This window comes from Balaenoptera borealis (genome assembly GCF_965194805.1).
Source record: "Balaenoptera borealis genome assembly, chromosome: 14".
Lineage (NCBI taxonomy): Eukaryota > Metazoa > Chordata > Mammalia > Artiodactyla > Balaenopteridae > Balaenoptera > Balaenoptera borealis.
In genome coordinates, this window is record NC_138875.1 from 18,480,661 (window position 1) to 18,552,749 (window position 72,089).

At 39.1% G+C, this 72,089-nt stretch overlaps 1 long non-coding RNA gene across 1 annotated transcript; it reads right to left on the reverse strand.

The window, feature by feature from the left end:
* Positions 1-6,108: 6,108 nt before the first annotated feature.
* LOC309610647 lies at positions 6,109-42,012 on the reverse strand. The gene is made up of 3 exons (XR_014234099.1): positions 34,814-42,012; positions 19,025-19,183; positions 6,109-16,384 (listed from the first exon to the last, which is right to left on the reverse strand). It is a non-coding gene; the product is annotated as an uncharacterized lncRNA (long non-coding RNA).
* Between the last annotated feature and the right edge of the window lie 30,077 nt (positions 42,013-72,089).

Sequence of the window (72,089 nt, forward strand, 5' to 3'; positions counted from 1 at the left end):
ATGGGGGAGGATAAAGCAAGTACGGTATCTTATCAGGGGAGAGAATCCTATGTGTCTGGAATACAGGATGAACAAAAAAAAAAAAGATGTAGAATGAGTTCCCAAATAAAAGACAGAGAGAGAGAAGAACCAGTGGGTACCATCTGAATTCAGCCCTCCAACTCTTCTTTTTCATTGTCTTTCTCAAAGGAGGTAGTAGGTGGTACCTCTGAAGGCCTTCGAGACTATGTAGAGAAGAAGGCACAAGATTCTCTCTGATCTATCACATGTATTTCCCTCAGTTGATCTGAATTCACTTTCCAATTGACCCCAGAGTTGAGCTGGAAACCATAAGGAACTGCTACCTGAAGGAGAGAACAAAGTTACACACACACACACAAAAAAAGTACTAGATCCACAGACCTCATAGGCCAGAGGAATATGGAGTCAAATTACACCCCATGAGTTATTTACAGTATTCCTCTTTGCTAAATCTAAGCAAACATTCCACTTGCATCAAATCTACTCCAGGAGTTTTAACTGTTTATTGTAAAATCAAGTGCACAATAGATCTTTCATGAAACATTTAGCTATATCTTTAGCACTAACAAATATCACACATATATTATGAATGCTTCCTTATTATAAAGCTAAACATTCAGTGCATGAAACCTTAAGCTCTGTATTCCAAATCATTATGAACAAGATGTTTCCTCTCAGGCAATTTATTCTGGTGATGTGGAATCTTTGAGTAAATAGTGACGCTAGTATTTTTAATAGCTGTTTCCCACCATATATTGCAAAGGAAACATTAACAAGGGCTGAATTCATAACTCAGCATTGTACACGTCCCAGATTTCACAACATTTATGGTGAACTATGAATTGTTTTACATGCCAAAGTTCTGCCACTTGGCTAACTTCACTTGGCTACATGTTCTCCACCTTATCATTCTGAACTGAAATGATATCCTGTCTATGAAACGTCCTTGAGAACGACAGGATATTCTAATAGAACCACTTCAGAAGATGGGATGGCACACGTCTGTAATCATTTTACCAAGTTTTTTTTTTTTTCTTTGATAAAATGGGTTTCTGAGAGAACAGTGACAAGGAGGCTCTAGTAAATACTCATTTTACCCCTTCTTCCCTTTGTAGTCCCTTTGGTCTGCTTGGCTTCCAATCTAGCAATAACCCATTCCTGTTTCATGCTTTTCTCCAAATATTTATTAATATTCTGAAGGAGTATTTGTTCTTCTGGTTAAAAGAGTGACTATCTTTTTCTGAATGTCTGATCTCAACAGAGTCCTCCAACAAAGGAGATCATTCAATTTTAACATTTTTCTTTCAATGGTGGAAATAAATTGTACTTTATAGATCTCTATACGTTATGAAGTCTTGAACTGGAAACATAAAATATTTTTTAATTAATGCCTGTAGCGAATTTTTGCCCTCACAAAATGTCTGTTACTTTCCTCTTTGTGGAGTGTCACTTACAGTCATAGCATGTCATATTTGGAAGGCACAGTAGAGACTACCAGGGTCCAATGAGTCTTAGCCAGGGAAAGCTTTTTAAAACACATGTGCTAAGTCTCTTGCCCATGGACTCAGCTTAGCAGTGCGTATGTACATGGGAGGGGGCAGGAGGAGGGTGGAAATCAGGAATCTATCTTTTCAGCTCCAGAAAATATTTTTAAAAATCTAGTCCTGAGGAATGCCTTTCTCAGCAAGTCACAAAACTCAGAAATATAAGAGAAACATATCATTTGGCTCCATAAAAATTAACAATTAATACAAAAACATCATAATCACAGCCAAAAGACAAAAATGATAAACTGGGGAAAAGGCTTGCAAAAGTCATTTCACATAATAGATAAAGAGCTCTTATGAATCAATAAGAAAGTGAATTTCCACCCGAACTTACTCATAAGAGATGTTGATTGAAACAATAAAATAACATTGTTACATATCTAATTAGCAAAGACTGAGAAGTTTGGTAGTTCTTGCTTACACAGTCTCTTTCAGTGGGATATATGTTGGTGCTACCACTTTGGAGGGTAATTCCAACATTTACAATGGAGAGTATTTTTTATGTAAAAGGCACTACCAGACTAAAGCCTCCCTACTCATATCTAACAAAATGAGCAATAAGAACTCTCAAAACAAAGTTTTTAAAAAAAGTATCAGCAGCTAACAGCCAAGGAAAAGAAGTGACAACTTCATACCATATCTTCAAAATGTTGTGGCCCATGAAGTAAACAAAAGATGTTGACACTGCCCTTCATCACTCATCACCATTCTTTTAAGGCCCAGAAATCAAACTGGGGAAAAATGTCAGAAGAGGAAATGTTTAAAAATCTCGTGAATATTCCCTAGTTTGGAGAGAAGCATAATGAGGGCGTGGGTAAGCAGGCTGGGGAAATGGTGGGAACAAAAATCCATGATAACAGAGGCTCTTCCATCCCCCCTGCGGAATTCCAGTAATGGAAAGACGGGCACCATCTCTCGTAAGCAGAGTGAACTGGGGGGTTTGAATTTAAAAAAAGACTTTTAAAACTCCATGTGGAAAAAAAAATACAATGAAAGGAAGAAGAAAACCTAATAACAACATGAATTCATTTCAATAAGGGGGGGGAAAGATAATAAAAACATACAAAAGGAAAAGTAAAGGGAGTGTACAGAGTTGGAGGAATAAATTGAGAACCAAAAAGTAGCATTACAGATTTAATAGAAACGTTAGAAACAGCAAGAGAAAAATCTACATGTCTGAAAATCAAATTGTTGGCAGGAAAAACTGCAGACAAACTTCACAAAAAACAGAGATTAGAGAGAAGACAGTAGATATGAAGGACCAAAAAAATGAGACAACATAAAATAATTATGTCAAATTAGAAAATTTTTACAAATGAAAGAGAAAACTACTGTAAAATACAACATAAGAAAAATTTCCCTGGAATGAAGGAAGAAGTAAATGTGCAGATCCTAAATGTATATCATATTCCAAGAAAATTTGACAGAAGAAAAATCACATCAAGACATATTCAGATTAAAGTTTTAAGGTTTAGTGTGAAAGAAAAAATCTTCAGGCATCCACATAGCAAAAGCAAGTCATTTTCAGGGTGAAAAGTAAAGGGGAAATCAGACAATTTCCACTGCAACTCTCTATTCTGTAAGACAGTAATGTCTAGAAGATTCTGAGGGAAAATGGGACCTAAGAATAGTATACTTGGCCAATTTGTCCTGTGTCTATAAAAACAACTGTCATGTTCTCAAGCATTCAGACACCTAGAAAAAATAGTAATTTGACTCTTTCTTGAAAAAATAATAATGTCAATTAAATCCAGGTAATCAAGAAATAAATCAAAATAGAAAACTCAAAAATAGAAAAGCCATGGTTTTTTAAAAATATGAGTCCTGAACCCATGAAATATAAAAATATGACAAAAACTGAGGTAATGATTATTATAGACTAGACTGTAAAGTTTATAGACCTTAACAATTTTTTTTAATTAACAAATTCTGGTGGTGGGTGCCTCTAAGGAGGCAAAGTGGAATACTGTGTTAAGAGTAGATTCCATCCGCAATATTTTTAGAATCTTCCTTTTTAATTTTAGGGAGAACTTTTAGACACTAATATCTTGTGGTAATGAAACATTTACCTAATATTTAGAGATTCCTTCAGTTTTACCTCAGTTTATTTTTATTCTGTTAGACCCAAATAAAAATTAAATGTAATATACTTTTTAAATTATCATATACATCACGGTCCCTTTTAATGAAATATTATCTATCTAGCTTTCTACATAAACACTAACAAATGTCTGTTAATTCATCTAATGTAAAAAACAATAATTTCTAAATGGTTGTGAATTAGAATAACTTCTTTCTTTTTTTATTCTTGTTTATTGCTTGAATTTTTATAAATTTGTATAATTCTTTTTCAAAAGAGGTTATTATGTTTTAAAAAATCAGTTGTGCATTATCCTAAAATTATTTTTTAAAATAATTTGGACTGATCATTTTATTTCTAGGAGTCCATTCTACATATCTTTTTGCCTTTATATACTGGCAATATCATATATACAAGTATGGTCATTGTGACAAACTTAAATGTCCATCATTAGAAAACTGATTAAATAAATTATAGCATACCCATACAAAGACATAGTATGCAACCACTAAAAGTAATGGGATAGATCTAAATACGGTGATATGGAAAAATCTCCAAGATGTATGTATGCCATTTTATAAAATTCAACTGAACAGTGAGTACAGTACATTCCCATTTGAGTTAAAAAGAAAAAACTGTTGCATATCACACACATATGCCTACACACCTGGTTGTATAGGCATCGAATATATGTGTCAACACGCTCACCATCTGTTAATAGCAGTTGCATCAAAGACGGGATAGGAAACCGGAATGGAAGAATTATTTTTTTATTGTGTTTCCTTTTGTATTTTTCTTTTCATTATGTTCATTTATTACTTTTTCCTTTGGGGAAAAACATAGTTTAAAAAAGAAAACTTCTTTTGGTGATTTTATTGTTCAATTCCTTTATTTTATGGAGGAGAAGGCCAAGATTAGAAACCAACGGTTAAGTGACTTGACTTAGTTCACGTAACTAATTTGAAATTATAATTTATATTTTCTGGAGCTGATTCCAGTGCTTCCTATATAGTGCCTCACTTTTGTGATTGTCACTAAGACAACAGCAACCCTAAGTATCATCATAATACACAATTGACAGTCTCTCATTTGGATGCTTAGAGTTTTAATAATTCCAAAAGGGGTAACTTACAACCCAATTAAGCAAAACTCCTGGGGAAACCTGTGGCTTGTTAGATGAAACTAAACTGCTGGGAGTGGAAATGAACATGATCATGGTCTCCACTACTGTCACCCAGAAGCTAACATGCTCGTGGGTGATGGTAAATGCACAGATGGTTTCTACCTAGTTTAATCTCAGTAGGCTTTTAAGATCAATTTATCACTGTCTTTAAAAAAAAAAAATTGAGAGCCCACATAGAGAGAAATGTTTTCACAATGTGGTTTCAGAATGCTTCCCTTTGAAGTCTACCTTTACATGTCAGCAAATCTGGAGACATCACAAAATTCTAGCACAGAGCATGTTCAAGTGTCATGTTCTGAGAAGCATTTTAACACATGAACTCCACACACACTATAGATAAACCAATTTTTTTAAGTTATTAACTTCCTAGATTCTTGTGAGTTTCTTGCAGAATCTTTGCTTGAAAATAAACAATGCAGTATCATTTAAAAAAAAATAAAAAGAGAATGGTTTCATTTGAATTCTGGCTCTGCCATTTCTTAATTAAACAATCTTGGGCATGTTGGTTTCCAGCCATCAGTTTTTCATCTTTAGAATGAGAATAATAATTCCAGCTTCCCAGGATTGTGGAGAGAATCAAATGACATAATACGTGTCAAGTGCCAAAAACAGGCTGTGTCAAAAGGAGATACAAAATGAATGTTAATTTCCTTCCTCCTTCCCTAGATAAAAACAAGTTTAAAGGAATGTAGACATGTATGCTTAAAGAAAAATTATGTATATTGAATCAAATTGGAAAGAAATCATCCTGAAATGGAAATGAACTCAAATTATTAATGTGGTCATTCAGCGAATTGAAATTAAATACACTTCATCGCAATGAAGTCAGCGCTATCAACAGAAAGAAGGGGAAAACGCATGACTGCGTTGCTCATGTATTTCTTGTTCTTATATTTGCTTCTTTGCTTGTAATTATCAAATACTAATGAGGAAAAGTGATTTGGAGTTGTATAATTAAAATGAAGAAAAGGTAATTTTAGGCAAAGTATGCAGAAAGTGTTCTGATAATGAGGTTGAGAGAAACAAGCATTTTCTAGAGAAAATTGGATCCTCATAATTTGAGACAAGAAAATTAAAGTATCTCTATCAGATGTAGTCTACACATATTAGAACTAATATTCTGCTATTATTTTCTAACATGAAACAGGTAATAGTCAATAAGATATCAGCATTTTTACATCAATTTTTGTATAGAATGCACACATATTGAGCACTAGCTAAAATCATATATAGATATATAGATATATATCACTTTGTTAATATGGGATGGCCCATGCTTACTCAGTAAACCAAAGTGTGAAAGTGTGTATGTCTCAGGAAACAGAGCTCTTATAATTATATTATATTACCTCTAATTGTATATACAAAGCACTGTACTAACGGGCTGATAAAAGCCTTATTTGTGTAGAGCTGACAATCCAGCGAGAAACACACATATCTCAAAATATAAACATGGACATAAATAAAAGTAGGGAGAAGAGAGGCACTAACTAGGAGTTGAAAATAGAATTATTTGTATTTAATATATCAAATCAGTGATATGATACACATATGTGATAGCAAATGGTAATAGTGAGATGATACAGACTAAGATACAGAAGGTTTGTTTTAAATCTTATCCCAGTTGATGGTCAACATTAAACTCCTATTCTGGAGTCGAGGCAGCCGATCTGAAGGAAAGAGTTCTTTTAAATGTCAAGATGTTAACCTAGGCAATAATTTCTTCAGCAATACTTTATTAGGCACCAGGTCAAGGAAGTTCACTTTCATCATTTGCTATAGGAGATAAAATAGGGGGAAAAAAATAACAGTACACAATACTTGATGTCCATAACACTTGCTCATAAAGAACTATGATAAAGGTGGACAAAGTCAAAAGTGCCATGAGAAGTATGAACAAATTACTCACAGAATTCAGAGAAGGACGGGGTATGCTTTATAAAATGAGATCCAGCAGGGCATCACAAAAGGCATTCAATTTTGTCTTAATCACAAAAATAGGAAGAGTGTTACTATACAGGGAAGAGAAAACACAGTAGAAAAAGTTACATAAAGAGGAAAATGAAGGGAAGTAATGGCAGATGAAAGCAAAAGAGAAGAGCATAAAGTTGCTTTAATATCAACATAAAAAAGTCTTTAATTACGTTGCTACCACGTGGAGCCGCTGAAGATTTTAAAATGACTATTAGAAGAGTTTTAAGAAGACCATTCTGTCAAAGAGAGTGATGGCTGGATTGGGGGATGGAGTCCAGAGGTGGGAAGACTAGGTAAAAGACTTTTGTGGTTATTTAGGAGGCAGGTAACTGTGGACTGAGGTAAGGCCATGGCAATGGGAAAGAGGTGACTGGTGAGAGAGGCTGCAGTGATAGGACTTGGGAGGGAACAGAAACAACGTGGATGTGGAAGTAAGGGGAAAAAAATCAAAGGTGACACAAGGACTTTCAAACTCCAGCCATAAGAAAGTAACAGGGTCCAGATTTATCATCCTACAATAAACAACCAGAAAACTGAACAAAATATGAAAGAACTGTCTTCAGACATCACATAATTGGCAGCACAGGACTGTAATCTCTGAAAAAAAAAAAAAGAGAGAGAGAAAATAAGGTGAGTCCCTCAGTTGCACTGTCCTTCTGTCTGGAAGTAATTTGCAAACCTCAAGCCCAGGGAGGGAAAACTCAAGAAGAGCTTCATAGCATTGCTGAGTTGAAGAGATAGAGATTACAGTTCAGAGTCACAGATTAGCTAAAATTTTCAAGGTAGGATATCAGAGAGAAGAAATCTACATAGAGAAAGAGCTCCAGAAATTTGAATAGGTGTCTTCTTGAGTCTTTGGCTGAATAAAAATATATATAAATATATATATATAAATATATATATAAATATATATATAAATATATATATAAATATATATATATATATATATATATATATATATATATATATATATATATATATATATCTCATATATTACCAGCGAGTTGTAAGATAAAAAATTCCCAGAGCTTACATAGGGTCAGGACTAATTTTTTTTCCCATTGGTTAAAGTGGAAATATGTCACTGAATACACTTCAGTAGAGACTCAAGAAAGATCAGGCCTTAGAACGGAGCCTAAATTAGTCCTAGGGTACAGGCTAAGCTAGGCTTGCTCTAAAAAAAATCCTGAAGCCTTGAAATGATTCAACTGATCTACAAGAAGCTTAGCTACCTGCCAGAACAAGTCTAACTTTCTTTAAAGGAATACAACAAAATCAGCACCCAGAAGTATAAGTTCACAATATCCCTCATCAAATCAAATATTACTATATGTGAAGAAACAGGAAAATGTGGCCCATATCAGAAGAAAAACTAGCTAAGAGAAACAGACCCAGAAATGACAGAGATGATGGAATTAGCTGAAAGGGACATTAAAACAGCTATTATAAATATGTGTAATATGCTCAAGGATTTAAAGAAAAAACATGTACATAACAAGGGGAAAAAAGAATGATACGGGGGCTTCCCTGGTGGCGCAGGGGTTAGGAATCCGCCTGCCAATGCAGGGGACACGGGTTCGTGCCCTGGTCCGGGAAGATCCCACATGCCGCGGAGCGGCTAGGCCCGTGAGCCACAATTACTGAGCCTGCGCGTCTGGAGCCTGTGCTCCGCAACGGGAGAGGCCGTGACGGTGAAAGGCCCACGCACCGCGATGAAGAGTGGTCCCCGCTCGCTGCAACTGGAGAAAGCCCTTGCACAGAAAGGAAGACCCAACACAGCTAAAAATAAATAAATAAATTAATTAAAAAAAAAAAAAGAATGATACAAAAAAAATATATAACTTCTAGAGATTAAAAAGTACAAAATCTGAAATGAAAAAAAATCACTGAATGGGATTGACAGAAGATTAGACATTGTAAAACAACAACAGAAAAATCAATGAGCTTGAGGATATAAACTATTCTACAGGAAGTATGGAGGAAGAAAAAAATAAGGGAACTGTATTGACCTGAGAGAAAATATCAATCTAACATAAGGCAAGTAGAATGAGATGTCAGAAAATATATATATTTAAAGAAAAAGTGGCAAAAATATTTTCAAATTTGGTGAAAACTATAAACCCACAGCTCCAAGAAGTTCAAAAATTCCAAGTAGGGTGGGCGAAGGGAGTGGGGGGCAAGACAGATCACAATCAAATTACTGAAAAACAGCAAAAAGAAAAACATCTTAAAGGCAATGACAGAAAAAATTCACATTATGAAAAAAGGAACAAAAGATAAAACTGTTAGCAGATTTCTTATCAGAAAATGTATAAATCAGAAACCAGTTTAATGCACTGAAAGAAAAAAACTGTCAGCTTAGAATGCTATACACAGCAAAATGTATTTTAGATATAATACTGAAATAAAAACTTTAAGAAAAACAACTGAGGGAATATTTTACCAACAGACTTTCACTACAAAAATTAAAGGAAGTTCTTCAGGCAGAAGGTAAATGATCCCAGAAGGAAACTGACTTTACTAAAAGGAATGAAGTACAGTGAAAATGATAGTTTTGTGGGGAAATACAAAGAACTATTTTTTCCTGTTTTTTAAAAATTTATTTTAAAAGATAACTGCTTAAAGAAGAAACCACAAAAACTCACTATGGGGTTTATAACACATGAAGAAATATTAAGTATGATAACAATAGCACAAAGGATAAGGGGTAGGGGACAGAAGTATACTGCTGTAAGACTGTTGCATTATATGTGAAACGGTATAAGATGATTTAGACGTAGACTGTGATAAGTGAAAGATGTGTATTGTAAACGCTAGAGTAACCACTAAGTATAGCTAATAAGCCAGAAGTGGAAATAAAATGGAACATTAAAAAATAAGCCCCCTCCCAAAGAGATAAATAAAGAAAAAATGATTTGGAAAAAACAGATAAAACAAACAGAAGCAAATAGCAAGATGGTAGATTTTAACTTGACCATATCAATAATCACATAAAAAACAAATGATCTAAACTCTCCAATGAAAAGGCATATGTTGCTAAAATGAAAGAAAAATCAAGACAACTTTATATTGTCTATAAGAAACTCAAAGTATAAAATCACAGAGAATTAAAAGTAACAAGATGGAAAAATACACCATGCAAATACTAATCATAGGAAAGCCAGAATAGCTTATATCAGGCAAAGTAGACTTCAGAACAGTCACAGCATCATAGATAAAAAGGGATAATAAATAATAATAAAGTGGACAATTCATCAAAAAGATGTAATCCTAATGTGTATGCGTCTGTGATGGTTAATTTTATGTGTCAACTTGACGGGCCATGTGTGTGCGTATAAGGGTGCTTCTGGATGAGGTTAGCATTTGGACTGGTGATCTCAGTAAAGTAGATTGCCTTCACCCATGTGGTTGGACATCATCTAATCTGTGAGGGCCTGGATAAAACAAAAGGGGGAGGAAGGAGGGATTCTCTCCTTTTTCACTGCTTGAGCTGTGATATTTCATCTCATCTTCTGTCCTCAGACTGGGATTTATGCTGTAAGCGCCTCAGTTCTCAGGCCTTTGGACTTGGACTGAATTATACCACTGGCTTTCTGGGGTCTTCAGCTTGCAGACAGCAGATCATGAGACTTCTCAGCCTCCTTAACTGCATGAGCCAATTTCTTGTAGTAAATGTCCTGCTGGCATCTCCTCTTGGTTTTGCTTCTCTGGAGAATCCTGACTAATACAGCTCCTAACTACATAACTTGAAAATACATGAACGAAAAACTGAAAGAACTGAAATAAGAAATAAATCTACAATTATAGTAGGAGGCTTCAACACATCTCTTTCTGTCATTGATAGAACAACTTGACAGGAAGTCAATAAAGACATAAGATTTGGGCAAGACCATTATCCAGTGGGATTTAATTGACACTTATAGAACACTCACCCAACAGCAGCAGAATACACATTCTTTTCAAGTGCACATGGAGTATTCACAAGGATAAATCATATTCTAGGCCACAAAGAAGTCTCAATAGAAAAAAAGGATTGAAACCATAGAGTATGATCTCTAACATAATGTAATTAAATTAGAAATCAATAACTGAAAGATATCTGAATATATCTTTGAAAATTTGACAAATAACATACTTCTAAATAACCCATAGCTTGGGAATTCCCTGGCAATCCGGTGGTTAACACTCCACACTCCCACTGCCGGGGGCACAGGTTTGATCCCTGGTCAGGGAAGTTCCACATGGCATGCGGCGTGGCCAAAACAAATAAAATAAAATAACCCACAGTTCAAAAAACTTCAACAAGGACACTGAAAATTATTTTTAACTGGAAGAAAATGAAAATACAACATATTCAAATTTATGGGAGGTAACTAAAGCAGTGCTTGGGGAAAATTTATAGATTTAAATGCTTATATTAAAATAAAAGTCTCAAATCAATGATCTAAGCTTCCACCTGAAGAAGCTAAAATTAAACATGAAGTAAGTAGAAATAATAAAGCTAAGAGTAGAAATCAATAAAATAAAAATTTGAAAATAATAGAAAAAACCAATGAAACTAAAAGTTTATAATATGAAAAGATAAGTAGAAATGATAGATTACTAATCAAATTTATCAGGGAAAAAAGACAAGACACAAATTACTGATATCAGGAATGAAAAGGGGAGCATTACTACAGATATTATGAACAATAAAAGGATAATAAAGGAATATATTAACTACCTTATGCCAATAAATTTGGCAACCTAGATGAAATAGACGAATTCTTAAAAGACGGAAGTTACTAGAGCTCCCTCAAGAAAAAATAAAATACCTTAAAATTTCTATATCAATTAATAAATTGAATTCACAATTTAAAATCTCCCCCCACAAAACAAAAAACAAAAAATGCCATCCCAGATGGTATATGGTGAATTCTTTAAAACATTTAATAAAAAAATAATACCAATCCCATACAAACTCTTCCAGGAAACAAAGAAGTAAGAAATTCTTCCCAGCTCATTTTATGAGACCAGCATCACCCTGATAATGAACCAAGATTTAGACATTACAAGAAAGAAAACTAAAGGAAAAAAAAAAAAATTCCCTCATGAACATAAACACAAACATTCTTAACAAAATAGTAGCAAAAATAATCATCATTACACAAAAAGGATAATACTTCACAGCCAAGTGTAGTTTATCTTAAGAATGCAAGGTTAGCTTAACATTTACTAGTCATTCAATATTATTATTAACAGGATAAAAGTGAAAATATAATTATCTCCGTAGATGCAGTTAAGTGTTTCACAAAATTCATGATAAAAGCTTTCAAAAACTATGACTAGAAAAGAAGTTCCTTGATCTGATAAAGGACATCCACAAAAAACCTACAGCTAATACCACAATATCATTAACAATGTAAGATTAAGGCCTGTTGCCACTTCCAACAAGTTGGGTCTTGTTAGAAGACCCAACGGTCTTCTACGGGAGGCATGGGCAGAAGACCGGACAACAGGAAGAGAGTAAGGTCGGGGCATTTATTCTCCTGGTTTCATTCCTTCTAGAACACAGGTCTGCTCCATCTTCTACACAAGACCACAGCTACTACAGGGCAGCTCTTTCCTGAGATAAAGTCACTTTCTCCAATTGGTAACTGTTCCCTCACTTTCCACCCTCAGGACTTGGCTCCTCCTTCCCTTTTCGCCCCCAATTAGGTTTCACATAATCCTGCCCACACTTTTGTAAACCGTGTTAATAAACTCAGCTCAGTTTCCCTGGCTGAAGTGTACCATCCAATTCCCATCAGGCCCCTGAATGATACATGTCCTCATTTGATATTCACCACCACACATCTACAAAACAATGAACAAACTCTTCTATAACAGAAAGTTTATATCACTTTCGCCTTGATCTTATATTTCCATTCCATTTTTCTTGTGGAATTTTACCTTAATGAAGTATATTCTATGCTTGAAAGTCTTTTACTGATCATTGACTCATACTTCTCTGCAACAAGAATGTGTATACACATTGAAAAGTTTAAATTGTGTTTGTTTTGGGACTTCCCTGGTGGTCCAGTGGGTAAGACTCTGCACTCCCAATTCAGGGGGCCCGGGTTTGATCCCTGGTCAGGGAACTAGATCCCGTATGCCGCTACTATCCCTGTGTGCCCCAACAAAGACCCTGTGCAGCCTAAATAAATAAATTGTTTTTGTTTCATGAAATAAAAATAAATGATAGATTATTACTAACTTGTTTTCTGGATTGAATGCATTATCATTACAGTTATTAATCCACAATTGCTCAAAAAACATAAATATATCATACATTTTGATTTTAAAATTACTGCATGTAACAAATAAAATTCTTATTGGAAATGCATCTTTTAATGAGAATAGGAATTTTCTCCCAATTAGTTTATATTTCCATGGATGAATACAATTTATGGCTAGAATGATACAGGGTTCAGAGTAAATCAACAGGAAGAAAAAAAAAGGATTGGGCCACAGGAAGTTCAGAGCTTACAAAAGGTTCATTAATTCCTGTTGTTAATTTTCTTAAGAGTGGCACTTACAAGACCTTCCTGTAATAAGCACATGGCAAAAATAAACAAATGAGCAGAAAAGAGGTTACTAGAGAGCAAGACATTTGTGCTTATGTTAAAAATAAAATAGAGGATTACAGTACATAATCATCTGGCAAAAGTTAATGAAAATGTTTTTTTTCCTGCAACTCTGAATAAATGGTCAAGAAATATAAACACTAACTAAAAGACAACACTAACTTAATATCGGGTCCATTTCCAGAAAACATAATATTGCTATTTTGGAAGTAAACATGGAATTTTCACCGTCTCTTTGAAAATGTGGAAAACAGGCAGCTGGGACACAGAGTGAGGTCTTGGTTTTAGTGGGCTTCCAAGATCCCAGCAGCCCCTTTCTTTGGAGTCCTGGGGGTCGGGGGGTCTTTATACCCTGGAGCTGCGTCCTCTAGTGAGATACCTGATGAGTAAGAGGTAAGGTTTTCTTTTGCAAATGGAAAAAGGAGGGCTTGAGAAAGGGAAGCTATCCAAGGAGAACTAGACACATTCTTAGAACAGTCAGCTTTAAGGAGTGGAGAGCTGATGATCTGGAATGCCCCCCTCCACTCTGTGTGCCCCAGGCCCCCTGAAACTTCGCCGGCTCCCAGGAAGAGATCTCAAAGTGTGACACAATTAAGTACAGTATTGTTGGCGAAAGGAGAGAAAGGTCACCACTTGAACAAATCATTCAGATTGACACGGTTCTACGTTGCCTCAGACACGATTTCTTTGTCCAAGCTGCTAATACCAAACAGCCAAAGAAGCAGGAGACACAGTTCAGAATGTGAAACTGGATCTTTTGTATATTCTAAGGTCGAGTCTACACAATAGCGAAGTGTCGGATGTTTTGTCTCTGCATTGCCAGACATCTGGATTGAATGAAGATTCAACTAAATGGACTTGATGTTCGTCTTGTTCCCTGTCCTAAGGCTGGCTTTGACTCCTTCTGGCTGTGAAGCACCCTTTGATATCAGTAGCAGATCTGAGCATGAAATCAACTGTCTGCCCGGAAGAAAAGAAAGGAAGCCTTGGTCACTCTTTCCATGAATATCCTTCCTTTCCTTTCTTTGTCCTAAGCCCTCTCGGGGACTTTGAGGCACAGGTCATGTCGCCCCAAATTAATCTATCAGAAAAGGGCAAATAAGGCGGCCCTGATGTCTGCCACCCCAACATTGGTCTCCAGCTTCCATTCTGGTGCCTCCTCTTTCTTGCTCACTCTCTCTCCTCAAGGCAGACGAGCCCTGCTCCTGGTAATGTCTCTGCCCCTCTGGTCTCTCCCCGAGTTAAAGGAAAGCAGGCCCTGCCTATCTCTGAGTCACACAAGCAACAAAGTGACATAACGAGCTGCATTTCGTTGAGGGCTCTCCAGGTCCCCCAAATCTTTCTCAAATGTGATTGTTTATAAAATGTTTGATAAAAATAAATGATGCTTTCAATTTAAACAAAATTTCACACTGTTACTGGTTTTAATAACAGTTTTGACAGATGAGATTTTCGTCATCTGTTTTTTCTTTGTGAAGGCTTCTTCAATAAACTAAAAATGCTTTAAACTAACAGATGTGACTATAAAGAAAGGCTTGAGTGTGAGACATCAGGAACTAAGGCTTGTCAAATGCTGCAACAGAGAAATTTATTCCTCGTGCAAGCATCTCCTGGGTATCAGGAAAGTCACCAACCTAATGATTGCTGGCTAACGTGTGAAGCTTGTTTTAGCAGCAAGATGCCATTTATCCCGAACTGGGAAAGTATCTTTGCCGGCTCCTCCCCTTTCGCTCCCCGGATCTAGCGATTTCCGCTACTCCAGCTTTCAGAAACCTATTGAAAAGTCAACCCAGATTTGTCTGAGCTGATGTTGATGTTTGACAAACTGATGATCTGCAATTCTTTTCTCCATCAGCTCAAAAATTTGAATTTTCAATAACACTCTGTTTACAATAAGTAAGTTATTTTTGCGTACTTTAAAATATATATATATATATGTATATATATATCTGTTTTTTTTTTTAACAGACTTGAAGGCTGGAAATGAAGACTGCAGTACTCTGATTTCAGAAAAGCTCTTCCTTTTTTGTGGTGTCTTTATATATTTTAAACGGTTATTCTTGCATAGAGAAATACAACCTTCTGAGGCAAATTGACAAATCAGTTTAACAACAAAATCATCCAAAAAGCTTAAATTAAGGGGTGATATTATGTAAAGAATATTTTTTTAAACCTTGTCATATTTCAAATGAAATATCGTCTCACACCAAAAAGTCTATGTCAACATTTATTAACATGATCTGGGGATTAAAATACGAGATACGGAAATATTGATTTCCCTTTCCAACTCCCTTTCTAACATTATATATATTCTATCAAGTCATTTAATCCACCGTTTTACACTTTCCCTTGAAGTAGGCACAGAGCTTTTGGCTTCTTTACTGAATCGGTCAATGTCACGTCTTACCCACTGGACGTCCTCTAGTCCTCAGGGTGAAATCTGCGAATGGTCGCAGAGTGGGTCCAGGCTGTCCAGGACCGGGACCAGCCCCGGCAGAAGCAAGAATTCGTTCCTCCTTGCTGCAGGGCATCCAAAGGTAGTTTTCCTGACAAAAGTGGGATTCACAAGCGTCACGGCAGTGCAGGGGCTGTGGTAGAGTGAAGTGGGTGGGAGGCTGTCTTGAGCCGACATTTTTTTTTAAATAAATTTATTTATTTTATTTATTTATTTTTGGCTGCATTGGGTTTTCGTTGCTGTGCCCGGGCTTTCTCTAGTTGCGGCGAGCGGGGGCTACTCTTCGTTGTGCTGTGCGGGCTTCTCATTGCGGTGGCTTCTCTTGTTGCGGAGCACGGGCTCTAGGCGCGCAGGCTTCAGTAGTTGTGGCATGTGGGTTCAGTAGTTGTGGCTCATGGGCTCTAGAGCACAGGCTCAGTAGTTGTGGCTCACAGGCTTAGTTGCTCCACGGCATGTGGGATCTTCCCAGACCAGGGCTCGAACCCGTGTCCCTTGCATTGGCAGGCGGATTCTTAACCACTGCACTACCGGGGAAGTCCCAAGAAAAAAAAATTTTTTTAATCCCAACATACCAGAGGCTCACCATTTCTCACCTCATCCCTTTTACCAGGCTCCAAAAGAACTTGGATTTGCCTTGCAAACTTCCCAATCCCAGTTACTCTCAGCTCTGTTTAAACAGTCATCCTTTCCTCTTTAAGCATCTTTAGTCTCTCCTCTCTCTCTTTGGCTTCTTCTGATTTCTACTTCTAAACATTTTTACTTTTACTTATTCATCAATCAACCATTCGCTCATTTATTCATTCAACGAACATGAATTAAGCTCTGTGCCAAAAATTATTCTGGGTATCAAGTATGCAAAGGTTAAAAAGAGATGATCTTTGGCCTCAAGGATATGCCAGTAGAGCGGGGAAGGCAAATTCATAAACACATACATTGCAGGAGAGTGTACTCTATACTTTCCTCATCTTGTGTAAGATGTCAATCCACTTCCAACTAATGGCACCCTGGAAAGGAGGAGGAGGTCCCTTTTCTTGTTATCACCACTGTGGGCCCCACCACCTAGGGTTATTATCAATTAGAGGAGGCCCGGAAAGAGTTTTGGGGAATACACAAACACAGCTCTGCCGCAACATATTGAATGCTGCCCAAAGATGCCCTCACCAGTTGGCAGTGAGGACCACTGGGTGCTGTGTGGACTTCCATGAACCTCATTGGAGTGGGGGACAGAGAGGGCCTTCCCTGGTGGAGACCTGTGGTTTCTTCATCTCCCACTCTCCATTTCTCTGGTGCCTTCTCCCCCTGCCCCACCTTGCCCTTGGGAATCTATAATCTACTTTCTGAACTCAATTAGTCTCTGAAGGCAGAAAATCTTTCTCACCAAGTATGCGTCCAAATCTTCCTGATTTACACTAAGACAGGAGGATTTTCAAATATGCTCAGCCTTTGTTTTGGGTGATTCTCCATTCCATCTAGCTGTGTAATTCTGTGGGCGGGTGGGGCTGGGGGCGAGGAGAGGAAGGGGTGCAGAGAGCAGGGAGATGAGGACAGGGGCTGGGCATGTATCCTCAGAAGACACGCAGAGAAATGCGCTTACCTCGGGGACAGAAAAACATCTTTAATTTGTTAAAGGTATTAATATATTAAAATATAATCCCTCTACCTTTTTAACATAAACTGCTGAGCAACATATTACATTAAATAAGGGAGACGGAGGAATTGGGGCTGGGGGACATAGAGGCCGGACCCTTGATCCAGTCTGCCAGGAGACAGAGCTTTGATCCTGCCAAAAGTTCTACTTCGATTTCCTTCCATCCTTTCACTTCTGTGTTGACTTTCTCCTTACCCATTCTTTTCTTAATCCCTGCAACCCCGCTTCCAGGTTCACTGCAGAACTGGGCTCTTGAAGATCACCATTCCTTTCTAGCTGGCAAATCCAAAGGATGTTTCACAGTCCTCACTTTCCTTTGTGTCTCTGAAGCTCTAGTTACCATGTCACATGGGCATTAGTACCACCTGCCACATTTGCTTACTCACTAACCGAGAAGATTCTGAACAGCATTTACCTTTGGTGGTTTGGTCATGAAAACAATAGGTACTTAGAATGATTTAAATGTGCTTTTTCAAGCTATGCTCTCTTCTCCTAGTTATGATCTGCCATTCTGGTGGGGGCAGAGGGATGGAGAAGTTGCTTCCCCTACCTGATGATCGATCACTGGTCTGCAGAAAAAAATTCCTGGAGCCTGAACACCTGTATTCTAATCCTAGCTCTATTATCTGTTAGTCCATGAAGCCTGGGCAAATCACTCAGTGGCTTCATTTTTAAGAGAGAGGGGTTCATAGAGGTGAAAAGATGGATCCCATGTGGGCAGCGCTCAACAGAGCTGATGCACCCATGCACTGCACCAGGGCACCTGGGCTAGGAGGAGCCGACATAACCATTTCCAGGATAAGGCCACACCAGCCAAGGATGTACCAACATACAGTACGCCCGAGTGCCTTAGAAGCTGCTGTAATGACTCTTTACTCAGTACCACTATGCACCCAGGGAAAGGCTGGGAAAGAGAATAAAGGGAGAAGTTGGAAATGAAGAGGCAGGCTTGGTGGGGCCGCAGCCTCTACGTAGACTTCAGTCAATTGTTCCACCTACTGTTGACGAGCAGCCTAGGAGAGCAGCCTGACAGCCATGGCATGGAAGTTCTTATGGAAAATATCCAGGGTCTAGAAACCTCCACTTACAGGACAGAGGCTTTGGCTTTCGATTCTTGGGTAAACTTGCTTCCACCACTGCAGAAATAAAAGTACGCCCCAATTTTCCCAACACTTTTCTCCTTAATTGAACAGACCCACTCCTCTTGTTCACACCAAGAAGAAAACAGAACTCCTTTTGAGCTGAACACAGCTGGCTCACTTTAAGCTTTCATCAGGACCCATTTTTTTCTGTTAACCCATCAGTGAACACAGGATGACATAATTTCACAGAAATCTAAAGCACTTATATATTATTATTGACCAACGATAGTCATCTCTTTTGCCTTCCATTGCATGTAAAGTGATTATTTTTTCGTGACTACCTCTTCTTTTCCTTTTGCCTCCTGAGCTATAACAATGAATATTCCACAAGCCTAACTCAGTGCTCAGAGCTTTTCTGTCTGTACTCACCAGTACAGTTCCCTCGTGCCCAGGACTAGTGTTCTGACTTGCACACCGGTGGCATCCATGGCGCTGGTCCTTATCACCCAATGATACCAAGTCTTTGTAGCCCAGGACCTTCAGGACCCCCTGACTTCACTTGAGTCGAGGCTCTCATTTAACCCAATTCTGTAGGAGGAGAACAGAAAGTGAGAGGAGCATCAGTAAACGGTCTACTCTGGACCAGAGTCTGTGCTGATGTTTATAAATGCTAATTCTTACCACAGTGCATCTGGATAGACAACATCATCCCTAGTTTTCAAGTGACAGAACTGAGGCACAGAACAATGACCTCACCAAAGGTCCCCCAGCTAATAATGTACAAACAACAACTGGTGTGGCCAAGTTACTCACTGTGATGTGTCTGACTCCCTTGCCCATAATTTTTTCCACCATGCTACTTCCCTTGAAAGTTGAGCTTAAGATCATTTCTTGGAGGGGGAGAGAAGATGGCGGAAGAGTAAGACGCGGAGATCACCTTCCTTCCCACAGATACAGTAGAAATACATCTACACGTGGAACTGCTCCTACAGAACACCCACTGAACGCTGGCAGAAAACGTCCGACCTCTAAACAGGCAAGAAACTCCCCCCGTACTTGGGTAGGGCAAAAGAAAAAAGAAATAACAGAGACAAAAGAATAGGGACGGCACCTGCACCAGTGGGAGGGAGCTATGAAGGAGGAAAGATTTCCACGCACTAGGAAGCCCCTTCACGGGCAGAGACTGCGGGTAGCAGAGGGGGGGAGCTTCGGAGCCACGGAGGAGAGCGCAGCCACAGGGGTGTGGAGGGCAAAGCGGAGAGGTTCCCGCACGGAGGCTCGGCAACGAGCAGCACTCACCAGCCCGAGAGGCTTGTCTGCTCCCCCGCCGGGGCGGGCGGGGCTGGGAACTGAGCCTTGGGCTTCCGGGATCGCAGGGAGAGGACTGGGGTTGGCGGCGTGAACACAGCCTGAAGGGGTTAGTGCACCACAGCTAGCCGGGAGGGAGTCCGGGAAAAAGTCTGCAGCTGCCGAAGAGGCAAGAGACTTTTTCTTGCCTCTTTGTTTCACGGCGCGCAGGGAGAGGGGATTAGAGCGCTGCCTAAACAAGCTCCACAGACGGGCGCGAGCCGCGGCTGTCAGCGTGGACCCCAGAGACGGGCGTGAGACGCTGGGGCTGCTGCTGCCGCCTCCAAGAAGCCTGTGTGTGAGCACAGGTCACTCTCCACACCGCCCCTCCCGGGAGCCGGTGCAGCCCGCCACCGCCAGGCTCCCGTGATCCGGGGACAAGTTCCCCGGGAGAACGCACGGCGCACCTCAGGCCGCTGCAACGTCACGCCGGCCTCTGCCGCCGCAGGCTCGCCCCGCCTCCTCCGTACCGCTCCCTCCCCGCGGCCTGAGTGAGCCAGAGCCCCCGAAGCAGCTGCTCCTTTAACCCCGTCCTGTCTGGGCGGGGAACAGGCGCCCTCAGGCGACCTACACGCAGAGGCGGGGCCAAATCCAAAGCTGATCCCCAGGAGCTGTGCGAACAGAGACGAGGAGGGGAAATCTCTCCCAGCAGCTTCAGAAGCAGCGGATTAAAACTCCACAAACAACTTGATGTGCCTGCATCTGTTGAATACCTGAATAGACAACGAATCATCCCAAATTCAGGAAGTGGACTTTCGGAGCAGGATATATTAATTTTTCCCCTTTTCCTTTTTTTTGTGAGTGTATATGTATATGCTTCTGGGTGAGATTTTGTCTGTATAGCTCTGCTTTATAATAGCTTTATTTTACTTCACTATATTATAGCCTCTTTCTTTCTTTCTTTCTATTTTTTCTCCCTTTTACTCTGAGCCGTGTGGACGAAAGGCTCTTGGTGCTCCAGCCAGGCATCAGGGCCGTGCCTCTGAGGTGGGAGAGCCAACTTCAGGACACTGGTCCACAAGAGACCTCCCAGCTCCACGTAATACCAAACGGCAAAAATCTCTCAGAGATCTCCATCTCAATATCAAGACCCAGCTTCACTCAACGACCAGCAAGCTACAGTGCTGGACACCCTATGCCAAACAACTAGCAAGACAGGAACACAGCCCCATCCATTAGCAGAGAGGCTGCCTAAAATCATAATAAGGCCACAGACACCCCAAAATACACCACCAGACGTGGACGTGCCCACCAGAAAGACAAGATCCAGCCTCATCCACCAGAACTCAGGCACTAGTTCCCTCCACCAGGAAGCCTACACAACCCACTGAACCAACCTTAGCCACTGGGGACAGATACCAAAAACAACGAGAACTACGAACCTGCAACCTGTGATAAGGAGACCCCAAACACAGTAAGATAAGCAAAATGAGATGACAGAAAAACACACAGCAGATGAAGGAGCAGGGTCAAAACACACCAGACTTAACAAATGAAGAGGAAATAGGTAGTCTACCTGAAAAAGAATTCAGAATAATGATAGTAAGGATGATCCAAAATCTTGGAAATAGAATAGACAAAATGCAAGAAACATTTAACAAGGACGTAGAAGAACTAAAGAGGAACCAAGCAATGATGAAAAACACAATAAATGAAATTAAAAATACTCTAGATGGGATCAATAGCAGAATAACTGAGGCAGAAGAAAGGATAAGTGACCTGGAAGATAAAATGGTGGAAATAACTACTGCAGAGCAGGATAAAGAAAAAAGAATGAAAAGAACTGAGGACATTCTCAGAGACCTCTGGGACAACATTAAACGCACCAACATTCGAATTATAGGGGTCCCAGAAGAAGAAGAGAAAAAGAAAGGGACTGAGAAAATATTTGAAGAGATTATAGTTGAAAACTTCCCTAATATGGGAAAGGAAATAGTTAATCAAGTCCTGGAAGCACAGAGAGTCCCATACAGGATAAACCCAAGGAGAAACACGCCAAGACACATATTAATCAAACTGTCAAAAATTAAATATAAGGAAAACATATTAAAGGCAGCAAGGGAAAAACAGCAAATAACACACAAGGGAATCCCCATAAGGTTAACATCTGATCTTTCAGCAGAAACTCTGCAAGCCAGAAGGGAGTGGCAGGATATACTTAAAGTGATGAAGGAGAAAAACCTACAACCAAGATTACTCTACCCAGCAAGGATCTCATTCAGATGTGATGGAGAAATTAAAACCTTTACAGACAAGCAAAAGCTGAGAGAGTTCAGCATCACCAAACCAGCTTTCCAACAAATGCTAAAGGAACTTCTCTAGGCAAGAAACATAAGAGAAGGAAAACACCTTCAATAACAAACCCAAAACATTTAAGAAAATGGGAATATGAACATACATATCGATAATTACCTTGAATGTAAATGGATTAAATGCTCCCACCAAAAGACACAGGCTGGCTGAATGGATACAAAAACAAGACCCATATATATGCTGTCTACAAGAGACCCACTTCAGACCTAGAGACACATATAGACTGAAAGTGAGGGGATGGAAAAAGATATTCCATGCAAATGGAAATCAAAAGAAAGCTGGAGTAGCAATTCTCATATCAGACAAAATAGACTTTAAAATAAAGACTATTACAAGAGACAAAGAAGGACACTATATAATGATCAAGGGATCGATCCAAGAGGAAGGTATAACAATTGTAAATATTTATGCACCCAACATAGGAGCACCTCAATACATAAGGCAAATACTAACAGCCATAAAAGGGGAAATCGACAGCAACACAATCATAGTAGGGGACTTTAACACCCCACTTTCACCAATGGACAGATCATCCAAAATGAAAATAAATAAGGAAACACAAGCTTTAAATGATACATTAAACAAGATGGACTTAATTGATATTTATAGGACATTCCACCCAAAAACAACAGAATACACATTTTTCTCAAGTGCTCATGGAACATTCTTCAGGATAGATCATATCTTGGGTCACAAATCAAGCGTTGGTAAATTTAAGAAAATTGAAATCGTATCAAGTATCTTTTCCGACCACAACGCTATGAGACTAGATATCAATTACAGGAAAAGATCTGTAAAAAATACAAACACATGGAGGCTACACAATACACTGCTTAATAACGAAGTGATCACTGAAGAAATCAAAGGGGAAATCAAAAAATACCTAGAAACAAATGACAATGGAGATACGACGACCCAAAACCTATGGGACGCAGCAAAAGCAGTGCTAAGAGGGAAGTTTATAGCAATACAAGCCTACCTCAAGAAACAGGAAACATCTTGAATAAACAACCTAACATTGCACCTAAAGCAATTAGAGAAAGAAGAACAAAAAAACCCCAAAGCCAGCAAAAGGAAAGAAATTATAAAGATCAGGTCAGAAATAAATGAAAAAGAAATGAAGGAAACAATAGCAAAAATCAATGAAACTAAAAGCTGGTTCTTTGAGAAGATAAACAAAATTGAGAAACCATTAGCCAGACTCATCAAGAGAAAAAGGGAGAAGACTCAAATCAATAGAATTAGAAATGAAAAAGGAGAAGTAACCACTGACACTGCAGAAATACAAAAGATCATGAGAGATTACTACAAGCAACTCTATGCCAATAAAATGGACAACCTGGAAGAAATGGACAGATTCTTAGAAATGCACAACCTTCCAAGACTGAACCAGGAAGAAATAGAAAATATGAACAGACCAATCACAAGCACTGAAATTGAAACTGTGATTAAAAACCTTCCAACAAACAAAAGCCCAGGACCAGATGGCTTCACAGGTGAATTCTATCAAACATTTAGAGAAGAGCCAACACCTATCCTTCTCAAACTCTTCCAAAATATTGCAGAGGGAGGAACACTCCCAAACTCATTCTACAAGGCCACCATCACCCTGATATCAAAACCAGACAAAGATGTCACAAAGAAAGAAAACTACAGGCCAGTATCACTGATGAACATAGATGCAAAAATCCTCAACAAAATACTAGCAAACAGAATCCAACTGCACATTAAAAGGATCATACACCATGATCAAGTGGGGTTTATCCCAGGAATGCAAGGATTCTTCAATATACGCAAATCAATCAATGTGATACACCATATTAACAAATTGAAGGAGAAAAACCATATGATCATCTCAATAGATGCAGAGAAAGCTTTCGACAAAATTCAACACCCATTTATGATAAAAGCCCTGCAGAAAGTAGGCGTAGAGGGAACTTTCCTCAACATAATAAAGGCCATATACGACAAACCCACAGCCAACATTGTCCTCAATGGTGAAAAACTGAAACCATTTCCACTAAGATCAGGAACAAGACAAGGTTGCCCACTCTCACCACTATTATTCAACATAGTTTTGGAAGTGTTAGCCACAGCAATCAGAGAAGACAAAGAAATAAAAGGAATCCAAATCAGAAAAGAAGAAGTAAAGCTGTCACTATTTGCAGATGACATGATACTATACATAGAGAATCCTAAAGATGCTACCAGAAAACTCCTAGAGCTAATTAATGAATTTGGTAAAGTAGCAGGATACAAAATTAATGCACAGAAATCTCTTGCATTTCTATACACTAATGACGAAAAATCTGAAAGTGAAATTAAGAAAACACTCCCATTTACCATTGCAACAAAAAGAATAAAATATCTAGGAATAAACCTACCTAAGGAGACAAAAGACCTGTATGCAGAAAATTATAAGACACTGATGAAAGAAATTAAAGATGATACAAATAGATGGAGAGATATACCATGTTCCTGGATTGGAAGAATCAACATTGTGAAAATGACTCTACTACCCAAAGCAATCTACAGATTCAATGCAATCCCTATCAAACTACCACTGGCATTTTTCACAGAACTAGAACAAAAAATTTCACAATTTGTTTGGAAACACAAAAGACCCCGAATAGCCAAAGCAATCTTGAGAACGAAAAATGGAGCTGGGGGAATCAGGCTCCCTGACTTCAGACTATATTACAAAGCTACAGTAATCGAGACAGTTTGGTACTGGCACAAAAACAGAAATATAGATCAATGGAACAGGATAGAAAGCCCAGAGATAAACCCACACACATATGGTCACCTTATATTTGATAAAGGAGGCAAGAATATACAGTGGAGAAAAGACAGCCTCTTCAATAAGTGGTGCTGGGAAAATTGGACAGATACATGTAAAAGTATGAAATTAGAACACTCCCTGACACCATGCACAAAAATAAACTCAAAATGGATTAAAGACCTAAATGTAAGGCCAGACACTATCAAACTCTTAGAGGAAAACATAGGCAGAACACTCTATGACATACATCACAGCAAGATTCTTTTTGACCCAGCTCCCAGAGAAATGGAAATAAGAACACAAATAAACAAATGGGACCTAATGAAACTTAAAAGCTTTTGCACAGCAAAGGAAACCATAAACAAGACCAAAAGACAACCCTCAGAATGGGAGAAAATATTTGCAAATGAAGCAACTGACAGAGGATTAATCTCCAAGATTTACAAGCAGCTCATGCAGCTCAATAACAAAAAAACGAACAACCCAATCCAAAAATGGGCAGAAGACCTAAATAGACATTTCTCCAAAGAAGATATACAGATTGCCAACAGACACATGAAAGAATGCTCAACATCATTAATCATTAGAGAAATGCAAATCAAAACTACAATGAGATATCATCTCACACTGATCAGAATGGCCATCATCAAAAAATCTAGAAACAATAAATGCTGGAGAGGGTGTGGAGGAAAGGGAACACTCTTGCACTGTTGGTGGGAATGTAAATTGATATAGCCACTATGGAGAACAGTATGGAGGTTCCTTAAAAAACTACAAATAGAACTACCATACGACCCAGCAATCCCACTACTGGGCATATACCCTGAGAAAACCATAGTTCAAAAAGAGTCATGTACCAAAATGTTCATTGCAGCTCTCTTTACAATAGCCAGGACATGGAAGCAACCTAAATGTCCATCGACAGATGAATGGATAAAGAAGATGTGGCACATATATACAATGGAATATTACTCAGCCATAAAAAGAAATGAAATGGAGGTATTTGTAATGAGGTGGATGGAGTTAGAGTCTGTCATACAGAGTGAAGTAAGTCAGAAAGAGAAAAACAAATACAGTATGCTAACACATATATACGGAATCTAAGGGAAAAAAAAAAAAAAGCCATGAAGAACCTAGTGGCAAGACGGGAATAAAGACACAGACCTACTAGAGAATGGACTTGAGGATATGGGGAGGGGGTGGGGTGAGATGTGACAGGGTAAGAGAGTGTCATGGACATATATACACTACCAAATGTAAAATAGATAGCTAGTGGGAAGCAGCCACATAGCACAGGGAGATCAGCTCGGTGCTTTGTGACCACCTAGAGGGGTGGGATGGGGAGGGTGGGAGGGAGGGAGATGCAAGAGGGAAGAGATATGGGAACATATTGTATGTGTATAACTGATTCACTCTGTTATAAAGCAGAAGCTAACACACCATTGTAAGGCAATTATACTTCAATAAAGATGTTTAAAAAAAAAAAAAAGATCATTTCTTGGTTTCACTCAAGAGGAGGGATCTATTTCTTTGCACTAAATTCAAATTCCACATTTTTTTAATTATTAAAAGGGTTTGAAAACTTCCTGATTGTTGTCCAAGACTAATCTGTTAATTTTAGTGAAAAAGTTTTGAGATCTTATCCAGTACGGATAGCTATTACAGGTCCTGGCTGGCAAAAACAATCTAGCATACCTCTGGTCATCAAAGAGACTATCATCTTTTTCCTGATTCCAATCTCTTCAACACATAGTCTGCACCACTTAAATTCCATTTTTATACTATTGATAAACTTTTCTTAGGCACCTGTTGTGCGCTATGATGTGTGACGTATACTTGAGCTACAAGATTTTAAGACACCTCTAACCCGAAAGAACTCACATTCAAGTTGTTCGCTTGTATAAAACCATCAGTGGCTTCCTGATATCAACTACCTCAAACCCAACCTTCTCTGCAAAGCGCTTACTCCAGTGCTCAGTAGTCGTTCTCGACTCTAAACTTATAGACTAGGAGTGTCATATTGTTTCGTTGTTCTAATTGTCTCTTATGTTTTAATTTTATCTTGGCAATGACACTATAATCTACTTAAGAGCAGGGATCACTGCTCACAATCATTCTTTTCGGTCACACACAAGACAAGGAATTACTTCTTTGGCTTTCAGTCCAAAGAGGCCTTTCATCTCATGATGATTTAAAGGACTTTAAAGGACTTGTTGACTGATTTCAAGGATTAACTCCAACACCAGAGAATTTTCCTCTGAGTTAAAAATTCCACTTAGTTCTTTAATACAAAAATTATCACTGAGATTTATGAAAAAAATTGAGTTTTAAAAAAGATGTTTGAGCGGAAAGAGGAGAGAAAACATCGTTAGTCGTACGACATCTGAAGTTTCATCTCGGTTCTTCTTAATTATCAATCATAATTTTGATTTTTCTTTCACCCAATTGCATCTGTCATTTTGCCAATCAGGCCAAGACTGTATTCCCATTATCTTGCTATTTCAGAGAAATGTAAGGCCAAATCCTTTTATAACTTTCTTATGATAACTATACTCTATGGTCAGATTACTTAGCTTTTGAGTATGAAAGAAAGGAAGTGTCTCACTTTAGGCAAAGCTGTAGAGTAGGGGAGTAGTTCTCCCTGCCTCATGGCCAAACATGAACTGATAACCTGACACTGAACGGAGCCAGCTGACAGGATCCAGGACTAGACCTTCTTGTGTCCACTGGGGCAGGGAGAAAGCCACCGATGAGTTCAGTGGCTAAGAAGCTCAGTGTGTCCTGCAGAATACAGCATCTGATGGGGAGAACACTGGCAGGGAGAGATGGTATCTACTTTCTAACGCACAGTCATGGATGAACTGTAGTAATGGAGGGTCTAGGAAAAGATGAAAATAGGATTCCAAAGAGGTATCTGGCCAGTCGGTGGGTAGGACCTAGTGCCTGGTCTATTTGGTTTAAAGACTTGGAAGTATAAGGCACATCTTCAGGCCTAAATGGGCTAGAAGAACAGTTGAGTCACCAACCCAACCACCAGATTAGCCCAGCCTGACCCAAGGGAACATGTTAAAAGTCCAATTAGGGCTTCCCTGGTGGCGCAGTGGTTGAGAACCTGCCTGCCGATGCAGGGGACACGGGTTCGAGCCCTGGTCTGGGAGGATCCCACATGCCACAGAGCAACTAGGCCCGTGAGCCACAGCTACTGAGCCTGCGCGTCTGGAGCCTGTGCTCCGCAACAAGAGAGGCCGCGATAGTGAGAGGCCCGCGCACCGCGATGAAGAGTGGCCCCCCCTTGCCACAACTGGAGAAAGCCCTCGCACAGAAACGAAGACCCAACACAGCCAAGAATGAATAAATAAATAAATAATAATTAAAAAAAAAAAAAAAAAAAAAAGTCCAGTTAAACAGAACAGGGTGTGCAGCAAGAGTAATTGGGGGCTCCAATAATCCCTGCAGGATGAAGCAAGCTTGTCTCATAGGTAAGGTTAAGGGGCCTTCAGGACACTAGAAATCCAGGCAGATGTGAACTCCATCTTCACTCTAAGTATTTCTAATTCTCCATGCAATAATAATAAGGATGCCACTATAAATAATAATTCAAGACTCCACTCCTACAAGTATATTATATTCTAAGTGGAGCCTTCCAAAGTCTCCAACAATGATGTTGAGGGTCAAGTGCCAAGGATGGAGGTAGTTTCTAAGGCCCTCAGTTCACATTGGTTTCGCCTTCTCAGAAGACTCACCCGACATGGAGACCTGCCTGGTCCAAAGTCAACTGCACTTAGTGGGTTTTCTTTGCACTGAGGAGGCAAGCAGAATACCTTAGTGCAGGAGTCAGTAAGTTACAGCCATAGGACAAATCTGGACCACTACCTGTTTTTATTAAATAAAGCTGTATTCAGGAATTCCCTGGCAGTCCAGTGGTTAGGACTCCGCATTCTCACTGCCTAGGGCCTGGGTTCAATTGCTGGTCAGGGAACTAAAATCCTGCAAGCCACGTGGCATGGCCAAATAAATAAATAGAATTTTAAAAAGCTTTATTGGAACAGAGCCACACAATTCATTTACATATTATCTGTTACAGCTTTTGAACTACCACAACAGAGTTGAGTAGTTGTGACAGAGACTGTATGGGCTGCAAAGCCTAAGAAATTTACTAACTGGCTCTTTACAGATGGTGGACAGTAGGGTTGGACTGCTGCAGTTCAGTCCCTATCTTCACTTTTTGCTAGGCAGGTGCTATGGTCTGAATGTCCCAAAATTCATATGTTGAAACCTAACCCCAATATGATGGTATTAGGAGGTGAGGACCTTTGGAAGGTGATTAGGTCATAAGGGTGGAGCCCTCAGGAATGGGATTAGTGCCCTTATAAAAGCAGCTGAGACAGCTCCCTTGCATACTCCACCATGTGAGGTTACAACTAGCAAGTACTGTCTGTGAACCAGAATGTGGGCTCTCACCAGACACTGAATCTGCCAGCACCTTGATCTTGGACTTCCCACCCTCCAGAACTGTGAGAAATAAACTTCTGTTGTTTATAAGCCATCCAGTCTATGGTATTTTGTTATAGCAGCCCAAAGTGATGAAGAGAGCAGGAAACTTTGGGAAGATCACTTTTAACTGTGTAGGCCTCATCCTTTAAAAGAGTGATAATAATGTATCTTCCTTTATATAGTAGCTATAAAAATCCAGTGTAATAATACATGGAATGCATCTAGTGCAGTGTCTGGTATGTAATAAGCACTCAGTAAATACTAACTATTTTGCTCTCCATCAGGTAAGAGTAAAATTGTATTCAAGTAAAATTTGCTTCTAATATAGAGCCTATAAAGCAAAAGGGCACTCTTGATAAAGGTACCAAAACAGACACTAGCCCAAATCAGCTCAATCCAGATAAGGCTCTTGGTTTAATATTGTCGATATCAAAATTTTTAAGAAGATCAATAATCATCCTTTATTGCTGGGATTCTCTACCATATCTTGTAAATTGCTTTAAACAGGTACTTAAAGTTTTCTGTAGGACTCTGTCAAATGCAGATAAGGGTCGTGAAGGAAAAATTTACATTTCATCAGTGTTAACAATTTATTAAACCTCATGAAAATGTACATTATTGTGTTTTGGGGGTGATGTTTTATATTACAATCCCTGGGACATACTTTGAAAATAACCATTTCATTGTCTCAGCTTACATCTTAAAACATCTCAAATTCTCTCTTCAACTCACAATGCCATTCATTAAATTCCTTATTCCAAGGAACCATAAATGCAGTAATCTAGACCCTGATAAAGGCTTTGAAGTAGTCCCATAGGATACTTGGGGTGGAGCAGGATGGAACGTTAGTGTCAAAGAAGCATATTATTTGATTCTCAGTATAATTAATAAACTCTTTCTCTCCCCCACAGGAATCTGCTAAATCTCCAACTCTTATTTGTGTTGAAGCAAAAGATTTAGTTACCTACCTAACAGAAAAGGGAAAAAGATCTGAAAAAGGCTTTAGGTATTTAGTAGTTTAAACCCTGCATAAATTGGAGATTTGAATAAAAAATCAGCCCTGGTATTTTTCTATGAAAATGGTGAACAGAAGGAATATATGTGCTCAGAGGAATACCGTTTCATGCCAAACATCAATCAACCCGGCTTTAGAAGCCTATTTATAATACTACGGGGGTTCTGGACAGTGCACTTGACACTGTGAGGACCAATCCATGACATCAGATCGTGAACAATTGAAGGCTTTACAAATAATTAAAACTCTGTTTGAAAACGGAGATGTTTTCCACAGTTTTCCCGTATATGCACGACATCATCGATATTCAAGAGTGTAAATATTGACTAGTTATTGCTGGTAGCCAGAAGGAGCAAAATCCCCCTTGAAATAATAATGTGGAGTGTGTGTATATAACATATACATATGTATGCACACACATATGCATAGAGATGTTAAATATATAGTCATATAAGGAGAGAAAATATAGATTTCACTTTATATGACAGTTGAATAGCTATACTTTAAACAACCCATGTTCACTGCCAGTACAGTTCTAGTGTGAGTGTGTATGTGTGTGTGTGTGCTATGCAAAGAAGACGCAAAAATATTTCCGAAATGTTTTATCTGTGATCTTTTTTCTTAACATGAGAATGAGAGATATAACAAAGCGCACCTTTTACCGTTAAAAAAAATCTCTCCACTGTTTAAACTGGGATCTAGAACTATGCAGTTTTAGAGCTTGCAGGGACAGAATTAATAATCTTGCCTAGTTTTCCTAATATTTTAAGCCCACCTTAAATCCTTCTGGGGTGGAAGCAAAGCACAACTAATAAATTAATTAAACTCCTGGAAATGGCTCCTTCATTTTACAGTTTTTCATGGAAGAGACATGGGATTTTAAAAAAATTTTGAGATTAAAAAAAAAATCCCTCAGAATTATTATTTCAATTTGCTCATTTAACAGAGCACTCCTTAAAGTTCTCGGCACACTTTGGTAGCGTGAAGATATAGAAGAAACAAAAGCCATTACCCTTTCTCCAAGGAGCTTCTGATTCAGTGCCAGAGGTAACATACACGTGTAAGTTTTCTAAATCAGGGAATGGGGCTCTCTATAAGGAGAGCTCATGGTGGGGTACAAACAGTAAGTGCAGAAAGGGAAGAGAGAGCAATTTGTGCAGGTGAGAATTGTCAGGAAAGAGGGGAGCCTCACTCTAGAGCGTAATTAAATGCAGACACTGGACGGCTGGGGTGGGGGTGAGCAGAGGAAAGCAATGCCGACCGGAGGAACGGCCCAGCAAAGAGGTAAAGGGGAATGCGCATGGTGTGCTGGGAGAAATAAGAACACGGGAGTGGAATGAATTTGATCCGTTAAAACCTGCCGTGGTCTTCTGAGTGGGTTTCAGCGCTCCGAGATTAAGTGCGAGGAAAGGAGCATCCCAGGAACCAGCGAGAGAAGTGGGATCTTCAGATCCATTTTTGGCTTGACCAGACCCCCACTCAGCCAGAATCACACATAGAAAAATAAATGCACCCAAAGCTCCCCCTTGACTTATGAGGTGAAAGAATCATGATAATATCGACCTATTTATTATAATGAACACTGAAGTTTGTCCCTTAGCTGATCTGACCAGCTCTCAGCGGGGATTATGTTCCTGCATTTTTTACACTCCCCATAGTGTGGACCAAAGGCAGGACTAACTAAACACATGTTAGCAAATTGTTGAAGGCCACTGTGATGAATGTACACAGTGGACTGCGTGGAATTTCCCCCGCAGCCTTTACCGGTGACCAGAGCCCACAGAGGTCTCTGAACCCAGGTGTTTAAAAGCCATTAAAAGTATAGGATACCATTGGGATAGGAGATATCGTCTAGAATTAAAGGCCCTACTGGTCGAGGTGGTTTGTACCAGAGCCCCGTGATATCTCTCTGGTATCTTTTTGCACAGAGAGAAATGTGTGAAAATTATTCAGTCAGATGAATAACTATAGACTAACAAAAGAGAACAATTCCGGACAAAAAGTAATCCAATTTGATTCCAAGAGTAATCCCATCCACAGGGCAACCTGCCACATCCCCACCTCAAATCGTGCTTTGTCAACTTATTCTCTGACAAGGCATGGATTCCTCTTCCAACTCTTGACAGAAATGGCATTAGCTAAGAAAGGCAGGTCTACACTGACAAGGTGACGTAAAGAATCCAAAAGAATCAAAGCCTGGAGACCTTGATCTGAAATGTTCTGCACGTGAGCATGGAAGTGTGCTTTTTATTTAAAGAAATAATCCAGATAATTTCTTTTTCCTTCTGCTTGTGTAGACGTGTTTCCTTACAATTCTTTTCAATCCGCCTGAATACGGGAGAGCACCAGGGGGAGCTCACACATCTTCCTTCTTTTTCTCCCCCTCTCGAAGAAGGTCGGCTCTTGTATCCCAGGGAAAGGGTGGGTCAAAACAAGATATATGAAATAATACAGTCGTGTAAATGCACAGGTAATTTATCCTGTAAAAATATTCTAGATTCTTTTAGAGTGTTCTGCAGTACAGTCCTCATACTGGGGCATCCAGTCAACTCAGCTGGCTTTGAGATGTGGCCTCCTAAAAACTCCTGAATTAAAAAAAACATCCCTGAGCTGCCCCTGTGTCTCCCTTACAAAAAAAAAAAAAAAGAGAGAGAGACAGAGACAGAAAGAGGCAAAGAAGGTGGGGGAGGCAGAGAGAGAGAAAGTTTCTGCTTCAATTTGAAATGACATTTTTTAGAACACTTCAATTTTAATCACAGTGGAGGGTAATGGAAGGGATTTGGGTTTTTGGTTTTCCACATTGATCAATGGGATTGATTTTTTTGTTGTTGTTGTTATTTTAAAGATGAGAACTAGTCACCTTTCTCTCTCTCTTAATCTCTCTCTCTCCAGAATTGAAAACATGAGACAAGGAGGAGAAACTCAAAATATATAATTAACTGTTATATTATCAATATGAGTGGAGAGACTCAATGGCACAAAGAACCCTAAAGGACTAGATAATCCCCAGGTCTGACTCCCTGATGATGTGTTTGTGACACTGACATTCAGAGTGTGGAGAGCCCTAGCCTGCCCCAACTGGTGAGAGGGAGAGAGAAAAGACCCCCTGCATCTGATACTTGATGCACAGAAAATGCTCTTCACTCACTGCTTTAAAGAAATGACATATTTCTAATCCTAAATTTCAAATCCTCAGATTACAAAATCATTAGAGAGTCTAGCCCTGCAAGATCCTTCATGAGGTCATCTGACCAACCCTCTACTTGAAGGCAGGTGAGATATAACTGTTTTAAATTTTACTTTATAGATGAAGCAATTCAGGTTCAGAGAGGAATATTAAGGGCCTGGGTCACGCAGTGAAACGATTTTTGTCTGTAAATTAAAAACCCACTCAGCGTCCAGTTCCCCATCCCCACCGATGCCCCCTTATAAAACTGTAAATAACGTGTTTTTTTAAAAAAAATATTCCAGGTCTAAACTTTGAACGACCCACAACCTTAAAGAGGAAAGAGATGAACGAATCATAAGGGAGTGTAGAATAATTAAAAATTGAGGTCGCTGAACACCTGGGGGAAATGCTGGGATTGATCAAAGATCCCATCAAATGTGGATTTCCCCCGGATGGGAGGCGGCTGAACAAGGAAACCGCGGGGCCAGCCGAGAAGACTGCGCCTCTTGGGTCCCCCGTGTCGCGCTGCAGCACGATCGGCGACAAGGCCGGGCGAGGCAGCTGCAGGAGGGGGGCGGGGGGGGCTGGGCGGAGGCACCGCGTGGCGAGGCCGGCGGCGACAGCGGCCGGACCCGGACGGTGCTGCCGGGAGCCCCGGGGCGGCGCAGCGACCGCGAGGAGCGCGCTTCGAGCCCGACTTGCAGGAAGATCGCGTGGCGCTCGGCCCGCGACAGAGACAGCGGCGCCCCAGGAGCGCGCGGGGCGCACGGGGGGGCACGCCCACCGCGGGACGAGGAGCTGCGGTCACCGCCGCCGGGGCGGGGACAGCGACGCCACCCCACCCCCCGCGGCCCGCGGGACAGGCTCAGGCCCCGCCGCCGAGCCGGTCCAGACCGCTCGGAGTGATAGTCAAGATGCAGCCAGCGGAGGCTCAGACCGCGAGGTGCAGATCCAAGGCTCTGCGTCGGCGTGGAAGGAGGGCCGGCGGCAGAGGGACAGGGTTTTTAATCGGGACAATCGTCCTGGGCGTAGTTCAGACTTATTTCCCCCCCCCCCTACAGGGGTCGACCATCCGAGGTTCAACTGCCTGCGACTCACATGTCACTGCAGCAGAGTTTCCCTGCGACTTCGGTGGCGGGAGGCCGAGCACCTGTGCTCCGTGCCTCTAGTAGGGACAGCTGTACGTATCCCTCGGGCCCGCCGACCGCACCATCTGACCAGCGGGGAACGAAATCTGAGCCTCGGAATTTATACGCCCCCGCGCACGTTCCTTTTCGGATAAATCTCCTAGGGAGAGAGGATCGTTATTCTCCACTCAGAGATTATTCAGGGAGATGTCCTCGGCGGGATAGGTAGACATATGACAGCCCAAGGAAGATATGTAAAACTTTAAATTGTAGACACTTAAGCACCAAGTGTCTGGAGCCCTGAAGGAAAAAAAAAAAAAAAGATTATCCATCATCAGAAACTTCCAGGGCATTTTCTAAATCAGTGGATGTACTAACCAGAGAGTGTGGGAATTTTTGAATACAGAATTCATATTCCTTAAACTGGGGAAGTGGGTGCTTCAACTCTTTTCCAGCTGTAGGATTTTAGGTCCCTAATTCCTTGGTTTTGACCACCAGGAAGAATTCCTTATAATCAAGTCGGCAAAAGCATTGCTATTAAATATTACTGGGTGGGAAATATTTCGTTCCCCCAGCTCATTGTATCATATTCACCATAAACATTTCTGTGATCCAGGATGTTTGATATTGGCCAGGCTTTCACAAGAGCCAGGGCCAGGTGTTAAACGTCCTCACAGCACCTTGCCCTTGTGCAGAGAAGGGACCCTAACGGCTGCTGCTGTTGGACGATGAATAGGAAGTTGGTTAGGAAAAGCATCTTTCTGTTTTTTCTTACTTTAAACCTATGCTCTTGACAAGCATTCCTTCTTTGACCACGGAAGGAAGATTATTTAATCGATAACTTTGAGTGCCTTCTCTGTCACTCCAGGTTTTTGGGTTGTTGTTGTTTGGGGGGAGGGTTTTTGGGGGGGAGAGGAGCTAAGTGGAAAGGGAGACAGAACAGAGATTTATCTCTGGCTTTATACAAACCCTATTAGGTCTTGTTTTTAACGTGATGTGGAATGGGGAGGTTACAATAAGTACATGATTGGAAAATAAGGTCTCTTGGAAAAGAATTAAGGAATAGGAATTTAGTGTCCTGGAGAAAAAAGGTCAAGAAAACCTTTAGGAGGACACAGTAACTTTTACATAGAAAAAATACCAATATACAAAGGAGAGGGGGGAGTGGAATAAGGAAGTATACCTTCCCGAGCCACCCATCTATCCAAAACTTTATTTGCACTATATCATTTAATTCTTTCCACAACTTTAGGAGAAGGATATGAATTTTAATCCAATCCTCCTTTTACAGAGGAGAAATCTGTAGCTCAGAGGCCCAAAGTAAATTGCCTCAGGGCCTACAGCTTGTTAGGAGCTATAGAATTGATTAAGGAGTAAAGAAGAATTTCTTGAGAATTAGTGTTTTTAAATCTTGATTAGTTACAGAGGGAAAACGGGAAATTAATTACCTTCTGGGGGGATCTTTAGATTAGTGGGGGGAAATGATGTTAAGAAAGACTAGCCCGTGAATTTTCTTGTTCCCTATTATGTGGCTTCAGGAAAGGTGTGATAATTTGTGACAACTGAATGGTGCCCAAATCCACTTAGTAATGTTCTTTTCAACTGATAGATCTACTAGTTATAATTAGGCACATGTCCTTATCCTTCAGGAAATTTCTGTTATTTGGGAGAAAACTGAAAAACTTTAGACTCTTTCCAATTTAAGAACAATTGGTATTTTACTTGGGAAATAGACAACTATCTTGTATGACTGAATTTAAAAGGCTTGGAAAAGAGTCCTGAGGGTCCAAAGTACTGGCCCTACCAACTGCGAATAAGCGTGGCTCTTGAATCAGACAACTCCGGAACCTGTACTAGCTATGGCTAGCTGTGTGACCACAGGCAACTTTCTTAACCTCTCTGGGCTACAGCATTCCCATCTGTAAAATGAGGCAAATAAACCTTTGCAAGGTTATCATGAGGATAAATAAAATATTATGGGTGAAAGCCTTTAACAGGATGCCTGGTGTATAGTAGATGCTCAAAAGTGTTAGTGTAGCTTAGTGTGATTAAAGCATGTGAGAGCAGATTTTGAGAGGGTGGGAATGCACCAGACGTGGGGTGGGAGAAAGGAAGTGCCACTAACTTCAGATCTTTGACAATTTTGCCTGGGGCTGGCTCTGGGTGAAAGACATGGGTTGTCACCAGTGTGTGAATCTACTAAGACTCTGGGAAGAGGACAGATAACTATAAAAGCAAGCCAGGAAGGTCTGAGAAGGTGGAGGAGGATGATTATGGAAAGCTTGGAGCAAGTTATCTCCACATTGTAAATCTTGTTGATCTTGAGATCAAACAATACTTTCAGAAACTGCAAGAAATAAAGGCTGAAACAAAATGCCACTGTGAAATTTCTATACTAGTTAGTAATGATGGCATAAGACAAAAATGTCTGTGTTCTCAAAGAAACCTTGAGCTGCTAAGGAAATTTTATTCTTCGATTTTTTCAATCGAGGTATTTTAACCACTTTTTAAAAAACTAATTATACACGAATTTTGCCTAGTTATTATTTACTACCGCTCTGCCAAAAAAAAAAAAAAAAAGAGGTTATTACTTTGGGACTTGTGTTTGAATAGAACTGTGAAACTCTGCTTTAAAAAATATTACAAAACAATTCACCAATATGGTTTCCTCTGATGTTTTCTGCCAGGTAAAATCTAGATTAATTCTAGAGATTTTTCTTTTAAAATAATGATTTCTTTTCTGATTATGAAAGTGACACATGCTCATTGTAGACAACTTAGTATAAGTATACAATGAGAGCATAAACTATAAAGAAGAAAACAAGTATTTATTCCCATCAATAAGAGTTAACCACTGTTGCTGTTTTGGTGTTTTCCTTCCAGTCTTTTTACCTTTCTTTATTTTTTTTTTGGCTTGAACTATTGTGTATAAAATTTTGCATTCTACTGTTTCTACTTATTTTCCCCCATGTCACTAAAAATCATTTTTTACTTCATTTTTTTGTTGTTGTTTCTATTTTTTTATTATTATTAGTTTATTGAAGTTGATTTACAATGTTGTGTGAGTTTCAGGTGTACAGCAAAGTGATTCAGATATATGTAATACATATATATATATTCTTTTTCAGATTCTTTTCCCTTATAGGTTATTACAAAATATTAAGTATAGTTCCCTGTGTTACACACTAGGTCCTTGATGGTTATCTATTTTATATATGGTAGTGTGTATGTGTTAATCCCAAACTACTAATTTACTTCAATTTTAATGACTGCTAATTTTGCATCATGCCAGTATAACATAAATACTTCTCTTGCTGAATGTTTGTAGATTTTGGTTTTTGCTATTGTAAATTATGCTAAAATGAAGATCTGTGTGTGTAAGTCTTTGAGTTGAAGATTATTTTGTAGGGTAGACTTCTATAATTAGAACTACTAGATCCATATATATAAATCTTTTTTAAGGCTCTTAAAATATATGATCAAAATGATTTTTAGGAGTAGTTACAGCAATTTTCAGTCTTAGCAGCAATATGTGAGTAATGCTGCTTTCTCCTACTATCCCTAGTAGTGATTAATATTATTGCCCAAAAAAACCTTTTCTAACTTGATAGGTTAAAAAAACAAAAGGTTTTCTTGTCTTATTTTTATTTATTTGGGATTACTGTCATTAAACAGCTTTATCAGATATTCCTTAGCCATTTCCTCTTTTGTGAATTACGTATTAATGTCCTTTGACAATTTTTCTATTGAGACCTTAATGGTTTCATAGTCTATTTATCTAAACCCTTTATATCAATCCTTTTTTTGTAATTGTGGCAAATGGTTTCCTCCCCATTTTACTCTTTGCTTTTTAATTTTGTTCATGATTTTTGATATATAAAATTTAAATTTTTTATTTAGGTAAATGTATCAAGCATTTCTTGATGATTGTTTCCTTTGTTTTCTGTTGCTGTACGGAAAATCAGATGATCACCTATTTTTTTCTACTTCTATTTTTATAATGGTTTTCTTTTTTTAACATTTAATTATTTATTCCTTCTGTAATTTATTGTCCTGTGAGGTGAGATACAATGTTTTCACCCAAGTGTTAGGCAGTTTTTCCAATACCATCAATTCAACATCCTTCCCTTCCCCACTGATTCACTGCACATCTGCGTCAAAGACCTCTTTTGATTGATACAGATACAGAGATGAACACCAGTCACAATAGAGTAGTAAACTGCCAGTACTACAGGGACATCAACCAATTAGAACAGACACCAATTACCATAAGCATCAGTTTGGCCAGTGAGTGTATCCCAGCTGAGGACTAGCCCTACAGAGATGACCTGAGAAACTCCTCCATAAACAAGAACATGACATTTCCTTTCAAAGAAAGATCTTGTTTAATTGATCGTACTTAACATGTTTTTTTATTATGGAAAACTTTTTTTATTTTTAACTTTTTATTATGGAAAATTTCAAACATACACAGAAGTTGAAAAAGGAGTGTAATACATCCCCATGACTCCATCAATTAGCTTCAAGAATTATCAATACATGGCCACTCTCATCTCATCTATATCATTCTCTTGCCCCTCTCCATTTTTTTTTTTAATATACAGTAGGTCCTTGAGGGTTATTTTTTATTGTATTTTTATTTTATATTATTTTTTTATTTCAACTTAATTTCTTTCATTATGAGATTGCAATTTTTACATATTCAAAAACAATTTGTATTTTTTCTATAAACCATGTGTTCATAACTTTTACCTGATTCATTTTATTTTAATTTTATGTATTTTTTATACAGCAGGTTCTTATTAGTCATCAATTTTATACACATCAGTGAATACATGTCAATCCCAATCTCCCAATTCATCCCACCACCACCCCACCCACCACTGCTTTCCCCCCCTTGGTGTCCATACGTTTGTTCTCTACATCTGTGCCTCTATTTCTACCTTGCAGACTGGTTCATCTGTACCATTTTTGTACATTCCACATATATACGTTAGTACACAGTATTTGTTTTTCTCTTTCTGACTTACTTCACCTTGTATGACAGTCTCTAGGTCCATCCACGTCTCTACAAATGACCCAATTTCGTTCCTTTTTATGGCTGAGTAATATTCCATTGTATATATGTACCACATCTTCTTTATCCATTTATCCGTCGATGGGCATTTAGGTTGCTTCCATGACCTGGCTATCGTAAATAGTGCTGCAATGAACATTGTGGTGCATGAGTCTTTTTGAATATGGTTTTCTCTGGGTATGTGCCCAGTAGTGGGATCGCTGGATCATATGGTAATTCTATTTTTAGTTTATTAAGGAACCTCTATACTGTTCTCCATAGTGGCTGTATCAATTTACGTTCCCACCAACAGTGCGAGAGGGTTCCCTTTTCTCCACACCCTCTCCAGCATTTGTTGTTTGTAGATTTTCTGATGATGCCCATTCTAACTGGTATGAGGTGATACCTCATTGTAGTTTTCATTTACATTTCTCTAATAATTAGTGATGTTGAGCAGCTTTTCATGTGCCTCTTGCCCATCTATATGTCTTCTTTGGAGAAATGTCTATTTAGGTCTTCTGCCCATTTTTTGATTGCATTGTTTGTTTTTTTAATATTGAGCTGCATGAGCTCTTTATATATTTTGGAGATTAATCGTTTGTCCATTGATTCACTTGCAAATTTTTTCTCCCATTCTGAGGGTTGCCTTTTCATCTTCTTTATACTTTCCTTGGCTGTGCAAAAGCTTTTAAGTTTCATTAGGTCCCATTTGTTTATTTTTGTTTTTATTTCCATTACTCTAGGAGGTGGGTCAAAAAAGATCTTGCTGTGATTTATGTCAAAGTGTGTTCTTCCTATGGTTTCCTCTAAGAGTTTTATAGTGTCCAGTCGTACATTTAGGTCTTCAATCCATTTTTAGTTTATTTTTGTGTATGTGTTAGGGAATATTCTAATTTCATTCTTTTACATGTAGCTGTCCAGTTTTCCCAGCTCCACTTATTGAAGGGGCTGTCTTTTCTCCATTGTATATCCTTGTCTCCTTTGTCATAGATTAGTAGACCACAGGTGCATGGGTTTATCTCTGGGCTTTCTATCCTGTTCCATTGATCTACAATTCTGTTTTTGTGCCTGTACCATATTGTCTTGATTACTGTAGCTTTGTAGTATAGTCTGAAGTCAAGGAGTCTGATTCCTCCTGCTCTGTTTTTTTCCCTCAAGACTGCTTTGGCTATTCGGGGTCTTTTGTGTTTCCATAAAAATTTTAAGATTTTTTTGTTCTAGTTCTGTAAAAAATGCCATTGGTAATTTGATAGGGATTGCATTGAATCTGTAGACTGCTTTGGGTAGTATAGTCATTTTCACAATATTGATTCTTCCAATCCAAAAACATGGTATATCTCTCCCTCTGTTTGTCTCATCTTTGATTTCTTTCATCAGTGTCTTATAGTTTTCTGCATACAGGTCTTTTACCTCCTTAGGTAGGTTTATTCCTGGGTATTTTATTCTATTTCTTGCAATGGTGATGGGATCGTTCCCTTAATTTCTCTTTCTGATATTCTGTTGTTAGTGTATAGGAATGCAAGAGATTTCTGTGCATTAATTTTGTATCCTGCAACTTTACCATTTTCAGTGATTAGCTCTAGTAGTTTTCTGGTGGCATCTTTAGGATTCTCTATGTATAGTATCATGTCATCTGCAAACAGTGACAGTTTTACTTCCTCCTTTCCAATTTGTATTCCTTTTATTTCTTTTTCTTCTCTGATTGCCATGGGTAGGACTTCCAAAACTATGTTGAATAATTGTGGCGAGAGTAGACATCCTTGTCTTGTTCCTGATCTTAGAGGAAATGCTTTCAGTTTTTCACCATTGAGAATGATGTTGGCTGTGGGTTTGTCATATATGGCCTTTATTGTGTTGAAGTAGGTTTCCTCTTTGCCCACTTTCTGGAGATTTTTTATCATAAATGGGTGTTGAATTTTGTCAAAAGCTTTTTCTGCATCTCTTGAGATGATCATATGGTTTTTATCCTTCAATTTGTTAATATGGTGTATCACATTGATTGATTTGCACAAATTGAAGAATCCTTGCATCCCTAGGATAAATCCCACTTGATCATGGTGTATGATACTTTTAATGTGTTGTTGGATTCTGTTTGCTAGTATTTTGTTGAGGATTTTTGCATCTATGTTCATCAGTGATATTGGTCGGTGATTTTCTTTTTTTGTAGTATCTTTGTCTGGTTTTGGTATCAAGGTGATGGTGGCCTCAAAGAATGAGTTTGGGAGTGTTCCTTCCTCTGCAATTTTTTGGAAGAGTTTGAGAAGAATCAGTGTTAGCTCGTCTCTAAACGTTTGATAGAATTCACCTGTGAAGCCACCTGGTACTGGACTTTTGTTTTTTGTAAGATTTTTAATCACAGTTTCAATTTCATTACTTGTGATAAGTCTGTTCATATTTTCTATTTCTTCCTGGTTCAGTCTGGGAGGGTTTACCTGAATTCCAAGAATTGACCATTTGTTCGGGGTTGCCCATTTCATTGGCATACAGTTGCTTGTAGTAGTCTCTTATGATGCTTTGTATTTCTGTGTTGTCCATTGTAACTTATCCTTTTTCATGTCTAATTTTATTGATTTGAGTCCTCTCCCTCTTTTTCTTGATGACTCTGGCTAAAAGTTTATCAATTTTGTTTATCTTCTCAAAGAACCAGCTTTTAGTTTTATTGATCTTTGCTATTGTTTTCTTTGTTTCTATTTCATTTATTTCTGCTCTGATCTTTATGATTTCTTTCCGTCTACTAACTTTGGGTTTTGTTTGTTCTTCTTTCTCTAGTTCCTTTAAGTGTAAGGTTAGACTGTTTATTTGAGATTTTTCTTGTTTCTTGAGGTAGGATTGTATTGCTATGAACTTCCCTCTTAAAGCTGCTTTTGCTGCATCCCATAGATTTTGGATCGTCATGTTTTCATCGTCTTTTGCCTCTAGGTATTTTTTGATTTCCTCTTTTATTTCTTCAGTGATCTCTTGATTATTTAGTAATGTATTATTTAGCCTCCATGTGTTTGTGTTTTTTACGGGTTTTTTTCCCCCTGTAATTGATTTCTAATCTCACAGCATTGTGGTCAGAAAAGATGCTTGATATGATTTAATTTTCTTAAATTTACTGAGGCTTGATTTGTGACCCAAAATGTGATCTACACTGGAGAATGTTCCATGTGCACTTGAGAAGAAAGTGTAATCTGCTGTTTTCAGGTGGAATGTCCTATAAATATCAATTAAATCTATCTGGTCTATTGTGTCATTTAAAGCTTCTGTTTCCTTACTAATTTTCTGTCTGGATGATCTGTCCCTGGTGTAGGTATGGTGTTAAAGTCCCCCCACTATAATTGTGTTACTGTCGACTTCCTCTTTTATAGCTGTTAGCATTTACCTTATGTCTTGAGGTGTTTCTATGTTGGGTGCACATATATTTATAATTGTTATGTCTTCTTCTTGGATTAATCCCTTGATCATTATATAGTGTCCTTCCTTGTTCTTGTAACATTCTTTATTTTAAAGTCTATTTTATCTGATTTGAGTATTGCTACTCCAGCTTTCTTTTGATTTCCATTTGCATGGAAAATCTTTTTCCATCCCCTCACTCTCAGTCTGTATGTGTCCCTAGGTCTGAAGTGGATCTCTTGTAGACAGCAAATAGATGGTTCTTGTTTTTGTATCCATTCAGCAAGCCTGTGTCTTTTGCTTGGAGCATTTAATCCATTCACATTTAAGGTAATTATCAATATGTTCCTATTACCATTTTCTTAATTGCTTTGGGTTTGTTTGGTAGGACCTTTTCTTCTCTTGTGTTTCCCACTTAGAGAAGTTACTTTAGCATTTGTTGTAGAGCTGGTTTGGTGGTGCTGAATTCTCTTAGCTTTTGCTTGTCTGTAAACCTTTTGATTTCTCCATCGAAACTGAATGAGATCCTTGCCGGGTAGAGTAATCTTGGTTGTAGGTTCTTCCCTTTCATCACTTTAAATATGTCGTGCCACTCCCTTCTGGCTTGTAGAACTTCTGCTGAGAAATCAGCTGTTAACCTTATGGGAGTTCCCTTGTATGTTATTTGTTGTTTTTCCCTTGTTGGTTTTAATAATTTTTCTGTGTCTTTAATTTTTGTCAATTTGATTACTGCATGTCTCAGTGTGTTTCTCCTTGGGTTTATCCTGTCTGGGACTCTCTGCACCTCCTGGACTTGGGTGGCTATTTCCATTCCCATGTTAGGGAAGTTTTCGACTATAATCTCTACAAATATTTTCTCAGGTCCTTCCTCTCTCTTTTCTCCTTCTGGGACCCCTATAATGCAAATGTTGGTGCATTTAATGTTGTCCCAGAGGTCTCTTATGCTGTCTTCATTTCTTTGCATTCTTTTTTGTTTATTGTGTTCTGTGGCAGTGAATTCCACCGTTCTGTCTTCCAGGTCACTTATCCGTTCTTCTGCCTCCATTTTTCTACTATTGATTCCTTCTAGTGTATTTTTCATTTCAATTATTGTATTGTTCATCTCTATTTGTTTGTTCTTTAATTCTTCTAGGTATTTCTTCTGTAATTCTTCTAGGTCTTTGTTAAACATTTCTTGCATCGTCTTGATCTTTGCCTCCATTCTTTTTCTGAGGTCCTGGATCCTCTAACACTGTCATTTTTCTGAATTCTTTTTCTGGAAGGTTGCCTAAGTCCACTTCATTTAGTTTTTTTCAGTGGTTTTATCTTGTTCCTTCAAGAACAGAGTTGGAAGGGGACTGGGACACAGTCCTCTGCCTTTTCATTTTATCTATCTTTCTATGAATGTGGTTTTCGTTCCACAGGCTGCAGAATTGTAGTTCTTTGTGCTCCTGCTGTCTGCCCTCTGGTGGATGAGGCTATCTAAGAGACTTGTGCAAGCTTCCTGATGGGAGGGTCTGGTGGTGGCTAGAGCTGGCTGTTGCTCTGATGGGCAGAGCTCAGTAAAATTTTAATCCTCTTGTCTGCTGATGAGTGGGGCTGAGTTCCCTCTCTGCTGGTTGTTTCACCTGAGGTGACCCAGCCCTGGAGGCTACAGGCTCTTTGGTGGGGCTAATGGCTGACTCTGGGAGGTCTCACACCAAGGAGTACTTCCCAGAACTTCTGCTGCCAGTGTCCTTGTCCCCACCGTGAGTCACAGCCACCCCCCGCCTCTGCAGGAGACCCTCCAACGCTAGCAGGTAGGTCTGGTTCAGTCTCCTATGGGGTCACTGCTCCTTCCCCCTGGGTGCTGATGTGCACACTACTTTGTGTGTGCCCTCCAAATGTGAAGTCTGTGTTTCCCTGAGTCCTGTCAAAGTCCTGAAATCAAATCTTGCTAACCTTCAAAGTCTGAGACTCTGGGAATTCCTCCTCCCATTGCCAGACCCCCAGGTTGGGAAGCCTGACATGGGGCTCAGAACCTTCACTCTAGTGGGTAGACTTATGTGGTATAACTGTTCTCCAGTTTGGGAGTCACCCACCAAGCGGTTATATGATTTGATTTTATTGTGATTGTACCCCTCCTACTGTCTCATTGCAGCTTCTCCTTTGTCTTTGGATGTGGGGTATTTTTTTGGTGAGTGCCAGTGTCTTCCTGTCCATGATTGTTCAGCAGTTAGTTGTGATTCCAGTGCTCTCACAAGAGGGAGTGAGAGCATGTCCTTCTACTCCGCCATCTTGAACCAATTCCTCTATTTATTTTAAATAGAGCAGTGTGTACATGTCACTCCCAAACTCCCTATCCCTCCCCCTCTTTATTTAACATGTTTAAGAGAAGGCTTTTATGTGAGTTTCATTTGGAACACTTTTAGTTTAAACCAACTCCACTATGTTCAATCAACAAATATTAATTAAGCCTCTACTATGGCAGGCATATTTTAGAATCTCCCTCCCTCCCTCTCTCTCTAATATTGTCAACAAATGCCACTGAACTCAGTGAAATTCATAAGTAGTTGTATCAATTTCCAATTCTTTTTTTATGCCCAATTTTTCTCCCTCTGTTAAAATAACTGTCACTATTCTTTGCAATACGGTCCTGGTCAGCTCACCCTCTTCAAATATGACACAAATCACATCTGCCAGTAATTCGGTTAACTTATTCGAAAAGTTGATAAACTTGGTCTTTCCTCTGCCCATCTGTTCCCATCGTTTGATCCTTAAAGAATTTGATATTTACCACATTTTTTCAGTTTTCATTTTTGCATTTTCTTTTTCATAACTGTAACAGAAGCATGTCCCAATTTTACCTTCTACCTTTCCTTTTGCTTTAAAATAATTTAAATTACTTCCAGAGAAATTGATGAAGAAATTTGATTTTTATCAAACTTTCTGTGCAGTTATGTTACTGAACTTTCTGAAATCAAGGAAGGAAATCAGATTTTGTGATTTTGCCCAGCATACTATAGGACGTCTATACTGTTTTATTGTGTAAGAATTAGACAGCAATAGGACAATTTTTGCTATAAAGGAAGACTTCTTGATTTACTATAGCCCACCCAGAGTAGACAAGGAGATGAGGAAAGCAAGATCCAGCTAGGATCTGACATCTGGGATGAGGTGCTTCCTGGGGGATTTGGCCAAAGCTCTGACTTTGGATAGGCAGCCAAAGCAGAGTGATCCATCACCGGACAGAACAAGGAGGGGAGGAATTCAGGGGGCATTTATGACCACAGGGTTTGGCAAGTGAATGCCCACCATGAGGCTGCTAACAGGATAAGACTCTCCCAGAAAGAAGGACTGGACAGAATCAGGTAGTCCTTACCATGGGGCATGGGAGGGAAACAGAGTCCCCAAAGTGTCTGAGAACAGAAGCAAAATGAGTTTAAAAAAAACTGAGGTGATCAAGTAAACAAAGATTAACCAGATTAAATGTTCTGCCACTAGGCAGAATGGTGATTCAAGATAAAAATTTAGTTTAGTAGAAAAACACAGACCTGGGGCTTCCCTGGTGGCGCAGTGGTTAAGAATCCGCCTGCCAATGCAAGGGACGCAGGTTCAAGCCGGGAAGATCCCACATGCCACCAAGCAACTAAGCCCATGTGCCACAACTACTGAGCCTGTGCTCTAGAGCCTGCGTGCCACAACTACTGAAGCCCACATGCCTAGAGCCCATGCTCTGCAACAAGAGAAGCCCCCGCAATGAGAAGCCCGTGCACCGCAACGAAGAGTAGCCCCCACTCGGCACAACTAGAGAAAGCCCACGTGCAGCAATGAAGACCAAACACAGCCAAAAATAATTAATTAATTTAAAAAAAAGAAAAACAGACCTTTTTACACTTCTCACCATCATAGTTGTGACAATGACACTAGGATGGGTCCTGGGCATTGGCATTTTTGTGGAGTGTATACCTTACTGCGTTCCCTAGCATGTCTATAGGACTGGACTCCGGCCATTCCGTGAAAACTTAACCTGCTCTTGCCAGAGATTGAGCCCTTTCCCAACGCCTATTCCAAAAATAGCATGTCAGCTACAATCATGGTGCAGTCACTTGCCTCTCTCTGATCATCCCCTTGAAAGTCTGAATGCCCCCTTCCCCAGACTGGATTCCTTTGGAGTTAAATGCTAGCCTTGGTTCAACTTGAGTTTACCATTCTTCCTTCAGCATCGTGGTTCAGACTTCTAGTTATTCCACTCTCAAAAGAGAAAGCTGCTAAGAAGGGGGTTAGAATCCTAATGAAAAAAAATATATATTTTCAGGCATCCCCAGCAATGGTGGATTTGTGTTGATATACAATATAATCAGCCCCCGGTGCCTTTCTGGATGGCTGGGCCCAGTAATTTGTACCAGCTTCTGACCCCTGTTAACAACCTAGTGCCACTTATGTGAACACACCATATCATCTCCACAGAATACAGTGTGGCATTTGTAGTCCCACAGACTTAGACCATGGAAGGACTGTTATTTTGCTCTGTTCTAGACAATGTAATATGGAATTTTATTCTTTTTTTTTTTTATTTTTGGCTGCATTGGGTCTTCATTGCTGTGCGCGGGCTTTCTCTAGTTGCGGCGAGTGGGGGCTACTCTTCATTGCGGTTCGTGGACTTCTCATTGCGGTGGCTTCTCTTATTGCAGAGCACGGGCTCTAGGCGTGTGGGCTTCAGTAGTTGTGGCACGTGGGCTCAGTAGTTGTGGCTCACAGGCCCTAGAGCACAGGCTCAGTAGCTGTGGCGCATGGGTTTAGTTGCTCCGTGGCATGTGGGATCTTCCCAGACCAGGGCTCAAACCCGTGTCCCCTGCATTGGCAGGCGGATTCTTAACCATTGTGCCACCTGGGAAGTCCCTGGCATTTTATTCTTAAACAGCTTTAACATCTTGCTGACTTTGAGCTTGTGGTTTACTATGAACCCCAGGTCTCTCTCACAAGGACAGTTTTGAAGTTTTAGTCCCTGGACCTTGTACTTGTGTAATTTTTCAATATTTATTCAATTATTTAAAAAACTATTATTTCCTTTCTGATCAGTAAGGTAATATATGCTTACTGTAGAAAAACTAGACAACACAGAAAAGCATAAAGAGACAAATAAAAATAAGTCATTATCCATCTGCCCAGAGATACCTTGTTAACATTTTGAAATACTGTATTTCCTTTTGGCATCTTCACTTTGCATACATTTTTTAACATTTTCAAACATATTGCATATATTACTTTGTAGTCTACTTTTTTACTTAACAATATATCATGTTAGTAAATATTCTCCTAAAGAATGATTGTACTCGTTTAGAATTTTAGACCAAAAAATTTCACTTCTAGGAATTTACCTAATAAATAACTATTGTATAGCAAAGATTTAGCAACAAAGAAATTTACTGCAGCTTCATTTATAATAAGGAAAAGTTGGAATAATACAAAAATATCAAAAAAATATAGAGTGACTATTCATATGTACAATGAAATACCACACAGCTGTTAAGTTATTTTTAAAAGGATATTCTATAAAATGGAAAAGTTGGGACTTGCCTGCTGGCGCAGTGGTTAAGAATCCGCCTGCCAATGCAGGGGACAATGCAGGGGACATGGGTTCGAGCCCTGGTCCGGAAGATCCCACATTCCACGGAGCAACTAAGCCCGTGTGCCATAATTACTGAGCCTGAGCTCTAGAGCCCGCAAGCCACAACTACTGAAGCCCACATGCCTAGAGCCCGTGCTCTGCAACAAGAGAAGCCACCGCAATGAGAAGCCCGCGCACCGCAACGAAGAGTAGCCCCTGCTCGCCGCAACTAGAGAAAGCCCGCGTGCAGCAGCGAAGACCCAATGCAGCCAAATAAATAAACAAATAAATAAAAATCAAAAACAAAAAAAAGGAAACGATTTCTTGAGGATTCCTAAGAGGAAAGGAAATTATACGGCTGTATATATAGCATGATTTAATTTTTAAACAGTATATAACTATATTTAAAAAGATTAGATGACACAACAGATACTACAACAAAAGTTATAATGGTTACATCTGGTTCAAAGAATTATGAGTGATTTTAGAGTTTTGTTTAATTTTGAGACTATTTTTCCAAATGTCCAATGATGTGTATGTATCACATGTATACTAATAAAAATAAATTTTTATTCATTATTTTAATATATATTTCACCACTTCAAGATATCACAATTTATTTAATCAATTCCCTCAAGCTTGGCCATATAGGAAGTTTGTAACTGAATAATGCCACATCATAATTATAAATACCACCTTCACCTCTGGAAGTGAAGGAGGGTGAAGGCATGGGGAAAAGGATGCATAAAGGGTTTCAACTCTATTGATAATGATTTATTTCTTCATCAGCAGATAAAGAATGGATGTTGGGGGCTTCCCTGGTGGTGCAGTGGTTAAGAATCCGCCTGCCAGTGCAGGGGACATGGGTTCGAGCCCTGGACCAGGAAGATCCCACATGCCATGGAGCAACTAAGCCCGTGCGCCACAACTACTGAGCCTGCGCTCTAGAGCCCGTGAGCCACAACTACTGAGCCCACATGCCACAACTACTGAAGCCCGTGCACCTAGAGCCCATGCCCCGCAACAAGAGAAGCCACCACAATGAGAGGCCCACGCACTGCAACGAAGAGTAGCCCCCTGCTCGCCACAACTGGAGAAAGCCTGTGTGCAGCAACAAAGACCCAACACAGCCAAAAATAAATAAAATAAAATAAATAAATTTATAAAAAGAAAAAATAACTGTTGGGCACATGGGTGTTCACTGCATTAATCTTTATGCTTTTTCATCTTTTAAATACTTCATAATAAATTTTAGAATTAATACTACAGGAAGAAATTCATACAGCTACATATATATACAGATATATTTGATTATGTCTTTGAAATGATTTGCTAAAAACAGAACTACTAGGTATAAATGGGAAAATATATTTAAAACTTTTGATATATATTACTATATTGTCCTCCAGGAAACCTGAAACAATTTATATTCTCACTAGAAGCACAGAAGTGCTTGTTTCAGCTTGCCCTTGCCAACAATGCCATTAGCATCTTTTAAATCTTTGCAAAATTAGGTAAAACAGGTTATCTCCCTACTGTATTAATTTGAATTCCTTTGATTAGCAGGGAGGAAAACATTTTCATCTTTACTGGTCATTTGTCTTTCTTCTTCCTGTATTGCTTTGCCCATTTTTCTTTTGGTTAGGCATCTAGTTATTATTAATCTTTATATATTAAGAATATTTTTCCCAGATGGTAATCTGCTTTGTATTTGTGCTTATGGTGTTTTGATGTTTGGAAGTTTTACTGTTTATATAATGCCAATTATATAAAATTTTCTTGTGTGATTTTTTTTCCTTTACCTGAATGTTTAGAATGGCTGTGTCTTCTATAAAGCCAAATACACACTTATCTACAATTTTTTCTAGCTTGTTGTTGTTTCATGTTTTACATTTAACTCTGTATGCTATCCATGAGTATGGTGTAAAAGCTCTAATTACATTTTTAGCAAAATAATTGGATCGTAATATTCCAGTCCCTCCTTCCCTATTTTTAAAATAATGTGTATTTTCCTCCCTGGTGTGAAATGCTCTTTTATCAATTACTAACTACTAGAGTCTATTTCTTGGTTTTTTGTTCTGTACACTTATCTATCTCCTTTTGGAGAGCTCACCCTGATATTTTATTTATTCCACCTTTACAATGTATTTCAATATCTTGTAGGCCAAGTTCCCTTCATAATGCTTCTTTTTCTAATTCTCCTGGGTTAAATTTCAGATTTCAAATCTTTCAGATTAAATTTCAAATCATTTTGTAAATTTCCAAAATATTCTATTGAACTTTTGTTTGGAGTAGTATTAAATCTATATATGAATTTGGAAATAATGGGAATCTACACAATATTGATCCTTCCAGTTTAGAAATATAACACTCCATTTATTCCAATTCCATGAATTGCTCTTCAGTTAAGTTTTATAATTTTCTTCATATATGTCCTATAAGTTTATAATAAAAATTTATTCCTACATATAAATGAAACTTTAATACATTATAAAAATGGCATTTCTATAAGTATTAGAAAAATACCTAAACATTGAGGTGGAGAAAAACATGTATTCGTCTCATACGATTCACAGAGGCAAAACTCAAATGAATTAAGCATTTTAATGAAAAAAAAAAGGCAAAGGAAAGGATACTAGAAGAGAATATATGAAGAGATATTCTAATCTGATTGTAGGGAAGACTTTTTATAACATGACACTAACATTAGAAGCCATCGAGTAAAAATAAATGGAATAAACTTTAAAACTACAAATTTTAAACTTTTTAAATTTTGAAAGTATGGCAAAATACACTAAAAACAATAAATAGGTAAATAACAAACTGGGACAATTATCTTTAATGCAGAAAGTGTTTCTCCAAATTAGCAAGATAAAGACAAAACAGGACAAGAAAATGCAATAATGGAAAAGGAAACAAAATAGCCAATAGGCATTTGAAAGATGATGATTTTACTTATAAATACTGTTAAGACTACAATGAAGTACTACTTTTCTTCTATTATCTCATTACCAAAGATTTTTTTTTTAATCATGATAGTAACTAGTGTTAGGCAAAGTTATGAAAAAATAGGCACTTCCACACACTGCCAGGAACCGTGAATTGACACTACCTTCTGGAAGGGCAAATGGTCAGATTTAACAAAATGTAATGTGTGACTGCATGTTGATCTACCAATTCCATTTTCAAGAATTACAATTAGGAATTGTCCCCAAAGATGCACAAAGATGTGTATCACAGCACTGTCTGTATACTCACTGAAGCATTGCTTTTCATTTTGAAGAATGAGAACCAAAATAATAATAACAATAATAATAATTGCCTGAGTCAAGAGAGAAGCCAATTCAGGTGAAGACACCTGAGCAGAGGAGTGACAAACTGGACTGCAATATTAAACCAGCTTTGCATTCTGAAATAATCCCTATTCCGATAAATATTATTCTTTTACTACACTACTGGATTAAATTTGCTGGAATTTTATTTAGCAAATTTTTTCCCCTATACTTAAAACTGAGATTTGTTACCGTTTTTAAACTCATTTTAATATAAAATCAAGATGACATTCATTTTGGTAATTTCACTTTGTCAGTTTTTATCCTAGTTCAACCTTTTAAGATGGCAACGTTTATTGTCTGGTTGGTTGGTTGCTTGGTTGGTTTTGGAGGTAGGACAGCACTGTGCTTAGCCAAGACATATATACATGTTTCCCAGCTTCTCTTTCAGCTAAGAGACTAAGTTCAAGCCCGTGAGTTAAAAGTAAAAGTTTGTGGGAACTTCTGGGGAGGCTTTTTAAAGGAAAATAAAGCAGCTGGGCAGCGTACTCATCTTTCCTTTATTCTTCTTTCTTCCTCTTGCCTGGAATAGGAATGCTATGGTTGAAGCTCCAGCTGTCATCTTGGACCATGAAATAAACTTGAGAATGGAAAGCAAAATGGTGGAGCAGAAAAACAGAAGAAGCCCGAGTCCTTGATGCCCATGCCATGGAGGTGCATGTCCTTGTATTTCTTTTATGTGCGCAATGCTTTTAAACTTTTGTTTGGCTTTCTAAAACGTTAACTATCTCTCATAGTTTTATGCCATCTGGAAACTTGACAGACATGTCTTCTTTGGCCCAATTTAATTTTTATTCCTCCAGGTTAATCCATTATATAATACCCTTTGGATATAATTACAATATTTAACTAAGAATGAATTCCAGTGGCTATATCATTACCTATCCAATATTTCTACATATTTTCCACCAAGATGGAAAGATATTCCGTCGAATGTCTTGCTAAAGTAAAGATAGCTTAGATTTGTTAAATTCTCCCCATCTACCTGTGGTATAATAAGGAATTTGTCTGGTCTTGTCCCAGGTTCCTGGCAGGAAACTTCAAAAGCCCTTGGAATTTCCTGAGCGATAGGAGTGTCCTTGTTATGCTAATGAGGGGAACTCAGCAGGCTTCCAGATAGCGTTAGGATGAGGACTGGTCACCAGAAAGACTAACCACATGATTGGTCTTTTTTGTGCTTTTGGGTTTTCCTCTTTAGTAAGTAAATTGCTTTCCAAATAGGGAGACTCTTCTAACACGTTATCCTGACTTAATTTAAGAAGACAGGATTATGTGAAAAAGAGTAGGTATGATTGGTATGGGCAGCAGAGTATGTTGTTATGTCACACATCTATTTTTAAGAAGGACCAACATATCACTTAGAAAAGTACAGCCTACAAAAGAAAGGGTGGGGTCACACCATCTTGGCCCAAGGGAAAATAGCTGTTGTGTGAGGGAAAGAGCTATTTCAAAAATAGTTGATGGTATTGTCCTTTTGTTCCACCATTCCCACCTAGGATTTCTGTCAGACTGCCAAGGAATAAAGATGGTAACCAAAAATTTAAATGAGTTTTCTAGAAAGCTGGTGTCTGGGAAGGAGGTAACTGTCAGCCCTCAATGGAAACATTGAGACTGACACAGGAAGATGCAGAGAACATCCCATGGGTTAAGACCTTGGAGCAGGAGATGCTGACCCACGTCCCCTGACCATCAGATCAGTCCACTTCTGAGCAGTATGCTGAAGACAGAGAACCGCAAGGCCAGCCCCCAGAGCCATGGAAAAGGAAAAAGCACGTGCCACATGGGAGCCAGCAGGGTTGCATTTGTAAGCACGGGTGAACTCTCCTGAAAGTGGGGAATTTGACATTTTTGAAGGGTCCCTGGAATTCCTCCAGTCACGAAAGAGGAGGATGAGCTGGGGAAACAATGAGATCCAGGGAAACAGGTTATAATCATAAGAGTATTTAAAACAGCTTGGCTTCTTGAAACTAATTCGATCTTAATAAGTCAGTGGCGCCTACAACAGCTCACAGGAAGTATTCCTTTTCCAAATATATAAAGGACCATGATTATTCCAAAGTTAAGTCAAGGACTCACACACATACCAGTAATTGATTGACTGGCTGACTTCTCTCTCTCTTTTTTTTTTTTTTCTTTTGCAAGGTCTGAAGTTTCTTTCACAAGAATCTTCACACAAGATTGAAAGTTATTAAGGCAAAGCTTTGGTGACATCCAGGAACTGACTGCAGGGCCCCCAAGTGAGATGTACTACCTAGGGACATAAACTTGAGGTCAAACTGGAGTCTAATATGCAGACAAGAAATGGTATGCACTGATTACTGACAGCTGTAGGTCATCTCGCTCTCCTCTGAGAATTTCCTTAGACCCTGTCCTCTTAGCCCTATCTATGTGGTATTATAATTTATTTATAATTCTCATCTCCTCTCTCAGGCCTTATTAAGGAAGCACATTGAAGGCAGGTTCTAGAACTGAATGTCCTCATACCCCCTTTCAGGTGAGAAGTCCGAATTGTTTACAGCCAACATATATTATTATAGCATATTTTGGTTCTCTTGCCATGTATCAGTGTTACTATATTTACATGAGATGGACACATCTCTCTAACACAGTCAGCAAAAACATTAGTCAAATTACTTCATAGGGACCAAATATCCGCATCAAACGATGGCGTTCCTTTCACTTTTCAACTATTTCTACTTTCACTTTTCAACTATTTCTACTGTGGCGATGGCTTTTGTTAAACTGAATTTAAAAATGCACATCAGAGACTTTTTCAGTGATGATGAATCAATATGAGAGCTTCTGTTGAAAGCGATCATCACTATATTTACTTTTATAGAGGCTGAAAGATCACTGCAGGGTGGTGCCTTTATTGGGATACTCACACAATAACTTTATTTAACTTGATTTTGGTCACCAGGATTTCACACCTTGGTATGCCTTCCCTCTTCCCCTCCCCCTACATAAACCCCACTTATCCTCCAAGGCTTATTTCAAGTTCCACCCGCAGGAAACCCCTTTTCCACTAACCAGGCTGTACTAAGCTGCCCCTTGCCTGAACTCTTGCTCACACAGTGTGTCTCCTAATAGTTCTCTGATCGTTCCGTGTTATGTTGATGCTGTCTCCCCAGCGTATCATAAACTTTCTGGTACCTATCCGCTACACATCCTAGCACAATGCTGGACTGCCTTTTGTGCCCCCCAAAATATTTGTCCACTGACCGTGGTCAGAAGCCACAGTACACAGTTGGGGTGGGGGAAGAATGAAAAGCAGTAGGCAGATCTCAGAGATGGTTAAATTTCGATTCAATCTAAACCTTTCTGTTTCTTTTAAAATGAGCAGTCCAGTCTTTGGCTCTGGAGCTAGGAGATTGGTCCGCTGAGCCTCCGAATGCAGGGTGTTACTGTTTATCTGGCTTTCCTGGGACGTAACTTTGGGAAGATGGATTACAGTGTGTTCCTAATACACTCCACAGCCTATTGATTTTATATGTCATCAATGTATATCGTATGTCTACACTATTACCGGGAGAAGCAGGAGGTACGTGTAGTTATGCCACTGCCGCAGCCCGTCATCCCATGCTGTGCCCTATGGGAAGCCACTGATCCTTACACTTGGAGCTGGGACAATGCAACTTAATCAGACTGACAGGAAACAGGCAGCAATTACAGTGCGTGGTTACATCTGCTGGGTTCCACTTCACTGAAGGAAGAGTTATCTCAATTTTAATGTATGTCCCCTTTTCATGTTTCATTTAACCTCTGCTGTGTTATTAAACACATCCAAATATAATGACACTCGTTAAAGAAGAAAAAGAGGACAGTTGGGATATTTGGGCCTGTACCTCCTATATTTGCAACTTAATTGTATCATTTTTGCTTCTCTTCAACATCTCCCCCTGGTGAATAACTAATTCAGGTTATAGGTATTTAAATAGCGAGTTGGGAACTGGCTGTTTAAACGCCTGCACCAACACAGAGTTCAGCTACAATGAAATGTCCCTCAATCATTTGTCTGTTTTTACTAGGAGTGTTTCTCTTTTCATAAACATTCTTTCTCAATGTGTCAAAATAGCTAGTTCACCCATTACTGCAGTGCACATAAACTGCTTTCAAAGCGGCTCAGTGAAATTCCCCAGGAATGTATTTGAACTATGACTCTCGAGACCTTTAGAACTTAAACTAGCAGGTTGCTTGTGCGCTGGCCCACCCTAAAAGAGCCAGAGCCCCATCAGCAAGCCAAGCCTGCTGACCTGAGGTGCAGGACCCGTTAAACCGTTCATTTCTGCAAGACAAATGTGATGACACACCAGGCTGAGCTGGATTTTTTCCTCCCCCTTTCCACTTTGATTCTCTGATCCCCTATCTTTCTTTGAGCTCCAGTTTTATAATTGCATCTGAAGTATTTAGTAAATCTTCCTGAGAATTAAGTGTCCATCAGAGATTAATTGTGACTTCCCAATGCCGACTTTTCCCTTGCACAAGTTTCCAGAGAAGTAACAGAGATACGATACTGGGCTTCCACTTAAACTCTTAAAATATTATTTGACCAGGAAGAAATTGCAGATGTTTGGGGACGGGGGGGGGGGGGGGTGTTGGGGAAATGGAGAAAAATAGTAACAGTTAAAGACATGCTTCTATATAAACAGATGTGTAGGCCAAAACCTCCAGTGCCCAATTTTTTTTAATTCTTAATTTTCTTTCTTTAAAGAGTAATCTAATCGAAATGCTACAGGCATGTCCATCATCAATAACAAACAGGTTGCTGTGAACTAAGATGACACATGACACAAAGTGATACGAGAAAGAGGCTATGTTTTCAGTGAGCTAACAATGTAGTTGAATCAAAAGCAAATACAGAAGAAGATAAGCCAGAGCTCAAAGAGGTTCCTATCAGGGTGTGGACCACTCTGAGGCTTATGTCCATAGGTGGATGAACCAGGGAGAGCTGTGGCCCCTGAGATCTGCTTTGGGATAAAAATAACCTGTTGTCCAGCCAGGAGCACCGAAATAGGCCTCCTGAATTTATATCACCAGCATCCATTCTGATTATTGTTCATTCTCCTGCCACATGGTTGTGAATAGGTTAAGTAGTACTCCTGGATAAAAGAGTTAAATGAAAGCAACACTGTTTCACTCCTGCTTTACTTCTGTGCTCCATTACAGGACCATGATCATCATTAAAAAGACAGAATTAATATCATTAAGAGACAAGAGGACCCAAGCTTGGAGCAATGATTGCAACTAGCCATGTTGGCTGTACTCAGATCTCCAGGGCCAGGTGAATTCTATCCTGGATACCCAAAGTACTTGCAAGGGTCATTGCAAAGCCAATGTCAAAAGGCTTTGAAAAGTAATGGAGAGGAGGAGAGCTATAAAAGCAATACATGGAAATACTGTCCTGTCTTTCAAGAAAAAAAGGGGCAGGGAGGAGAAGAAAAAAGGTAAATTTCAGCAACTATTAGACTGGTGAGTTTAACGCTTATCTTCATTAATACTTTCTAATGAATTATTAATAGTTGATTTGAAAAGAAGAATAATTTTGAAGAGACAAAGTGATCACTGGGGGCTAAGATATGTTCACTAAGAACAAGTAAATCCAAGAATGAGATGCTACTTCACACCTATTAGAATGGCCAAAATATGGAACACTAAAAATAGCAAATTCTGGCAAAGTTGTAGACTGACAGGAACCCTCACACAATGTTAGTGGGAATGCAAAATGATACAGCCAATTTGGAAGACGGTCTGGCAGTTTCTTACAAAACTACACGTACTCTTCCCAGATGATCCAGTAATTGTGCTCCTTGGTATTTATCCAAAGAAGTTGAAAACTTATGTCCACGTAAAAACCCACCCATGGATGTTTACAGCAGCTTTATTCATAATTGCCAAAGCTGGGAAGCAACCAAAATGTCCCAGAGTACGTGAATGGGTAAGTAATCTCTGGTACATCCAGACAATGGAATATTATTCAGTGTTAAAAGAAATGAGCTATCAAGCCACGAAAAGACATGGAGGAATGAGCCTTAAGTGCATATGACTAAGTGAAAGAAGCCAGTCTGAAAAGGCTACGTACTGTGTGATTCTAACTCCATGACATTCTGGAAAAGGCAAAACTATGGAGACAAAAAGATGAGTGGTTGCCAAGGGTTAGAGGAAGGGGAGAGGGATAAATAAGTAAAACACAGATGAGTTTTTTGGACAGTGAAACTACTCTGTATGATACGATAAAGGTGGATAAAGGTAGATACATGTCATTACACATTTTTCCAAACCCACAGGACGTACACCAAGAGCGGACTCTAACGTAAACTATGGACTTGGAGTGATTATGATGTGGCAGTGTGGGTTCACTGACTGCCACAAATGCACCACTCTAGTTGGGGGGGCGTTGATAAGGGGGCAGGCTGTGCATGTGGGGGCAGGGGCGGAGTTCCCAGGACTCTCTGTACCTTCCTCTCAATTTTGCCGTGAACCTCAAACTGCTCTAAAAAAGAAAAGGAAAGGAACGAAGGAGGGAGGGTATAATGGAGAGAAGGAAGAAGGAGAGGAAAAAAGTTAAAGAGAGAGAAAGAAAGAAGGGAAAGAAGAGGGAGTCTTCCCTTAGCCTTTCTTGGCTCTCTGATTCTTTTATTTACTTCTGCTTAATTTTTACCTCTAATTTGTACATTTTCTAGGCTGTGTGCATATAATGTGCCTTTATTTTAGTTCTCTAGTCTCCTCAGTAAGCTACCCCTCCTTACTTATCCTCATGCACCCTAAGAACCTACAGAGTCACACTAGACTCCCTGCTGCCGTGATACTCTAGGTTGCATTTTCTCTCCCCTTAGCTATGCTACATAAACCCACCCACGTGTTTATGTAAAAGAGAAGACTCCTCATCTGTGTTCTACTTACCTCGATCATCCATGGTTGGCAGAAATTTGGCATGAGAACCAGTGTCTTCCTGCAACAATACCCATCCTCTCTGCCTTGTGCTTGTTTTTCTTCCACACTCTCCCTACCTCCGTGATTCCTGTCACTTCTTTTACGTTTCAGCTTTCTTTTTAAGAAAGAAATTTTTCCTTCCCTCATTTATCCCTGACCTTGCAAAAGCGCTGTAAAAAATGTTATTTCCTGGCACATAGTACTTCTTTACACTTAGCTTTTCTCCCACTTACTCTTTTTTTTTTTTTTTTAATTTATTTTATTTATTTATTTTTGGCTGCGTTAGGTCTTTGTTGCTGCGAGCGGGTTTTTCTCTAGCTGTGGTGAGCAGGGGATACTCTTCGTTGCGCCCGGGCTTCTCATTGCGGTGGCTTCTCTTGTTGCGGAGCACGGGCTCTAGGCGCGCGGGCTTCAGTAGTTGTGGCACGCGGGCTCAGTAGTTGTGGTTCGCGGGCTCTAGAGCACAGGCTCAGTAGTTGTGGCGCACGGGCTTAGCTGCTCTGCGGCATGTGGGATCTTCCCGGACCAGGGCTTGAACCCATGTTCCCTGCATTGGGAGGTGGATTCTTAACCACTGCGCCACCAGGGAAGCCCTCTCCCACTTACTCTTGCTCACGTTTCTGATTCTGATCTGAATTTTGGCTTTTTTCTCACAATTCCAAAATATGTCATTAAAGGCAGAAGACCAATATACTTACTATCCATGCCACCAAACCTGCCTTTTCTCTCTCTTTCCTGTGCCTCGGCTTCTCGCCTTGGCCCCCTAGCTTCCATCCTGCGGTGATGAGTTGTCCTACTCTCCTCCCTCCTGCCACCTCCTCTTGGACCCTGCAGTGACAGGCAGTCCGCCCCATGCCCAGACAGTCTCCAATCCTGTGTGCATTACACATGGGGAGGCAAAATCCATTAAATGAAAAAAAAAAAAAATGTAATAGAGTATAAAGGAAAGAAATGAAAAAGAAAGCATCAGAGTACATCACAAGAGTTAAATATTGTTCCGTGAAAGATTGCTTTAGTGATTTATATGCAGGCTGTGGGCTGTGCCTTAATTGTGCAGAAATGTACTTCCTAATAGAGATCACGGGCAAAACTGTTTGAAAACATTATTCAACCCTATACTCTTATCTGACCTAAGTCGTTGTTGGGTTTCTTTTCCTTCCCCTTTTTAAATCCCAGATCTCTCAATTTTGTTGAAGTCTACCCAGCGAGTTCATCGTCAATGCTCCTGCGCCCTCTTTCTCATTTGCACATTCCTTACGGGTGAGAAGGATCAATGGTTCTGAAGCAACAGCACAGCCTGGCATCTAATTGATGCCCAATAAGTGCTTGTGGACGAAATGAAGGAAATGAATCAGTGGGTGGAGGCAGCGGTGGACTTACAGCAAAGCAGATGAAACAAACTTCAAGGTCTCTTACTTGTAGCAATTCCTTCTAGGGTCCTATAACCCACATCATATTTGTAAGTTGTATTATTTTTCTAAAAGAATGTTCTCCCAACTTTGTGCAAGTTTCAGGTCCCGTAAAACCTGGTTCTGCTGCCAGGTGGATGGATAAAGTCCCTTCAATAAAGCAAAATATTCTCAAGTTCAATCTAAAGGGAATGTTTTCCCCCACAGGCGTTAGAATCAGCTGGATGAAGCATAGCAGTACCATCACCCTCGGGAGGGAATATTCTGTATCACTCTGCATCCTCTATCCCCATTTTCTATTCTGCAAACGATGCTCTGCGTGGCGCAAATCTCGCGGCTCTCTGCAGAGCACTGGCTGGGAAGGTTCCCACCCTGCCTCGGTGGCCACTCCCTCTGCCCTAAAGCAGGGACAGGACAGGACTCCTGAGCAGGCAGAGCTGCAAAGCTTGCAGGTGAGGCCACCAGTGCCCCTGAGTTGTAGCCTCTGCGCTGCCAGCACCCACTCGGTTCGAGAAAAGCCTCTTCTGGACCTAAAGGCAGCAGCTGTGCCTGAGGATGAAGCAAGGGTCCCTGCAAAGAGGGAAAGCCTGACCCCCAGTGAGGCCATGGCTGGTCCCCACTCCCTCCTGGAGAGACACCAGGCATGTGGTATGATTAGCTTAGAATTTGAACTGAAAGGAATTTGAGCTGGAGGGAAACCTGGAGACTGTCCAGGTCATCCCCCTGTTTTACGGGTGAGAAGACCCAGGCCAGGACATTTAAGAAACTTGCTTAGGATCTCACACGTTTGGAGACCAAGAGCAAAGAGACCGTATCTCCTCTGGCTGACTCACTATTATTTCCCATACATGAGTAGTCCTCAAAGTGGTCCCCAGACCAGTAACATCAGCGTCACCTGAGAAACTGTTAGAAATGCATATTCTCCTCTCCCATCCCAGTCCCCTTCATCAGAAACTTTAGGGGTGCAAGCCAGGATTCATTCTGGTGCTTCCTCAAGTTTAAGAATTACTGCACTACACAAGATTCCCACTCTTTAAAGGAACCATTTGCCTGATAATGGAATTCCTGATACTGATCAAATAGAAGTGAGTTATTTAGGTCAAGCAGTTCTTTTAATATCATCCTTATGTAAAAATTTCCCGCAAAACTAACCTCTTCAACACTGGGATTTCAACTCTTAGATATTCATTTCTTTAGTTAAAATATGTTACTCTAAAAATTTCTGGGCTTCCCTGGTGGCAAAGTGGTTGAGAATCTGCCTGCCAATGCAGGGGACACGGGTTCGAGCCCTGGTCTGGGAAGATCCCACATGCCACGGAGCAACCATGCCCGTGAGCCACAACTGCTGAGCCTGCACATCTGGAGCCTGTGCTCCGCAACAAGAGGGGCCGCGATAGTGAGAGGCCCGCGCATTGCGATGAAGAATGGCCCCCGCTTGCCGCAACTAGAGAAAGCCCTCGCACAGAAACGAAGACCCAACACAGCCAAAAATAAATAATAAATAAAAAAAAATTTAATTAAAAAAATACATTAAAAATTTCTGTTTAAAGGCATAGGTAAGGCAGTAAAGAGTAAAAATTTATAATTTGAGAATCGATAAAAATAATAACAACTCTTACTGAATTCTTATTAAGAGCCAGGCCACACACAATATGAGAAATTTTATAAATAAATAAATTATATATATATATAAAATACAAATAAAATATCAGCAGCCGGAATTTCCCACTTCTTAGATATTGATTTTTCATGTTAGTTTAACCTTTTATAAGGCCAACATCTAAAGGACAGATAAGGAATAATGAAAAGAGACAGGGCTGGGGATCATACAAGGTGCTGATTTCAGATCCCAGCCTAGAGGGCTAAGAACCCATGGGAAGTTCCCTAAGAGAGAGTCTAGGTCACCAGGAAACAAGATGAGGGCAAAGTATTCAGTGGAAGATGTTCAGGGAGCATCTGGAACACAAAAGCTGGAGGCAGAAGGGAGCTACTGTGTATGGTTGTATACGCTGCACACTGCACAATTCCAGAGGACAGTAGCCACGTAGACAAGATGCAAAGTGGTGATGCTGAGGCAAAATTTCAGGCACTTCAAACATTCCCGGCCACTGGCTTTTCCCTTAGGGTTGAGCCCTGCAGTTGGAATGCCATGAGGTGTCACTGGGACTTCAGAGTTGTGGCCACAGCAGTCTCACCCAGGCTGAGTGATCTGGGGAGGAAGTGATGGTGTGAGGTTTGTTGATTTCCTACAGTCATAAAGAAAAGCGTTGGGGGCTTCCCTGGTGGCGCAGTGGTTGGGAGTCTGCCTGCCAGTGCAGGGGACACGGGTTTGAGCCCTGGTCCGGGAAGATCCCACATGCCGCGGAGCGACTGGGCCCGTGAGCCACAACTACTGAACCTGCGCGTCTGGAGCCTGTGCTCCGCAACAAGAGAGGCCGTGATAGTGAGAGGCCTGCGCACCGCAATGAAGAGTGGCCCCTGCTTGCCGCAACTAGAGAAAGCCCTGGCACAGAAACGAAGACCCAACACAGCCAAAAATAAATTAATTAATTAATTAATTAAAAAAGAAAAAAAAGAAAAAAAAAAAGCGTTGAAAGCTGACACTGCCAACCTTTCTGCCCCTGAGCCTCGCTGCTTTGCTCCTTGATGAAGAGCCATGAAATGGTGTTGTGATTTTTTTGCTTTTGCTTTGTTTTATAAGTGAATTTAAATGTAATTCATTTACAGAATGACTGAAAGCTTCCCTGCAGTCTCTGAAAAGACATAAGACCTCCTGAGTCAACCAGAAATAACCTGGATATCAAAGATCTAGTCTGGGAATTGCCATGAGCTAAAGCAGAACATCAACTACCTTGGATGTGGGCACTATCTATTTGAAGCTCAAAATTATAGATTTATTATATTTTAGGTTTTGAAATAACCTGTGAAACACTGTTATTTCTTTATGCGATTGTCATTTTCCTCTAAGTTAGAAACACAGGGGATTTTATTTGTTCAAATAGGTTCCAAAACAACTCAGCATTCTGCAGACCCCAAGTCAGATGCTTGTGCTGGAAGTTAGAGATGGTAAAACATAGATAGTTCAAGATTCAGAAGAAAGAAACCAATGCATAGAAAGGGCCAAAAAGATGTATAAGGAAACCAAAGGTGAAAAGTCAGGACAAGAATTTGGGAGACTGGATATCACAGGAAGATGTGCGAAATTAGGAGACGAGCTTGTAGCAAACGGTAATGGGTACCACACAAAGGCTAGTGATTGCTCTTGCATCCCCACTAGAACTTACTTGGTTACCTAGTGTTCCTTATCTGGTTTTATTATTACTGCGACTCATGATAATAACAGTTTAGAAGGTCACTTTCACCTCCAATTTCTTTGACCTCATAATAAGAACAACAGCCACCACTTAGACAGCATTCATTGCATGCCAGACACTGCTTGACACGTGTTAACGAAGTCAATCCTCACAACCACCTTGTGAGCTAGGTGCTCTTGAACTCCAGAAGCTGTGCTTGTCACCGTGGCGCTGCACTGCCTACACCCTGCTACCCTGCATGGGAGAAACAGCAATGCTATCCCCGAATCCTGTACAGATGCACAGGAAGTAACTTCCACCTTGACAGTGTCGAACAAACTTGCCTCTTTGACAACTACCGGTCAAGAAAAGATCCCCACAACACTGCTTCGTGTCTTAAAATGAAGGAATATCTACTTCTGATTATTGATTAAGATCCATTCCATATCAACTCATTGTCATAAAACTGAGCACTTGAGATTAAGATTGTATGAGCTTGCTAGGGTTCCCGTAATAAAGACTGGGTGGCCTGAACAACAGAAACTTATTTTCTCCCAATTCTGGAGGCTGGAGGTCTGAGATCAGAGGGTCAAGCAGGGTTGGTTTCTTCTGAAGCCTCTCTCCCTGGCTTGCAGATGGCTGTCTTCTCTCTGGGTCTTCACTGGGTCTTCTCTCTGTACATATCTGTGTCCTAATCTACTCTTTCGGTAAGGACACCATCATATTGGATTAGGGGCCATCTTAATGATCTCACTTTAACTTAACGACCTCTTTAAAGATCCAATGTCCAAATACAGTCACATTCAGAGATACTAGGGGTTAGGACTTCAACATATGAATCTGGTGGGGGTCAAAATTCAACCCATATAAAGGTCTCTGTGATAAATGGATTCATTTTCTCTTCCTTGCATCAGAATTTAGAAGCCGTGTCTGCACTTATGAACATTTGCTAGACTCAGAGCCGTGTCTGCACTTATGAACATTTGCTAGACTCAGAGCCCCTAATGCCATTGTCATTTTTATTACCTTCAGTCAGCAGTCACTGCCCTTATTTTATGCCTGGTGTCGGGTAAGGAGCCCACCGTAGTTCCCAAAGAAGATCATATGCCCATTACGTCATTGTCTGGTAAACATCTACTGGTATAAGGAGCCTCATTTTAAAGTCTTTCAATTTTATGTTAACTTCTTTCTTTATGAGGAAGTCATATGTTGGAAGCCAACTCGAAAGGAAACTCCTTTATTTGAAATTTAAAGAATTCATTTTGTTGGACTTCTTTAGTGATTTACATTGTCCTGGATTAGTCATTAACTGAGATATTTTCGCAGGGGACACTATCTAAGAATAACATGCTGCTTATTCAAATTATGGCAGCACTAACAGGTCACACTCAGGTAAGTATATTCAGACAAGTCTAATTTAAAGAATCTCACAGTACCATACACTGAGTTATAATTTGCTCCAAAAATGTTTACTAAAAAATAGACCAGGGACAATTCATATAATAGACACCTAATCATTAACTTTTAACTATTCAAGGTATTCAGGAGTCAAATAAATTATTTTACAAAGTAATGCATGGCACATTGCCTTTTGTGCCTTTTAAAATTTACAGTTACGTAAATCTGCTTAATGAAATGGATATTTTGCATACATTCCAAGCATTTGAGAAGTGACCAGTGTCTGAAATTTGAATGTCACATGAACTGGACCTTAAGCTAAGGTGTCTGACAAATCTACGGCAAAATTACTTGGTAAAATGACTGCACTGAACTTAAACTAATTCCAAAATAAACCAAATTAAACCTAAAACTTTTAAAAAAAAAACAAACCACCAAATCCTGTGATTTGCAATAAACTCTACATATTCTCAAATTTTGTAAAATGCAAGAAAATATTGATCTCTAATAAGGAGCAGCTGGGATACATTGACTTAACTAAGAGCATGAAAGAAGATATGACCTGAAAGGGTAAATCTGTTCAAAGGAATTGAAGCCCCCTTGACTGGATTACTATAATGATTCATATATTAATACTTCAAATTTTGATATACATTCATGATAACTGTGGAATTATTTTAAAAAGATTAAAAATAAATTGATTTAAAATCCAAAATGTGCTAAAGAATGTGTAAAAAAAAACTAAAAAAAAAAAAGAAAAACTTTAAAAAGTAAAAAATAAACTAAAAAGGCAATGGAGCATACTATTTGAAAAGCTGGCAAAAGAAACAAAAAAAATGCAAAAAAGTTGGCAAAGTAGAAAATTTACTTTGAAAAGATCATAAAGGAGTCAATACTAACCGAATGAATGTATATTTGGAATACAGAAATTTGGCTCCTAATAATGAAGCATATTTTTGTATATTAAATATTTCATGAGAAAATTAAACCACCCTATGTCGATTAGCAACCTACACATAGAATATTCCTTGAGCTACTGCTATGAAGACAGAATGAAAACCAATTGATGAAAACTTAACAGAACCTCTTAAAACCATCCCATTCAACATGAATTGCTATAAATAACAGTTAAATGAAACATTTTGGCTAAATATCTAAGTTCAGCAATTTGATCACTGAGCAAATTGATTTGGTGCATTTTGATCTAGAATCAAAAAAGAGACCCTTCCTATCTAGTTCACTCTAACATTTCTGGAGCATTCTCTCCTGGTCATCTCAACCCTAAGCCAAATTCTCGGATTCTTTTCCTCTTGACACAACTCTGTGGTCCCAAGAATTACAGAGTTTGAATTTCGTCCCATAACAGAAGGACAGAGGCTTGGACTTGGATTTGTGTTGATTAAAAAATATTTATATATAACCACTTCACATTCACTAAGGTGGCCATAATCAAAAAGACACACAATAACAAGTATAGAAGACGTGGAGAATTTGGAACTCTTGTTCATTGTTGGTGGGGAATGTAAAACAGTGCAGCTTTGGAAAATAGTTTGGAAGTTTCTCAAAATCTTAAACATAGGGTTACCATTTGATTCAACAGCTACACTCCTAAGTATATAGCCAAGAGAAAACATATGTCCACATAAAAAGTTGTACCTGAATATTCATAGCAGCATTATTCCCAATAGCCTCAAAGTGGAAACAACCCAAATGTCCAACTAATGAATGGGTAGACAAAATGTAGCAAATCCATATAACGGAATGGTACTCACTCATAAAAATGAATGAAGTATTGATCCATGATATAGCATAGAGAAAACTTGAAAACATTAAACTAAGTGAAAGAAGTTGGTCACATTGTATGATTCCATTTATAAGAAATGTCCAGAATTGGCAAATCCTAAGAGAGAGGAAGTAGATTAACAGTTGCCAGAGACTGAGAGTAGGAGAATGAGGAGTAACTGTTAACGGGCACAGGGTTTCTTTTGGAGTCATTTAGTAAGTGTTCTAAAATTAAATAGTGGTAATGTTTGCACAACTCTATGAATATATTAGAAACCGTTGAGTTGGACACCTTAAAATGATTAATTTTATGATATGTGAACTACAACTCAATAATTCTGAGATATATATACACATACAATATACACATATACATATATATGATTATTTCTTTCATATTTGAGTTTAGGGACTAAGATATATTTACATATATAATTTGATGGAAATGAGACTATACTATTCGTCCTTTTTTTCTAACATGGCATTTCATGTCACTCAAAAATATGTCTTGGATATTTTTCCCTGTTAATGAATATATATATATGTGTATATATATAAAAAATAATATATATGTATAAATATCATACATATGTATAAAACATCATATATATATATAAAATCATTTAAAATACCTCTACAGTATACTATTGTGTAATCCTACCATGATTGCTTACCCAGTTAAATCATTCCCAATGTTTTAGTACTGTAACAACACAGTAATGGATACACACACGTGTGAATATATACATACACATGTGCCCACATATATATTTGTGCACTTCACTTCTTTGATTATCTGCTGAAGAAAAAAACCTCCTAGATAAATTTCCACAAGTGAGATTTGTCATTGTTGGTATTGCTCAGTAATACACCGTATTTGTTGGTTTATTTTTTCTCTTCACCTTTTGACCCCCTTCACCCATTTCTTCCACCCCTTACCCCCTGCTTATGGCAATTACCAATCTGTTCTCTGTATCTAGGAGTCTTTTCTTCTTTTTTAGATTCCACATGTAAGAGAGATCATATGGTTTTTGTCTTCCTCTGTCTGACTTATTTCACTTAGCACAATGCCCTTGAGGTCCATCCACGTTGGTGTAAATGTCAAGATTTCAATCTTTTTATGGTTGAAAAAATTCCATTGTATATTTACATACAACAATTTCTTTATCTATTTATCCATCAGTGAGCACTTAGGTTGCTTCCATAGCGTGGCTATTGTAAATAATGCTGCAATAACATGAGGGTGCATATATCTTTTCAAGTTGGTATTTTCATTTTCTTTGGGTAATACCAAACAGTGGAACTGCTGGGTAGTTCTATTTTTAATTTTTTGAGGAACCTTATACTGTTCTCCATAGTGGCTGCACCAGTTTACATTCCCACCAATAGTACACGAGGGTTTGCTTTTATTCATATTCTCGTCAACACTTGTTATTTCTTGTCTTTTTGATAATAGCCACTTAACAGATGTAAGGTGATATCTTATTGTGGTTTCGATTTGCATTTTTCTGATGATTAGTGATGTTGAGCATCTTTTCATGTGTCTGTTGGCCATCTGTATGTCTTCTTTGGAAATATGTCTGTTCAGATCTTCTGCCCATTTTTAAATCAGATTGTTTTTTTGCTATTGAGTTGTATGAGTTCTTCATATATTTTGGATATTAGTCCCTTATCAGATATATGATTTGAAAATACTTTTTCCCATTTAGTAGTTTGCCTTTTCGTTTTGTTGATGGTTTCCTTTGTTGTGCAAAAGCTTTTTAGTTTGTTGTAGTCTCACTTATTGATTTTTGCTTTTGTTGTTTTTGCTTTTGTTGTCAGATTCAAAAAAATCATCACCAAGACTTATGTCAAGGAGCTTACCACTTATGTTTTCTTCTAGGATTTTTACAGTTTCAAGTCTTACATTCAAGTCTTTAATCCATTTTGAGTTATTTTTTGTGTATGGTGTAAAACAGTGGTTGAGTTTCATTCTTTTGCACGTGGGTGTCCAGTCTTTCCAACGTCATTTACTGAGAAGACTGTTTTTACCCCATTGTATATTCCTGAGTCCTTCATTGTAAATTAATTGATCATATATGTGTGGGTTTATTTCTGAGATCTCTATTCTATTCCATTAATCTATGTGTCTTGTTTTATGCCAATACCATACTGTTTTAATTACTATGGCTTTATAATATGGTTTGAAATCAGCATGATGCCCCCAGCTTTGTTTTTCTTTCCCAAGATTGCTTTCTTTATTCACGTTTTTTCGTGGTTCCATACAAATTTTAGGATTATTTCTTCTATTTTTTTGAAAAATGCAATTGAAATTTTGAAAGGAATTGCACTGAATCTGTAGATGGCTTTGGGTGTAATGGACATTTTAACAATATTAATTCTTCCAAATCATGAGGACAGAATATCTTTCCATTTCTTTGTTTCTTCTTCAATTGCTTTCATTAATGTCCTGTTTTCAATATACAGGTCTTTCACCTCCTTGGTTAACTTTGTACCTAGGTACTTTATTCCTTTTAATGTGGTTGTAAATGGGATTATTTTCTTCTTATTTCTCCTTCTGATCGTTCATTATCAGTGTATAGAAATGCAACAGATTTTTGTGTATTGATTTTGTATCCTGCAACTTTACCAAATTTGTTTATTAGTTCTAACAGTTTTTTTGATGGAGTATTTAGGGTTTTCTATATATAGTATCATGTCATCTGCAAATAATGACAGCTTTATATCTTCCTTTCCAATTTGGATTCCTTTAATTTCTTTTTCTTGCCTAACTGCTCTGACTAGGACTTTCAATACCATGTTGAATAAAAGTGGCAAGAGTGGGCATTTTTGTCCTGTTCCTGATCTTAAGGGAAATGCTTTCAGCTTTTCACTGTTAAGTATGATGTTAGTTGTGGACTCGTCACATACAGATTTTATTATGTTGAGGTACACTCCCTCTATACCCACTTTGTTGAGAGTTTTTATCATAAATGGATGTTGAATTTTGTCACAGCTTTTTCTGCATCTATTGAGACGATCATATGATTTTTATCTTTCATTTCGTTAATGTGGTGTATCACACTGACTGATTTGTGGATGCTGAACCATCCCTGCATCCCTGGAATAAGTCCCACTTGATTATGGTGTATGATCCTTTTAATATATTGTTGAGCATTTTTGCATATATGTTCATCAGAGATACTGGCCCATAATTTTCTTTTCCTGTGTCACCCTTGTCTGGTTTTGGTATTAGTGTAATGCTGACCTCGTAAAATGAGTATGGAAGGATTCCCTTCTCATCTATTTTTTGGAAGTGTTTGAGAAGGACTGGTACTAATTCTTTAATAAAAGAATGTGTAGTAGAATTCACCAGCGAAGCTATCAGGTCCCGAATTTTTGTTTGTTGGGAGGTCTTTTTTTCATTACTCATTCAATCTCCTTGCTAGTAATCAGTCTGTTCAGATTTTCTATTTCAACATGATTCAGTCTTGGTAGGTTGTCCATTATGTTGACATATAATTATTCATAGTATTCTCTTATGATTATTTGTATTTCTGTGGTGTTGGCTGTAACTTTTCCTCTTTCATTTTAAATTTTATTTATTTGAGTCCTCGTTTTTTCTTGGTGAGTGTAGCTAAAGGCTTGTCGATTTTGCTTACCTTTTCAAGGAACCACACTTTAGTTTTATTGATTTTCTTTATTGTTTTTCAGTCTCTATTTCATTTATTTTTGTTTTTTCTTATTTCATTTTTATACTAACTTTGGTCTTTGTTTGTTCTTCTTTTTCTAGTTTCTTGAGGTGTATAAAGTTAGGTTGTTTATTTGAGACTTTTCTTTTTTCTTGAGGTAGGCATTCATTGCTATGAACTTCCCTCTTAGAACTGCCTTTGCTTCATCCCACTAATTTTGGTTTTTATTTGTCTCAAGGTTTTTTTTTTAAATTTTATTTATTTATTTATTTATTTATGGCTGGGGTCTTCATTTCTGTGCGAGGGCTTTCTCTAGTTGTGGCAAGTGGGGGCCACTCTTCATCGCGGTGCGTGGGCCTCTCACTGTTGCAGTCTCTCCTGTTGTGGAGCACAGGCTCCAGACGCACAGGCTCAGTAATTGTGGCTCACAGGCCCAGTCACTCCTCGGCATGTGGGATCTTCCCAGACCAGGGCTCGAACCCGTGTTCCCTGCATCGGCAGGCAGACTCTCAACCACTGCGCCACCAGGGAAGCCCTCAAGGTATTTTTTTATTTCTCGTTTAATTTCTTCTTTTACCCACTCAGTAGCATGTTGTTTAATCTCCACATATTTGTGAATTTTTCCAATTTTGTTCATGTAGTTAACTTCTAGTTTCATACCATTGCAGTCAGAAAAGAAGCTTGATATGATTTCAATCCTCTTAAATGTATTAAGAATTGTTTTGTGCCCTAACATATGATTTATCATGAAAAATATTCCGTGTGCACTTGAGAAGAATGTGTATTCTGTTGCTTTTGGATGGAAATAGTCTATATTTATCTGTTTAGTCCATCTGGTCTAACATGTCACTTAAGGTCAATGTCTCCTTATTGATTTTCTGTCTGGATGATTATTCACCAATCTTCCATTCTTACAGTTGTTCTTGGTCAATTCTGTAGTCAGCCACCCTAGGTTTGATTGTTTCTGGCACAACCTCTCTGAGATTCCACTTTTTCATTTGTAAAGTGGGATGAGAATTGAATAAAACAAGTCATTTGAAGTGCTTAGCACTGTGTCCAGCCACCCAAGGCCCTGAAAAATATGCTTCCTCTCTTTAGTCATCCCTCTGCCCCCCTCATCTTTGCGACCTGCATATAATAGATATATGATAAATATCTGATGATTGGCTAAGTTAAGTCTAGTCATATATAAATGTGCATAGTCCTGTAGGCTCAGTTAAGGAAACTGAGCAATGAACGTATTCACGAGTGTCCCTTCATCATCTTCCATTCTGGAGCAACTGGTAACCGATGCATGAGAGGCAACGTCAAGCTTTGTATTGACAGGTGCACAGCCTGCATAAGCGGTGCAAGACTTGAGCAGCAGTGTCAGCCCTAGACACCCAAGACGACAATTGGGAAAAAGAACAAACAACTCCAGGGGAAAGGTGTC